The sequence below is a fragment of the Mercenaria mercenaria genome, chromosome 15 (assembly GCF_021730395.1).
Source record: "Mercenaria mercenaria strain notata chromosome 15, MADL_Memer_1, whole genome shotgun sequence".
Taxonomy (NCBI): domain Eukaryota; kingdom Metazoa; phylum Mollusca; class Bivalvia; order Venerida; family Veneridae; genus Mercenaria; species Mercenaria mercenaria.
The window spans coordinates 27,941,423-28,013,511 of NC_069375.1; the positions used below are offsets into that span (position 1 = coordinate 27,941,423).

Here is a 72,089-nt window from a genome sequence, read left to right on the forward strand (position 1 = left end):
AGCTGTTCATTGTCGCAATTATTTTTTTCAACATTCAATAAATTATTCTCTGTCACACTGTCTTCAGTTATCACACTGCTTGAGATTTCTGGCGTTTCATTTTCCTCAACATTCAAAATGCTTATATCAGTAACATTGCCTTCAGTCGCAGCACATCTCGAAATATCTGGTGTTTCACTGTCGCATTCATTTTGCTCAAAATTCAAAATGTCGTTCTCTCTCACAGTTTCTACGGTTGCCACATAGCTCAACATATCTAGCGTTTCACTGCCACAGACATTTTCTGGTATTTATACTTGGTATATTTTTGGGAAGCTTATAATTATTATATTTTTATTCTCTTGCACTCAGACTTTTTTCATGAGTTTTAAACTATTGGGTAGTCTTTGAATTTGAATTTACTAAAAGACAAAAGAAACTTCAGTACAGGGTCTTTCAAAGTGTTGAAAGTAAACTAAACTTACACTATTCTCTATTGAATTTATCTAGCTGTGGAGACTTTTGATATAGACTATAATTGGGGAAATCACGAATTGAATGAAAAACTGTCGGTACAAGAGTTGTCTATTTTGCTTCATACTTTTAGAAGGTCATGTTTTAAATATCAAATATTTCTAGTTTTTACATAAAAAAAGAGGTAAAGCATAAATATGTGTAGTAAATCGGTGCACATAGCCAGCACTTTACACCAAATACAGGCTGTAAAGACGAATCTGAATTTTTAGATACCATCTCTATTAAATGCAATTTAAGTGAAAACAAATACACAATGTAAAGTCAAGATACTAAAACCTAGTTATATCAAGGGCGTGCAATGACTTATTAATAAGTCGGACAATGTCCAAGAATTTTTATAATCGACAAATTTTTATAATTTCCGTTATTGGATAGACAGTAACAAAAGAAAGAACTAAAGATCATAAACTATTGACAAAAAGTGACATATCTATACCTAGTCTGTATTTATTCCTATGATTTTACCCATGAAGCCATTTACCCATGAAGCCATGTTCGCTTTCTTCTCAAAGTATAGGCGATGATCAGAGGTAGAAAAGTACACTACACAACACTACACTCACTGTACTGTACTGCACTGCACTGCACTACACAACATTACATTACATTACAAGAGGGCCAAGATGGCCCTACATCGCTCACCTGAGTTGAATTGCTTGCTTGAACAAATTTCTTTGCTAAAGCTTCAAAAACAAAAAGGAAACTAGGTGAGAATGTCATGGTAAAGATTCTTCAAGATAAGTACTGAACTCTGTTAAAAAATTATTCAAATCTCTTTGTTGTAGCTTCAAAAACAAGAAAGTAAGTCAGTAGGTCACGGCTAAGAACATTAAAGATGAGTATTGAAATCTTTATCGAAAGTTACTGACGTGGTCCAAATTTCTATGCTGTTATGATCAGTGTGAAAAACTGTACATGTCATCCAAATTTCAAGGCTGTATCTTAAAAAACAAGAAAGTAGGTCAGTAGGTCAAGGTCACTGTCAAGTGACCCTTAATTACATGTACTTGGGGTCATCATGTAATCATAATTAAACAATCAAGGAAATATGATCAGACCCGGGGCGGGTCCATATTTAATGCTAGGGGGATAATTTGAACAATATTAGTAGACAGCCATTAAATGATGTTACATACAAAATATCAAAGTCCTAGGCCCAGTGGTTTTGGGCAAGAAGATTTTCAAAGTTTTTCCCAATATAAATCTATGTAGACCATGTGACCCCCCAGGGCGGGGCCATATTTGAACCTAGGGGGATAATTTGAACAAAGGACCATTAGATAATGCCACATACCAAATATCAAATCCCTAGCTACTGTGGTTTTGGACAAGAAGATTTTTAAAGTTTTTCCTTTCGGTTGCCATGGCAACCAGATTTCTGTATGGAATTCATTTCTTTGACTAATTTTCAATGAGGACATGCAAGAAACATTCCTGTGAAGTTTAATCGAAATTGGTCTGGTGGTTTAGGCTGGGAGTTGTTGATGGACGACCGACAACGTACGACGGACGACGAACGGCGGACAATCACAGACCACAAAAGCTCACCTTTGAGCACTTCGGGCTCAGGTGAGCTAATAATACAATACAATAAATATTTTCTGCAATGCAGCGTAACGCAACATAACACAACTAAACACAACATAACAGCATACAACCAAACACAACACAATAAAATACAATACAGTACACTTATTATATAATAAATACAATTCAAGTGAATACAAATAAACAATATAAAGTCAATATACTAAAACGTAGTTAAATCAAGGGCGTGCAGTGAACTATAATAAGTTTGTAGCATTAAGCAGAGTCTTTATAAAACAAGTTATTCAAAACAGGTAGTTTATAATAGGTCTGTTTATATCTAAAGCTATACAATCTGTAGATTCTACGAAAGCTTGTGAGACACAATGGCAGCATATCAACAAATTTCATGGTGTAATGTATAAGATTTTATCTCCGTATCCAAAAGTATTTGTTTTGTAGGTCAAATGTATGCATTGTTTTGATGGCGATGAAGAAATAATGAATACAAGACAATCCATACGATGTAATTACCTAATATATACCATTGCTATTGTTACTACAATAAACAAAATGTAACTTCAAGGTGAAGGTCACAGAATGCAAGCTTAATTACACCATACTCAAAGTTTCTTGCCAAGATGGGTAAATCTAATATTGTTATAAAGAAGTTAAACGCCAATTAGCAATGATTTTTAAATCAAAAGTGTATAACTGCATACTTAATATGCATACTCAAGAAAAAATATATCTTGATGACATATTACATATTACAACTGACCAACGAAATAAAAGCTTTAAAGTGGTCATATGATTAAATGGTCCATTTTAATATCTTAAGGAGGTAGGTTACCTTCATATTTGTATGTGCGCATGTCCAACCGGAAGCTAACTTGACGATTTACGACGACGTTTACGACAAATTAAATGTGTTTGTATATTCATTTTCCTGAAAATAAATCATGAACATGCCTCCGATCTGATACTTTATGGTTTAATAATGCAAAAAAATGAATCAATTCCCGAAGAAACGCTTCAAAACAATGTTGCCTTAAAATGACGTCATTGACGTCATGACGTTACGTGTCAGTTACCGCGCAAAATTAATAGCTTTTATCTTGAAAGTACGTAATTCTGTGCATTTTCTTTATTTTAACTATCTTCAAATAACAAATATTTGCTGAAATATTTGTTATGAATCTTTTGCTCTGAGTAATCATCAATATTTTGCTTCTTTTATTTAGTTATATTGAAACGTAATGCGGATTGTAAGAAAATGAATGATGGTAACCAATGTTATTTGGAATATAGTTGGATGAAAGGTTACTTGTAACGGCCATTTTCAAATAAAAAATCTAGCAGTTTGATTTGTATTACCTATTTTTCATGTTCCGTTGATAATTTGTTACTTATATACTAAAAATAAGATCTAAAGCTGTTCAAATTTCAGTAGAAAAATGTGGTTCCTTAAATTTAATTGATGTTACCATGGAAACGAAGCTCGTGACCTATGTATCTAAATGTAAAATTCAAAAGCGTTGACACTGGTCTATTTAAGAAACACAACTTCGGCTTTTTATTTTCATTTCAATAATATCCATTAGAATAATATCAGCATGCTGAACGATTTTTCCATGAAAAATGCCAGGCGATGGGTACTGTCGTATGTATTCTAAGCTTTGAAATTTGTTTGAATCAATGCAAATAACAAGAAAATATAACTAACGTTAGAAATAATATGTTAATAAAGTTACATTAGCTAGAAAGATAATCTTATTCAATATTTTTGTAAGAAATTACGACAAAAAGCAAGATATAAGCTATTTTAAACATCTCTGTTGCCATGGTTACTGTAAACTTTAAGAAAAATAGGGAACCATGTAAAGTGCATGGTATTTTGCTTAAAATATTTCCCAAATATTCCATGTTAGTCATTAACAGAATGCCACTTAGGCCGTCGAAAACCCCTATTTTTATACATAATTGTTTAAAAATGAGAGAAAATGCGTTACCATGGAAACACGAGCCCCGCGACATATGCATTTAAAGCTTATATTAGAAAGCTAACGTGCATACTAGTAAAATTATTAATTATGCAGACTTCTACGGATATCAGTGAAACTAAAATACACTAAAAATTGTTAAATATCCGTATTTTCCTTCTTCTTTTAATATGAAATATCTTTAGAGGGTCATGTTCTTCAAACCTAGATAAAAATTGAATTTGAAGGGACAGAGACAAACGAAATTGAGATTGTAGCAGGTAAAACTCCATATTACACGAAATACAAACAAATGCTGCGGTTAAAATAACTTGAATTTACCCTTGTAACAAGGTAACCTACCTCCTTAAGCAAGCGCTTGTAACTTTATGTGACTTTTCTCGCAGTACATAAAAAACGTACATCAATTATTAGGTTCGATGAGATTTACCTTTTTTGAATTGTAATAATGTCCGGTTAAGAACGGAGGGTTGCAAGAATGTTAACATTTGCATATATATATTGATAATACATTATGGGCAAGTTACCGTAGATCTCCCGAACTATCATGACAAGGATTGGGAAATAACTACAGATGCTAGGGTAAAAAATAGAAAAAAAAAATAGTGCATTTGTATAGATTGTGGGCATGTAATGCGATATTGCCTTCAATTTAACTGGAACAGCATCTTATATGTTCACATATTTCGTGTAAATACGATCAGGGTTTGTTAAGAAATGTTTAAAATTCATACAAACACAGCTATATGGTTTTGTTTTGCGGAACATCAGATCATAAAATGAGGCTACTCCTATTGGATCTTTGTTGTAAAATGGTGCTGTACACAAAGAGAAATATAGCGTCTCTTGATAAATCAAGGACATATAACTCCTCAAAACATACATATCTTATTTTACTAATAATTTAACTTAACACAGGTTTTAATGTGATTGAAATTGGTGATGGAAATTAAGGTGCTAGAGTCTAGATAATTGACATTTTGATTCGATGATATTTTTTCCAGAAATCGAACCCGACTAAGAATATTTGGTCATATTAATGTAATACACGTTTGAATAGCATTTCTTCAAAACTTTCTGCTATAGAATACGCATGCCAATTATGAACGACGACAGACGGACAAAGTACTTGCAACGATCCCAAATGCTCATCATGAGCTCTTTGCGCATTGTCCAGCTAGCAACATAATACAATACAACTATAAATACAAATACAACACATAACAATACAGTACAATACAAAATAATACAATACAATACAACATAATACAGCATAGCACAACCCAATTTAACACAACACAACACAATACAAAAAATAACAGTGCAATGCAATATAGTTCAATAAAATTCAAGTGAATACAATTCAATACAAAATAGTGTTAGTTGAAATTATACATTATTTATAAGTTAAGATTATTACAGTATTTGCATTAATCTGTACAATACGGTGATATATTTGACAAGTTGCCGTTCAAAAATATGGGTAGTGCAATACGTTTTCTGGATGAATACAAGTCAAAATATTCCCCGTGTTATAGAGGAACATGTTAAATAAATTTTATACTTTAATCTCATTTTCTCTTTAAAAATGTAAACAACTCAAATTGGTATGCATTTATTTCCATTTCAGGTGACTGAAACAATTGATAATTAATACGTAAATAGTTTACTAACGTAAAGTTTCGTTCGGATATTCGGTCGAATAAGTCCATTATAGAATACATTGAATCTAATACAAAATATTTATTTTACGATCACTTGTTAAAATTGCAAATTGCTGCTTGGAAGAGAAAAAAGGTATAGAATAAACACTTAATATTGAATACAACAAAATCTAGTATAAAGCATAAAATACATACAGCAAATACCAAAACGTCGGTAAAAGAAATGTTTAATTGTACCGACAAAATAAAACATTAAATCCTATTATGTCGCATACAGTTGAAAAGATACAAACGGAACATTTCTACAATCACTTCTTTACTGTATCAAAGTCCAAACAATCATTTCTAATTCCTTTTCGAAGTAAGTCTTCGCAGAAAAATACCAAACTCGTAAATATTTTTTTGGATCTGTCCTTTGTTTTCCGCCATAGATAATTTCCAATAGTGTACCAACTTGACATTTTGCGTCTGAAAATAGCAAAAGTAAGGGGTAATACAATTTGGCTTATCAAAGATAAACAGTCAATTCAAAATATTATACTCTTTTGAAATATATATCGTTTTGATGCTTTTGAAGAATGAAAAATCGTCATTTCTAGTATACTTGTAGATACATGTCAATTAACTCTTTATCTTTTATACCTTCTTTCTATTCATTCGAATGTAAGTGTTTCCTTTCGATATTTCATCAACAGCAATTGAAGAGTCATGAAGCATGGTTAAATACTTTGAAAGTTTCAAACTTATTGCAGCAGCAGCTACAGCGGGAATGCTCCCTTCCTTTTTGAGCAAGTCCTGCACGCTGCGTGTTCCTTTCAGAAGTGATCCCCTTGTAATTCCCATTGATCTACCAGAGTTGTCGTATTGAAGGATCGCTGAACTAATCTCTGGAGGTAAAAATGAACTTTTACTTTGTATGTAAGACGATTGAAATGATATTTTCAAAGAAAACAAAATGGAGCGTGATTATAACTCTAAACACTCAATGTTTCTTATGGAATCTGTCAAAACGGTTCAAATATGTTACAAAGATGTAAACAGAATGATTCCAGAGATCAGTATCCGATTAACTGCTTTTAAAGAAATTAAAACGTGTCAGGAAACAGATTTTATTGCTCTCATTGTAAATGGAAAGAGAAACATTGAATTGTAGTATTGATAAATAAACAATTCCAAATCTGAGTCTCAGCTCTATATTTCAAGTCACAATGTTTGTAAGAAGCTGCGCCTGAAGGACAGGACAGTAAATCAAATCAGAACATTTCCCAGCCTAATATACTTCTTATACTTCTAACAAAAGCAATGAACATTACAATGAACATAAAACATTACTTTTATGTATAATATCGCGTATAAGATTATATATTGTTTTTAATTTTCAATGAATATCTGAAGTTAAATTCTCCATCAGACAAAATAAAATCTGATTCTATGAATTTCATGATTTTTACAATAAATTAAAAAACATAAGTAAAAGACTTTAACTGAAACTTTTGTGTAGTGTTAACATATATCTTAGTTTCGAAAAATTCAAAGATCCGCTGCTTTTGATATTTGTTGCACTATGATTTACAAAGACTTAAATTGCGTTTTTTCCTGAAAGGATTAAAGGTACCGTTAATCACAGAGAGCATGCACTAAGAATGTAAATGCTCTGTAAATTGATAAATCACACACTGGAGATTAAGAGCTAAACAATATATACTTTAAACATCTTTCATTCCTTTAATGGATTTTTCAAAGAAAGCATAACTTAATTCTAAAAGGGGAGTTTTAAAACTGATATGACAAACCTTGATTACTAAAGTGCAGAGATAATCTATTGATAAATGTAAAAAATAAATATAAAAATACTGATAGTTTAAACAGTGACTAGAGGGCTTGCACATTTCGTTATCGATAATGAACAGACTCAGATATGCTTCCGATAGATCTTCTTAGATATTTCATTTACTACTTTGTATTGCCTGTACAATTCAGTTCGGTATTTTGTGTTTTTATTATGTACATTTCCACTAAGAGATGATTTTTTTATGAAATGAATGCCAAACTAAGACAAACACTCCTTGTTGATAACTTTAATTTGCGTACTTGCAATTTCTTATTTGGGTGCATTCGTGAATGAAATAGCTTACCCTTTTGAAGTTCTACTCTGTTCTGCTCCTCAGTACTTGGGTTGAATTTCTGTAATCATTCATTATCATAATTACATCATAATTTTTATAACTGTTTTGGATATTCAAGTTTGACTGATGTTTTATTAAAGACAGTACAAAAAGCCCAAACTATTCCAAGTAATAAGTCATGCTTTCCAGAATTAAACCAGGAAACTCAGTTACTTTTATGGGTGCATTATGACATCGACTGCTATTTTTCAGGCCCTTGCATATTCTATATTGTAGGCAGTGTAACTAAAAATACAATCTTTAAGTAGGAACTATCTGTTTTAGAAATATGTGTAGCTAACTGCATCGAAGTACGTAGACTGAAAAAATAATTAAAATGTCATTTTCTGAAAAAGAGTTATTTGAGCTGAAAAAAAATTATCCCGAGTAAAATGTTTGGAAACAATGGAGACAACTCCGCTAAGACCTTATGGTAGGCTTAGGTGGCTACTGACCTAGAACCGCATGCAAACTATGCACTTTTTACCTCAAGGGAAGGGAAAAGCAAGCACAGTTGCCACATGGATAAGCAATCTGAATAGTAGACTGTGTAAAGATCAAATAGGTTAATGCCCTGGGGAAAGTTTGACATTTTCTATGGTGATATTTGTCAACAAACAGACGATGTTTTTACAAAAAAGTCAAAACCCACAGAATTTTACAAGGTGAACTATGTTGAAAAAGCTACTGCTGGAAAGAGAACAATCTCTACTGCCCATTTATATGCGTCAATGTATGGAAAAATATCTAGAAATATGAGAAAATCAAAGACATCAATTTTAGGACTGTTCGATGCATGACTGTGTTATCATGCATAACATTTAACATAGATAAGTTACTTTTCCTTGGCAGGATTAGGATTAACAAAAGGTGATCACTCAACAATTTCACTATATACCTTGTGTAAAGAAAGCTTAGGCTAAGTCTCTATATATTGCTCTGAAAATTTATCAATAACTTAATTCCTTGAAAAGAAATAAATATATAGCAGTAATAAATAGTTCCTAATTTTATGTTACATTAAAAACGCATGTTTCGTCATTTGTTTTAGATTTCTCATTCAAATTTAGCGGTGTGATGGAACTTTAGTTTGACATCCCACATGTCTGTCCGTCCAGAAAATTTAAATCTTACGGCGTTTTGCTCCAGACACTAAATATGAAGGACAAACTTGATCTATGAGGTTCAGCTATGACTTTGACTTCAGAGGGCGTGGACGGTAGCATGCATTTCCATTACCGTCCATGAATAGGCTCAATCAAACTGAGCCTGCAACATTTTCGTTTTTGTCGTGTTGAGGCGACCTGTGGAGTTTTCATTTTTTTTATATTTGAACCTAATGCCCAGGTTTATACGCTCCTCATATTATCTTTTCGCCATCTACCTATACATGTAATGTCCATGTCTTAACGATTATTAAGTGCTCCGGCCACGAAATATGAGGGGAAATTGAACTGGTTCATGTGCACTGCACATTGCGTCACCGTCATGTACCTATGTACCAAATTTAAATTAAGTAATACTTTGAATGGTTTTTGAGTTACGCTCCGGCCACGAAACACGACTGACAGAGAGACAGACGCGTACGTTTTCCAAAACAATCATGCTTATTCGAGTTAAATAATTTTAAAGTTCGATTACTTTGACTTTTATGAAAAAGAATGTTTTATATCATCGTAATGTACTATTGTTTTCTTTACTATTGTCTTTCTAACACCTTTACTTAATTTTCTAATAATATATTTTACTTCTTAACCGTACAAAGTCAAGAATGGGAATTAAGCCAAATCCATTAATATAACAATCACTTCTATAATGTTTCCAATGTAAACTTTTGAGTCTGGGCTGTGCCCAATACATTTTACATTTTTGTCCTTGTAAACGTCCTCATAAGCATCTTCAGTGGTTATTTTATTTCATAACAAAGTTTATCAATGTCAATAAATAAGAGTTATACCTTTTAAATGTTACTAATAAACACTAATGAAAAACCGTACATGAAGTAAATTGATCAAGTATCAATAACGTTTTTCCTTAAAAAGAAATACATGTATGTTCTTAAATGATAATATGGAGATACAATTTCTTCTTTTAGTAAAGCAGTGATTATTGAATAGTAGTAATGAACAGTTCTTAATTTTATGTTACATTAAAACACATATTTCAAAGTTTCTTCATTTGTTTTAAATTTCTAATTCTAATTTAGCGGCGTGACAGAACTTTAGGTTGGCACCCCAAAGGTCTGTAAGTCCTAGAAATTTATCAAATCTTACGACAAACAACAAAGTCCTCAAGATATCTTCACATAGATTTGTACGCAGCTAGAGGGCAATCAGGAGATAAGAAAATCATTTCATTTTGTTTCGATGATAAGACCAAAACTATATATGTCATTGCGAAGGATAATGCAGAAATGCACAAAAATAGAGCTCCTGCAGTAATGCTAACATGCTAGAGTCTGATGGAATCTGGTGTGCAGATGACAATTACGACATTATTTTCTGTAATTCAGCTAGAATAGAAGTAATTCTGAATCTTCTAACTGTGCAATGGTGTCCCCTCTCCTCATGATCGCCCAAGTAACAATTGCCGGAGTAACGGTTTTGATTTAACCATTCTATGCACAGGCCTTCCAGTGATTTATGTGTTAAAGAGCATGGATCTGTTCTTACATATTTTAGCGTCAGATGCTTTTGCTACAAGGGCCAGGGTTAAAATTCCAGCAGATACGCTAATATATTTTTGTAGTTCCGATCGGCTAATAAAATAGAAAAAGTGGAAACTTCACAGGTCGCTCCATACGACAAAAACGAAAATGTTGCAGGCTCGGTTTGATTGAGCCTGTTTATGGACGGTAGTGGAAATAAGTACCACCAGTGCTATTTTGTGAAGCTAAGAACGGAACATGGCACTGACTATAGCATGAATTAATGAGCGGTAGACAGTGTTATCCAATCACATTCAGTGAACCCTATTTGGGAAATAAGTTGGAACAAAAATTAATCGCCCTTACTTATTATATATATATAATTTATATATATATATATTTTTTTTCAAATTTGGTGAAATTTAAACTTTATGTAATAAATGTATATATTATAAGCAATTTAATGTGTTTGGGTTAAACACCGTTTTTCAACAGTTTGTTTTTAGAAAATATATGTTCAAGTATCAAACTGTAATATGTTTTATTTTCTGGATTTGATACAGCAAAATAACAGCATATTTAAAACTGTTCAAAGTCTTTTAAATTTCTTCTTGTTAATGACTTTTTTATATTTCAGGGATTCTTGTTTGTATAGGTAAATATCCAAATACGATATTTTATTTCATTTTTTCTGAAGCTGATATTTTAGTTATATTAAAAACTATATCGGAACCTCAGTGGATACAAAGGATTGTTTCTTGTGGAAATCTAATTGTAAAAGTGAATGGTTTGCATGCTCTTTTTTCTGATATCTGTTTCAAGAAAGTAGCGTCTTTAATAAGTAATAATATTGTTTTTTGTTGACCAAATTAAAGTTTCAAGAGAGCAAACACTGATGCATAGCCTGTCCGTCATAGAGATTTTGTAACAACGAAGTAACTAATGTTTTTACTTTCGGTGTTTAATGAATTTATTGTTTGCTTTGCTGTAACTATTACCCATATAACTTAAGTTTCCTCAATAAAAGATGCATGTCAATATCAGATGAAATCGAAGTCTAGACTTTGACACTGCATCTAAAGCTAACACATGAATGCTAACGTAGCTGCAAGGATTAGTTTATAATATTCTAAGGACAGTTTCTTTAATTGTTTAGAAACATAACTTAAAAGACAAAGTTCAGTTTTTTTAACACAAATCATAATAGCCTCCCATTGTTTGATGTTTATTGTATCACAAATGTTTTAGCAATTTCATAATTACTGTTCAATATATGGCTACTATATAAAGAGATATCTTTACTGAAACTACCATACTTTAACCAAATATTTGTCATGCTCATAATACGCCCTGATCTGGGCAATTTATTTTCGACACAGAACATTGTCTTGCCCTACATTGCATTAAATGCATATCATACTACAAAAATAAACGTACCAAAAGTTCCGTGAGACATGGCGAAAGTCTTAAAAAGTCTTATTACCTTCTTTAAAAACATATTTTACCGGAGTCCACCATACCTAGTTTGTTTGGAGCTGTGAGGCTCCTTTGCCCTGCGCTTCGAGGTATTGGGCACGGTAAAATGCGCTACGCATGATCAACAATTTGGTAAAATTTGCCGCCTTATCGGTAAAATTATCCCCCTTGAAATCACCTGGCTGGGCGATATCGATTTTTATCTGGTTGATATTTCCAATAGAAACAAAGAAGGAAAAAAGTTCGAACAAATATTGTTTTTATTAGAATGAACACACAATATTTATTATCCTTTCTTTTCTCTTTACAAAGATATAAAAATTATATATCTAAAAAGAAGAATTAATGCTCAGTTTACGGCATATAGTTACTGAATAAAATAAGCAAAAACCTGTGATACGTATCTTATTCTTTCCCCTGTAGCCACTTTATTCATAATTTGAGAATATTTGTTATCCTATTGAAGTATTCTACAGACAATAAATGTTTTATATATGTTTTTATTTTGAAATTATTTTATTGTCTTCTTGCTTCCCTGGACGTTTAAAAGTTGGTGTTTTTTGTAAAATTTCTTTATTGCTCGTGTCCGTGGTATTTCCGAACGCGCGCAGAAACTCACGAACTCGACCGAAGTTAAGCTGTCTATGATACAGAGAGCTGATGGTTACAAAAGAGTATTATTATTGATAGGTGTTCAATCTGTTATATCTATTATATAGTCTGTAGTTACCGACATGTATCCTTGACGAAATAAGGAAATATTGTATTGTTATATTGGTAATTCTTACTGCATGCATCAATATAAAAGAAAAAAAGAAAGAAAGGTAAAGAGAGAGATAAGAAAAGAAAGTCATAACAATTTCATGAGTGAAATTTACACAATTAGAAAAGAATCTAGAGTAAATAAATGATCTATATTTTACTGCTTGCCTAAAATTCATAAGACAATATGCACTTTGCAACTATATATATTTCTTTCTAAAAAGGATATAGCCACTGTCTTGTATTTTAAAGATTCGCATAATTATATTTATACCCTTCAGTTTCAGTTTTAACCACATATATGTTATAAAGAATTTATATAATGCAACATTTTGAGTTAATTGATTTCGGAACCTCTGAAACAGCCATATTAAAGCTCTTTTCGGTAGTTGTTTATTACCAATTAACAGCTTTTTGCAAGTTTATTGCGTACCAACACCTTTTTATTAGGGGACTAGGGGTGATCAGGTCTTTTTATTACACAGATAATAATCTTCTCGGTGACTGCGTCTATATCAAGAGCATTTTGAAAATGGTAACATGTTTAATGAACGACACTTAAATACACTATAAATAAATAAATAAATATATATATATATATATATTCATTTTCTAATCAACAACAAATGATGAAAGATATGTAGGATAATGTGACAGTGATTTAGTATTTACTTGTATTTGATTTACAGTATTTTTTTCCTGAATACAGGTTAATTGTTCGGTACTTAGGTATAGAAACATCGAACACATGTTAAAGGTTCGCCTTAGAGTGAAAATATTGTAAGTTTTCCGACAACATGTGTGAAAAATTGTCGTTTATTGACATATTAGTTTATTAATTGTCTCTTCTGAAAATTATTATGTACATTTAGTGCTCCGTATTATATCATGCTTTCACTTGCTGAAAGTATTGCATTTATAAGCTTTATGCAATAAATCGAAATTGAATAGAATTGAATGTACGCACAGATAACCTCAAGCAGATATAGCACGCGCTAATTTTTAAGAAATGAAATATATGTAATTCCTAGTTCATATAGTAATAATATTCGTGATAATTATTATGAATAACCTTTCTACTACATCAGTGTCACATTATCTCAAATCTTTCTTAAAAGACTTTAAAAACCTGACATTTATTAAATCAGTCAGTCAGTAACCTTTGAGAAACTTTGGGAAGTCATAATTCGCACATACTTTATTACGTAATGACTGGCTCGGGGGCAAATAGGTCACACTTCATATTAAACAGGCCCTGGTGTCATAAATAGATACCTTTTACATTGTAAAGTATATTTGTTAGTTTGTTTTTCTGGTTTTTATTTTATTAGTGTATGACAATATGTTTTTCAAATGTTCATTACATAGCAAAATTAGTTTTGGCACATTAAATTATGATTAAATACAAATAATTGATTAATTAGTTAAATTTTCATTTCAATTAAAATTCCATTGAATGTAACAAAAAAAAAGTATTTCACATCTATTTATTATAATTGAAAATGATTGACCATATTTTGATATACCATGCAAAATAAGAGAATAAAATAACGTAATGTCTTCTATTTTTCCGTTCTGTATTTTACATTAATGAAAAACAGAATTAAACCAAATTGTTACAATGTATGTAATCTTGTAAATATAAAGATGACTATATTTGTTGTTGTTGTTTTACCGGTACTTAAAATTGGTGTAAAATAAATTCCCCCTTCCCACGTTTTTACAGTATCCTAGTTATTTATGATCGGCACCTCCCGTGGTATGATAAGCGGAGATAGCCGAACCATAACGGTTTGCAACACTCGCTAAAATATCTGAGAGTGATCGATATTCAGCTAGACGATCTAAGAGAGACAACTATGTATAGTGTTGATCTCGATAAACAAGGAAAGATAATAGAATCGCTTTTTACTCAGTTCTTCAGTATGAAGTATCCTTTACGAATTGACACCGTGAGAGACGTGAAATCACGTCCAAGCCAATTACATTATACTGACACCGGAATGGCCTGTCCTAGTACTATCCTTTTAATGATGAGCGCCAAGCGAGGAAGATACTATTACCATTGTTTACGTCTTTGCTATTATGCGGCCAGGAACTCACGACCTCCCAGCGGGAGCTCTTTTACTAAGCTAGCAAGGCGTAGAAACTTATTTAGAAGATGAAGATCTATAACAAAATCTTCTAGAATAATCACCTGTTCAAGTGTAGATGTTATAATGTTTGTATTTTTCCTATTTATAGATAATATTTTACCTTCAATGGGAGAAACAAGTGCTTAAGCAGCCGTGCAACCTATAATGCCAGCAGTAATTTATAGCCTAGTTCTTATTCTTCAGCAAAACTTATAACTTTTTCCATAAGCAGCAGCACGTCTAGTTAACTTGATGACTAATGGATCTGTCACTGCTATTCTATTGCTGTTCATTTATGTAATATATCTTTTAAAATGAAATAGTTTTTCAATGTTATTAACCTTTAGCCTGCTTGCGGCAACTCGTTCTGCCTTTGCGACCAGTGCAGACCAAGATCAGCCTGCACATCCGTGCAGTCTGATAATGGTCTGCACTGTTTGCTATTCAGTCAGTACATTTTCAGTAAACACCCATTCAAATGATAAATGGTATTGCCCAGATTGAATGATGGACCATTCCATTATAGAAATTTAGCAGGCTAAGGGTTAAACGAAACTGAAGTATTAGACTTGTCACTGTTACTTTTCAGGACCTGTTTTTATAGTCTCGTATTATACTTTTGTTTTATTCTAAAACTATTGTTTAGTACGTAAAAGCTCTTGTTTGTTTAGTACGTAAAAGATCTTGTTCATAAAAGTACCTTCAATTAACCCATTAATCAGATCTTTAATAATTTCATATTATAGGGTTTGTATTGCAAATATTATTAATTATAAATATTTCTTCTTCCAGTTCAGTTTGTAACGTTTTTCGAATGTTGCTTAATTTTACTCAAACGAACTCTTTCTCCAAATCTAAACGTTTGCTGAATCCTCAATTATTTTAAGTTACCGCATACATTAAGTAGTACCTCTACTATAGTTTACTAGCTTCAGTCGGTGTTATTTTTATACATGTAAGTTTATCAACCCTTTTATGTAAATGTTTAAATAATAATGAGCATTGTTTGTTGCAAAGTAATTGCGTATCATTCTTTCAGAGTCCTATTAAGTTTATTACTATCTGTTATTATTAAACGTATGATATACGTTTATTTTGTTTATAATTATTCAAAAATATTGGACAAATTCAGTGCAGAATAAGTTTTTTCATCAAACCATAAATTAGTAAGAATTTTTAGAAGATTTTCCAGTTTTGTTTTTAATGAAATAACGCAAGCATACTTGCTAAAACATCTATGACAGTAATTTCTAACTGTAACTCGGCGTTTCGAAGATTTTCATTTTCCAGTTTATGCATTTCGTCTGCTTATTCCGGATTATAGTTTATTTTAACGTCGTATACTTAGGGCGGGTGCGTTTTCCATTTTTTATTTTTTTTTTATCCAAGTTCAAGTTTGTATTTTATATTTATAGCTAGTTATTTTTGCCATTCTTTATCCAACTGTTTTGATTCAGTGCTTTTGAAACCAAATAGCAATTTCTTTTCATATTCACTTTCACTTTAGTCATTATCAAAAGTCATGCCTCATATATACTGTGTCTAGTTCAGTAACACGAAGTCTGTTACCAGAACCACAACATTTATTTCCGGGAAATATGAAACCTTTCTTAGCTGAAATAGGTATTATTATTCAACTTTACAATATTACACGCTGTATTAGATCAATTGCAAACATCATATGAAACAGACAGAGCTGATACAAAACATAACTGAGCCAATATGAGAAAAACAGGGCCAATACGGAATTCAAGCATTTTGATTGGTTCAAAAGAGAGGGCCAATACGGATAAGCCACTTCCGTTAGATTTTTAGATGACGCCATTTTGTTTTACATCATAGTTATTGATTACATTTTATCACATTTTGACAAAAAATCATCCAACATGTTCATTTAATAACCAAGTATGACTGAGTGGGATGTACGTCTTCAGAGATTACAGCGATACTTTCGCTTATTCGGTATTGTGTAAAATGCAGGTGTTTCCTGTCAGAAATTCTGGCAGTTGTCAAGGAAAATAATAAGAAAATATGGAAACTCAGATTAATTAAAAGGATGAGACTTATCTTTAACAGACATTTTGATAGTGTGGACTATTTGTGCAATGATAAATAGCGATTCAAATGCTGGAAAGTCGCAAGCGGATGAATAAATTGGCGAACAAGAGTGTCAGTTGTGAACTGCAAACAATTTCGGATAAGAATTAAACGAGACATGGGACTATATAATATGTGCTTGGTTGGTTGTATTATCTTGATCAACACATATGTGTATAATTTTGTGTCTCGTTGCTTGCAGCTTAAAAGGAAATGACTTTTAAAGCAGTTTTTATCACAGTTCAAATGATAAGATACTCGCTAAAGAAAATAAATAGGAATTCCAAAAAATAAGGTAAGTTCTAGTTACTCTTGATTATGTCGCATTAAAATATCTCTCAAAATTATTTTCAAGTACCTACATACAACTCATTCTGTTTTACTGGCGAAAATGATCATGATTTCTAAAATATGTCTAAACAAATTGTCAAGAATTTTCATCTCAACGTACATAGCTGTCATAAGGTAACTCACAGAGTTCTTACGGTGTTACTGTCAACAGTTGAAAGTTGAATAATAATATAATCATTAATCAAGCGATTTCATATTGGCCTAGTTATTTGTCCTCGGGCAGTCGTATTGGCCCGAGGCCTACGGCCTCGGGCCAATACGACAACCCTTGGACAAATAACAAGGCCAATACGAAATTGCTTGATTAATAACATTATAATATTGCTCTATACACGTCAATTGCTGCGACAGTATTTCGTTTTAATATTACCACAAGAACTGCAGGTCGCTTTTAGCATAAATATGCCATTTTGTTGTTGAAACCTATTGAGGATTCACACATTCAGTATATTTGTTTCTCTTTTGAACAATACATTTTATTTTGAGATTTCATCATATATCATATATATTCAAAATGTAAATTCAATATGAACTATGTATTCGTGAGAACTATCGTCAAAAACACGAGCAAATTCCGACCAGTTGGTGCACACAACCAAATTTCCGACCAGCTGGCAGAAATTTGGATCTAATAGATTTCCAGTAATAAGCTATATTTAGGCCAAGGAAATTAACAAACGTATATTACTAAAATACAATTAAACCGTATTTTTTTTCAATAAACGTACAATTTTGAGACAAAACAAGTGTACTGTTTACTTTTTAAAAAGTATGTACAAGCATTTCTTTTTTTCACGATACTCACCATTTTGTTTCTTTAAATATATCTTCCTTACAGAATTTATACCAAAAAATAATGCTAAATAATTAAAATATGGCTGGCTAATAATGTACCATTTAATCAAACAGATTCTACTTGTTGCGGAAAAAAATCATCCTTATTTGTGGGTAAGATGTACATTGGGATAGGGGTCGGTAATTTCAAATATTTATTAAAGTAGATCAAGTTTGGTTCTGGTATTTTTCTGACTGATATATACATAATAAGCTGAAACTGGAAAAAAAGTTTAAAGCAAACATATAGCACTTAATACCGGCATTATCTAGAAAAGAATGAAAATATTCTAATTATCTTTACTAAGTTTAATAAAGAAATGATCAAAACATCTACCTGTTTTCCGATTATTGCCGTGAGTGTGTATAAAACAGGATTCAGTGCCGAGTTGAGTGGTAATATGAACACTGCTGTCCAGGCGTAAGCATCCCCGGAGACAGGATATCCACTCAATGCCATTATTCCTTTTAAGAGTATAGCCAGGATAAGTAGTCACATATGTATAATGCTATTTATACCACAGAGAGTGTTAGGCACTCAAAACCGGAAAAAAAACCCTCAACTTCAAATAGATGCATAAATTCGTCATAGTTAACTGAGGCTGTCAAGTTTGTTTTTAATTTTGCTTAATGGCGAATGACTATTTATAAACTAATTACATATATGTAATTCTCTTACCCATTACGCCTATTGGAAACCAGCACAGGAAATCTGTCGTTGCAACAAGAATGAGGTTCCTCGCTACTTTCAGATCTTGCTTTCTTGATCTCTGCGTTTTCTTTATGGTGCTTGTTGCTTTCCGTAGCTCTATAAAAATTGCGCACTGGCCTAAACCCACAAGAATAAACGTACAAAAGTTCAAGCCAACAAATATGGCAACCGAATACATCCAGCCTGGTGGCTTATCTCTCGTTAAAGGAAGGGCGATGCATACTCCCGATCTGGAATAGAAACTGTTCTGAAAAAAGTCAGTGAATATAATAGGAACCAAAGCTAAAGCAATGGCAAATATCCAGGAGATGAGGCAAACGATGTGCGCATTCTTAGGTCCAATTTTGACGGTACCGAAAGGATATTTGATGACTAAAAGTCTGTCTAAGGTTATCAAACAGACGAAGATGACACTCGCTTCGGAAGATACAGTAGACAATATACCGGCAGTGACACACAATTTGCTATTTCGCCATTGCTCATCCTTGAAAATATACCTGCAATGAAATTAATAGTTAATAGATCTAATTTTCATGGGTTATAATTACTAAATTAAGCACATAAAAATACAATTTGTTCATGATTAAAATGCTGTGCGAACAGCCTAGTTAATCGTAAAATATTAACAATTGTATGATTGTGTAGTTATTATCAAATTATGCATTTATCATTATGAATATATTTCTTAAACATTTGTGATGTGGCTGCATTTTTGTATAAAGCAGATTGTAGTGATGACCGTACTTAAAATGTTAACTAAAACGTCTTAATATCTCTTTATAATCATTATACATTAGGGTTTAAACTATTTACCCATGGCCTCTATAAATTGGACGAAATAAACTATATAAGTATCCGTATTTCTTACCGGCAATAAATAATCGCTTTCAGAAACTGCAATCTCTAATACAGGTGTACGTAGTAAGAATAACTTCTGAAAAGTTGCAACTAGTTACAACATCACGGGGAACATATTTGCAATACTTTTAGAATCAAATTCAACACATCTGGATTGTATATCTTGAGCTTTACCAACCAAATTAAATGAAACCTTCTTATAAACATCAATAAAAGAAATACATTTGTAAATTAAATTTTAAAATTACTTGTCTCGATATAATGAATCCACTACAGCTATTATGATGAGGTACACTCCCATAAGAAAGTCAGCAGTGGCCAAATTTGTCACAAAGATGCCATAGCCGATTTTTAATCTTGCTCTGTCATAACCCAAGCGGTAAATAATCGATCCAAGATTTCCAGCTAATGCTGCTATCCCTACTATCCATAGCACTGCCTGAAGGACTGGATGTCTCATGAGGTCTTCGCACGAGGAAAATTCGTTTCTTTTTGGATAACAATCACTTTCCTTGACAGAACATGGGAGAATACAGCAAAATTTATAAGCAGGTGTACGGAGTTCTCGGAGTGATGTAACATTGCGAAAAATATGCTTGTTGAAAATTAAAATTTCATTACCTCTGAGGTCTAATTTCTCTACTGAAATATTAATAAAAGCAAAGTCTTCAATTTCTTGTATCCGATTATATGAAATGTTTATTACTTTTACTGTTAAATTGGAGAAGGTGTATGCAGAAATCCGTTTCAGCTTTGTTCCAGTAATCTGCAAATTATTTATATTTTCTAGTCCATGAAATGCTGTCGAGGATATAACTCTAAGGTTAACATTACCAATCAAATTTAGATGTCGAAGGTGCCTCAAAGCAGAGAATACATGTTCTGGCAAGCTTGTTATTTCATTATGTCCAATATCCAGTGATACGATGTTGTTTATATGAGCAAATGCCTTTTTGCTAAGAGAGCTGATCCTGCACGAGGATATATTAAGTCTGACCAAGAAAGGTAATCGTAGTTTGTCCGCTTCTAATAGTTTATGTATTTCTGGATTTAAACTAATATCTGCACTCCTAGTGCTATTTGGTAGTGCCAACACTTGTTCTAGTTTTATATTTGCTTCTCGGCAGCTTACCGAATACCCAGAACATGAACAATTATAAGGACAACTGAAATCGCATAGCTGTTCGTCGTCTTTGCTGCTGCATTGAGCGATACCGTCACAAATCTGTTCCAATGGTATACACTGCTGACTTGACGAACATCTGTATCCTCCTGAACAGGGAACAACACTCCCAGCTGTAATAGAATTAAATATTAATGTGCAATATATATCTTAAATGTAAAATGACAACACATCATTTATAAACCTAGTAATTTATATTAGAATAAAAGCCATATTTCATTTGGGTTATCATACTAATATCATGGCAAGGTTGTGTTTGCCTTTTCTTACAAATCAGGTAATTATGTTTCGTTGCTAATATACAGTTTGTCGACTAAACATTTCGCTGTAATATTTACAGTATAGTTGTTTCTAGATGTTTCTAGATCTGAATTGGCAGATAAAAAAAGATACTATTTGATTGCAGTCCATGTCATTAATTGATTAAATATGAAACCACAAAGTATCTCGATAAATACATTTGCGTTGTTCGAACAATTACGTCATAACATTTTATATAAATAAATTTGTCAGCAAACATCCTTCTGCAGGTATATGATAGAAAATAGTCCTATAGGCAAATAACAACAGCAGACTTCTTAGGTTTTTACTACAGTTCTAATTTTCAACTGCTAGCACGTTCAATATTATACAGGCAGTCACAGTTTGAAATACATTTTCTAAGAACATAGTGACTTAATTTCGTAACAATAAATTCGGGAAAAGTCGTAAAAGCATACTGCAGCAAAACACCACACAGTCGTAAATAACAATTAATGTGAAACATATCACCAGAATATTCCAATGCACATTCAGCAATGTTTGTTTTTGAAGCAGGGATAAACAGATACATGTAGCGTTAAAAGAAAACAGACATAAAGGAGAAACGGATCTCTGTGACTAACTGCATTTATTTGCATATGATAAAACTAAATTGTTTCGTTCAGGTAACGGGTATTTATGCACATAAAAGGTAGATAATAATACACCCACTTTATATATATATATATGCGAACTTGTATCTCCAGTTAACTTTCAGAAAGCTCTCGTCCCAGTCAGTAGAAACGACTAAAATGTCACTGCCGATTTGTGAGACATGATAACAGAGATTCGAATATATATATATGCAAATGTAGAACCAGTGCGAATGTGTAGTACAATTCGGGCGTATACATAAAGCAGTATCGAAGCTAATCGGGTTAGTGGACTTGCTGTGTAATATACACGCTCGTTTGCTTCGGCTTTAATATACAGGTTGACAAACTATTTAATATCTATGAATCGGCTAATATACTGCAAAAATTAAGGACAGGCAAATCGGTGAAAATGAGAGCCCGTATTGTTCGAATCTTTTGTGCAATCAATATTTAGAAAATTTAAGCTTCTACTGAGTACGTCACATGCATTCATACGCCAAGCATAGCATTCTTGTTGAAAGATTGTTTTTACAAATACATTACTTGCCGCATATCTTCGTTGTTCTTGGTTAGTGGAACAATTTAAGAAGCATTACAAGATTCTTGATCTCGCTGACAGTGTTAAAATCGTATTCCTAATCGCCCGTCCGGGCTCGTGAGAATACAACTTGAGCGAATCAACCAACCAGAAGAGCACAGACATGCAATAATTCCGATTTAGTTTGATTACCTTACCTTCGCATATTTCAGGGAAACGTCTGTACCCGATCGAAAACAATGCCTCCCATCTGATAATGCGAATGTCTTTCACAAACCTATAACGGTCTCTTTTGTTATCGATTGAAACACTGTCTTTGATAACACGGTAAGTGAAAAATGATGGCCTCGAAAGATTTGAAAACATCAAGTTCGCAATAGAAGAGGATTTTACACTGTCTTCAATAAAAACAACACCATCAGTTTTTGAAAAACGTGTAATATGCAGTAAATTCCGAGCCATTGATTTATAAAAGCAATCTTTCATTTCTGATGTAAATTCTTGGAACTTTGTTATACGTTCTTCACGTATTTCTAACAGTTCGTGTGTTATAGGAATCGCCGCCTGTGTAGTAGTCGTCTTGAAGTGTAATAATCGAATGATACTGCCGGGGCTGTAGAATTGTTCCGCTAACTTAACAGCTGCCGTTTCGCTAACTGTTGGCTGATTCGTATCTTCAACAATAATTATAACATCTCTTTCTGTAAGGGTACAAGCTGAAAAAAACAACGTATTTTGAAGGTATTACAATTATATGATTGATCATTGAATTAATACGTCCTGGCAAAAACAAAAGAAATGTGAGCTTAGAAAATATGTATTTATCATCGTATCAAAGAGTTTGCATATTTGAAAGCCAGTTCTGTATTTCGTTTAAGCCTTTTGTTATCTATATTTATCAATTTCGTGTAACTGTTATTGTTCATTTGTTCTCTGTGTTCGTCTCACACATACACCTTATTTTAATTATTTGTTTTGTTTGGTAGTTTCATATTTAGCAACGATTTATGTAATATGACGACTTTTCAGAGGAACATCCAAGATGCTCTTGGGGAGGTATACTATGCACGGCTGGGTACCTGTGTAGAACCTAGAGTAAGTCAGATGTGCGGTCTCTTCACAAGACGACCAAAGCAGGACTCAAACCAACAGCGGTGAAGGTACGTAATTTTGCGTCAGCCACTCTAACCACTCAGCCACGGAGACCCCTTCCATGTTTTATTATTATTTTGTTTCAAAAACGAATATAGCATCATACTGAGCGTATCAGAAAATACGTCGATTATTTCAGTTAAACAAATAGACCACTAAACAAAATGCATTAACTCAAACACGTGATACCTTGAACAAATTTAACACAAAGTTGACATTTGATTATTCAGAATATCAGAGCGATCACAAGAAAATAGATATAAAATAGTAAACTGTTTTTTAAATAATTGTCTATGTGCAACAAATGCTAGATTGTGGAAGGAACAGTTACTTATCCGAATGAAATAACTTAGTATTCGTGTCATACAACTCGCATGAAGAAAATAACGCTGGTTTCTCTAATTAGAGAGTTTGAGATTTCAACCTTCGCCTTCCCCCTCAACGTCTCTCATATACATTTGGGGTAACACGTCACCGATATGCGTGTATTTTATTTATATCAGACGTTGCTACTAAAGTTTTCCATGTAATATAAAGTAAGCCTAAGACTTCTCTTTATTACTGTGTGAAATAAAAAGCTTTGTTTCAGGATTGCTGCTTAGTAAGTTATTCGATTATCCATATATATAGATAGACTAAATTTGATGCGAAACACCATCAATAAGTATTAGAATAATGAAGTTTTGTATGGCTAATAATTTTAACTAAATACATTGAATTGAACCTGGAAGTATGAGGTTATTTATCAACTGATTTTGAGAAGCATTGAGATTATGTTCAAACTTTAACTTCTAAGGCATAATTGTGTCCCCAGGCGGTATCGATTATACTAGATGGGCCTTTTTGTCGTATGAAGTGAAGTTTTGAACGTCCGAAGATGTGATATCACGGAAGTCAAAACTTCAGTCTTTTTTTATCTACTTTGTCCACAACCTCGGCATCAAAGACTGAAATCTGGAAGGCGGCACATTGCAGGACAGTCATTTTACTTGAAAAATAAATAATTAGGCGCGATTATCATTTGGTGGAACATTTTATTTTCACTTCCAGATAAAAACATTCCGTTTCTGTCTGACACTTTACACGACAGTTGCGTTTGATTATAAACATAAAATGGTACTAGTAAGACGGAAAATTCTTCTGAAGTATCAGATAATTTCAGATCTATGATATCATGATGCGAGAAGTTTCCTGTGAGCCGTATGGGATAACTCTATTCTTTACATGCACGGACCCAGAGCCTGGCAGAGGGGCATTGTGGGTCAATCCCCCCCACTTTGATTTTACATGGAAAATCGGTCTTGAAACTCGGTATGACCCCCACCCCCACCCCCACCCCACACTTTAAATGGGTGACCCCCTCATTAAAGTTGGTGTCCCCCTAACCGAAATTCCTGGATCTGCACATGCTTTACTTATAAAATAGTATATTCAAACAAATACATGTATATGTCCACTGTTTCGCTAGATTTGGCACGGTCGTGCTGTCTGAGAGTTTGGCATTATTCAGAGTCATGCAGAGTTGCATGCCAAAACGTATGATATCACGAGAGTATCTTACATTTGTTTCAATTCGCTTGTTAAATGTATTCATAACTTTTGTATATAGGCTCATGTTATCAACATATCTTTAAAAGGTTAAATTTTCGACAGGTATGTTGTTTACGAGTGTCTACAAGTACCAATTCAAAGTGAAACAAGAAATATCTTTAAAAATGATGGTCGGCGAATTGTAATAAGGAAAGAAGTTTATGAATTTTTCATCTAACATTTATCTTTCATCTAACATTTTTCAAATTGAAAAACTAAACACCACACTTTAACAATTTAAATGGTTCTCTTTTAATTTTTCGCAAAGATTTCGTAGGGTTGCAATTTTGTTTCGTTTATCCTTAGACGAATAATTACAGCAGTAGTTTGATGAAGATTCATGAAGCGGTTCATGAGAAGAGGTCATTAAACGTGTTTATATTTTTAGCTAAATTGGTCCCTATCCCCATTTGTAACAACATAGCAGGAGACCTTACGATATTGTTACACATCGAGTTTGATAAAAATCCATTACATTTTAGTGGTTAATGCGAAAAAAGGCATATCTACTTTTAGCTATAGTGGTCCCTAATAGGACCCAAGTTCCTATATAAATAAATTTGGAAGTGGACCTTATAATGATGCTCCAGACCAAGTATGACAAAGATCCACCAAGCTGTTCATGAGACGCTGTATAAAGGCATTTCTAGTTTTAGCTCTAGCAGCCCCTAAAAGGGGTTAAATGTCCCAGCTGAACAAAGTTGGCTGCGGACCTTATAAAGATGCTACAAATCAAGTTTGATTAGAATACATGAGAAAAAATCAAAGGATTTTTTTTATTTATTATTTTTATTTATTTCTAAAATAGGCCAACAGATCCCGCTTTGACAAATGCATATTCGCTATTCATGAATCTTTCGACAATGACGTCACACCTATAAAAAAGTGAAGGTCAAGCGAAACATACAATTGTAATTATTTCAATATTTCTGTTTCATAAGCAATATTTGACCGTAGTCATATCACATAGATAAACTGTATGCAGCGTACCTTCATTTCAGGGTAATGAGATTCAGTCATTATATAGCATATATATAATAAAACAGATTTCAACTGAGTTTAATATTTACATATCATACTAAAGAAAAATATTCATATATAATAAATCAGTTAAATAATTTATAACGAATATATCAAAGCAAACAAGTACTCATTTTAATATGCAATCTGAATAAGTCACAAAAGCAAGAAACCTTTTCATATACAGACGACAACTGTAACAAGGAAAATCTTTTAAAAAGCACTTCTCTACATAAAAGACTCTTATCACACCCTTATTCATGTGATACACAGACCGTATTCAGCTCTTTCTTTAATTTGATATATGTTGGTATTTGAACAGGTTTTTATCATATTTAATAAACTTACTTATCATTTTGAGATATATCAATATTCTTGCTAAATATACTGAGCCAAAGTTAGCTTTAAAACTGTGAACAGCGTCGTTTAGGATACACGCTTTGTCTACATTTCACTCAGCGTAGCACAATCAACAGAGTGAAAGAAATTGACACTCTCGTCCAATCAGGCAGAGTGTTGCATAAATCTTCCATTTTGATAAATTATCTATAATGCGTTATCAAGAGGTTTGATTTGCAAACTGAAGTCACGTGGCATAGGTAACGAAAACGAATTTAGACGGCGTCGCCGAAAAAAAAACTTTAAGAAAAACTATGAAATACTAGTCAACAGCATGACGGATGAACCTGTCCTTTACATTTTATAGTCATGCCTTTTGTGTTTGCTTTATCGCATATATTAAACTTAATTTACGAAGCGATTATTTTAAGTTCAAAATGTTCAAGCACTACAATACCGTTTTATACCGTTGATATCAAAATGCACGATAAAAACGATCATAATTAGGGATACATTGAAAGGGCGGATTAAAAGTAGTAAGGTTCATGCTAAAGATTGAAATCTCAAGGAATTTTAATCGAACTTCAACTTCACACGTTAACTTCGCAAGAGACGTTGAAGGGGAAGGCGAAGGTTGAAATCTCAAACTCTCTAATGTCTCTATGACGACCAGTTACGTTTTAAAATTATAAGTGTTGTTTTTATGAAATACTCACTGCAGTTAAGCTCGTCCTCGCCGTTTGGACAATGCATTTTCCCGTCACAAACAAATGTAATTGGAACACAGTAGCTTCGTGGACATTTCACTGTATATTCCGGACATGCAAACGTTGCTTAAATGTGTAACAAAATATATTACAATAAAGTGGTTATTTATTTTTCTTCCGAAACATAAAATCATTAATGCGTTAAATTATGACATTGTTTGAAATTGGTAGTAAATGAATTACTAGAATATAAAAATTAAACTTATAAACGTTTGGCCTAAAACTATTTTGTTAACAATTAAGATGTAAAACTCAAATCGTTAGCATCTAACTTACATGTAGATTACTACATTATCAGATCAGTCTTTATAAAAAATCTTACAAAGAAAACATATTCATGAAGATGAAGAGACTGAAATCATTTGACAGGTGACAAATACCGTCGGATCATAAAACCTCCTATTATTGTATCTTGACTTTTGATAGAATCTACCCCGGCGTTTATGATTTTTTTTTTTCAAAATGAGACACGGCTGAAAACTTATTATCATTTTCTTTATATATTTTGTTTCAGTTTTCTTATTCGTGTTACTAAATATGACCACTCTCAATTCAACTTAGACTAAATATATTAGAAATGCCTAACGAACTAAACGAGCCAAACAATCAATTCTAAGGGTTGTCGAATTTTACGCAGCTGTTATGATGTCTTGTCTATAAAGCTACTAAACTCGTGAAAGTGCTCCTTACAACAGATTTATAAAAATGATAAAATGATAGAATGAGTTAAAGTAAAATGTAATAAGCCAAGTAAAATGTTTCTGTCAAAGAAAAACATCATTTCAATATGCAAAACAAAGCAAATGAAAAAGTTATTTTAATGTTTACGAATTACGGCAAAATGAGCTGGTGTTTGCGGAATAATGTAAACGTTTTAACAAAATATATACTAAAATATTTGTAAAGTGCCTATCTTATTTGATTGAATAATAAATAGAATATTCAGTACTAAACATAGAAATGACATCTGCTTTATAAACTATTTGACTCTTGTTGAAACCACTTATATTAAGACATTATTTAATTGTTAATGTTAAATAGCCTATACTTTAGTAGGTATACATATACTACACGAAGTTACAAACAAGCGCCCTATATAGAAAAATGACATTTGTTCTTCGGGTGCAATAAAAATAAAAGCATAATAATATCATCCATTTCATCGAATGATTTAACAAATAGAATTACTGCAATTCTGTAAGTGATAGCCAGATCGACATCCGGTCATGTGTCCAGAACCATCCTCGTCATACACGCACTGCAGAGACAATGGTATCGACTCCTCTTTGTCGCAATGAAACTCCCTATCGGTCACATTAGCTCTGTACTCTAATAAAAAAAGGATATAAAAATACGTAACATGTTCACTGAACAAATTACTAACACGTCCGCTTGTAATATATTAAAAGAAAACTAACAATAGCAGACATATAACACTCCCGTGACCGTGAACAAGCCCAAGTTCAAACCATTTCGGGAACACTGCGTGCATGCTAAACAAGATAACCCAATGCAACAAAGCGATTATCAGAATCTGCGATATCACTTTCGCTAAATCTTGCTTCAGTAATAAAGATGCAATTTCTAGACTTTTTATTGAAACATTTTATTAATGCTGTCTTAATATTGTGTTTCTTTGGTAGGTAAAAGTATCAACATATATGTTCACACAAACGTTATTCATTTTCTAATGTACTTTACAGCAAACGTTTGCTAAACGAAGGGTAAAAAAGATTATTCTTTTACAATCATAATCGAATGTTTAAAAGACTGTAAAGTTGGTTCCAAATATATATTCAAAATCGCAGATAAACTGTTCGTAATTCTGTGAAGTAATGTAACTTCCACTGAAAGGGTACACTATGTTAATTCAACAACAAAAAGTTCGCGCAATATGCACAAATAAGAGTCCGATCTAAAACAATAGTACCACCTTAGGACGATTAATAACAAACTGGGGGATTTAACTGGTTTATGATATTTACCCTAGGTCATCTCCCCATCGAACTAAACTAAACTATCCGGTTGTCTGAGGTAACATCAAACTGTTTATCTTACTCAGTCCATCTTAAACAAATTTGGAGTAAGGTATCGTGTTTTTCGTCGTCCTATATTTTAACTCCCCGCCACGAGTAGTTGGGTTATAGAAATGGTCTGGTCATTCCGTCCTTCCTTCCGTCCGTACATTTCGTGTCCGCTCTGTATCTCCTTATCCCCTTGAAGGATTTTCATGAAACTTGGATCAAATGATCACCTCATCAAGACAATGTGCAGAACCAATAACTCAGCCATGTCGGCTTTTGGTCAAGGTCATAACTCAAGGTCAAATGTTTAAGCCTCCCATTTCGTGTCCGCTCTGTATCTCCTAAAGCCCTTAAAGGATATTCATGAAACGTAGATCAAATGATCATCTCATCAAGACAATGTGCAGAACTAACGAGTCATCCATGTCTGCTTAAGGTCAAGGACACAAGTCAATCTCAAATGTTTGAACCTTCCATTTTGTGTCCGCTCTGTATCTCCTAAACCCCTTGTCATGAAACTTGGGTCAAATGATCACCTCATCAAGACGATGTGCAGAATTTATTTGTCAGCCATGTCGGCTAAAGGTCAAGATCAATGCCCGGGGTCAAATGTTTGAGCCTTCCATTTTGTGTCCTAAAATCCTTTTAAGGAATTTCAAGAAACTTGGGTCAAATAATCATCTCATCAAGACAATGTGCACAACTCATGAGTCAGCCATGTTGGCTCAAAGTCATGGTCAAACTCAAGGTAAAAAAGGTTTAAGCCTTCCATTTTATGTCTGCTCTGTATCTCCTAAACCCCTTGAAGGATTTCAATATGACTTTGCTGAAATATTTTCTCCTTCTGAAGACAATATGCAGAATTCAAAATTCACCCCCGTCAGCTAAAGGTCAATGCCACAACTCGAATGTTTAATGGTTTGACCCAATACCATCAAACCTTTCACTATCCGTAACAGTGGCGTGGAACATAGCTGTCTTTCAGACTGCATTGTTTATATAAGGAAAACTTAATATCTAGGGCTGGCTAAGCTTAAGAGAACTTAAACATGCCGTGATGAGTTACGTTGAACTTGTACAGAAGTCATGGAAAATACTTCCATGTATTGTCTAATTCGACCATTGACATTATTTACATGTCTGTTTTCTACGCCGCATATTCGGCTACTGCGCCAAAATCGCGATATATTGCAAGCTCATTCTCCAGTATTTTGTCATCTTCCGTGACCGTATGATAAATAGAACTGTTTCTTTTATATAATTTAAATGTATTAAAAGTAATAATATATCTGGTACGAGCGACAGATCAATGTAATTTCACATGGTATTGTATTTTGGACCAGTAATATTGCAGTTTCTTCGGTCATTGAAGACTACTGATGGATCAGAACTGTTTCTGAATTTATCTCGTCTACTTGCTCTCAAAAACGTTATTTTTGGTAAACTAAAATATTTTGTTGACTAATATATATAAAAAGCAAGGCATACGGATACAATAGCGGGGCATTTTTCGTATCGAAAATAGTAGTGTGCGTCCTATGTAACTATTTATTGGAATGACTATGACAAAAAATGTGTAGCCTTATTGTTAGTTTATGTTTAATTAAACACTTCACACATCTCCTGTGTCATTTCAAATTATTCAAGGCAGTGAAGAAATTTTCAAAATCGGCTCAAAAATGATAAAGTAAAGAATAGCGGATTTAATTTTATGTATCCAAATTTTTAAATATATCTCTTCGGTGCACGGTGACCCCTACATTTTTCTTTCCATTGTGAAGTATATTTTGTGTCATCAATACGACGATTAATATTGATATTTGAAGTTCTTTATGTTTGAAGATATTTTCTAGATAATATAAAGTACTATGTTGAAAAATATTATTTTAATTGTAGCTTATTTTATATCAATTAGAACAAGAGGGTCATTAACCTAAAGCGCTCAGCTGTGTACAAGACTTCAAGTGTGTTTGTATAACGTAATGGTACAAGCAGAGAGTTAGGTTTCTAATATAATATACATGTTATACACATGTCTGTCACACACACTTTTGAAACTAGGGTAATAATTTGAACAATTACAGAAGACAGTACAACTTTAATATCACACGCCAAATATCAAGGTTCTAGCTATTATTGATTCAGTGAAGAAGATTTTCAAATATTCTTATACACATTGTATAAGCCTAAAGTAAGTACATGTCAAACATAGTGGCTTGGACATTTTTGTCCTGAGGGCAATCATTTGGACAATTATGATAGTGAGTCAAACCCTCATATCACTTGAAAAATATCAAAGCTCTAGAGATAAAGATTTTGAAAGTCTAATAGCTGAAAACATATTTTCAACCGAAAAGACCCATATGTTCAATGAACCGAAACCATTTCAACAATTGTAAAACAGGGTTACCCATCAATTATGTAAAATGTCATCAAAATCCATCCAGTAGTTTTGTAGGAGGTGTTGTTTAAAGAAAGTGTTGATGAAAAATAACCACACCCTCTGGCGGCCGTGTTTTTGATGAATCAGAAAAAATTGAATAGTATTTGTAGAAGGTCACACAACAAGGACGATTTGTGTGAAATAATTTTAAAATCGGGTCAACAGTTTTTTTCAAGAATATTTTCTAAGTTATTACTACTATATATATAGGGAAAATTAACCACGCCTCCTGGCGGCCATGTGTTTTGACGAATCGGAATAATTTGAACAATCTTGGTAGAAGGTTACACAAGCACAGTTTGCGTCGCACCCACTCTCTCTCGAGGTTCAACCACCATGTCGGTCCAGCCGGTTCAAACGGGAAGGAAAAAACAAAGCAGTGAATCAGTTGAGTATTTTAGTTTTGTTTCTCATGACATACCCATTGTTTTCTTAAGTTAAGAGCCAAACTTATCTAAAAGATAATATTTGAAGCAAATACCAATTTTGGACAAAAGAGTTGAAAGTTAACAGTTTCATTGAAGATGTTATAAATACCTTTTTGACATAGAACTGTCTCGTTTTTTCCTTAAAAACAATTCTCAGCTTGTAAACATTCTAAATTTGTTGATGAAAGGCAGCATAAAAGAATGCGGAAACATCCCTTTTTGAGTGAATCCGTTGACAGTGCCGATTAACTCATCTGGTAAAAAAAGCTTGATTATAGATCTAAGACATGTAAATAAATTTGAACTTAAAGGTTGTCAAGAGATATTAAATAGCGATATCACACGAGTGTCTTTTCATATTGAATTTATTAAACGAGTGGAATAAAATGATAAAATGCGAGGCTCTGTCGAGTATTTTATCAATTTTATTCAACGAGTTTAATAAACTCAATGTGGAAACTCATACATGTACTACTCTTTTTATCACATGTTAGCTTTTCCTGCCGAAACATAAAAAAATCTACTTTCTTTACTGTTATAAACAAGTCAATTCAACCAACGTCTACTACACTATAAACGACGTCGACGTCAACACTTTATTACACCAGTGTATTATCATTTTTATGTAATGGTTTTATTTCACTCCCGCGACGTCAAACATGTGATAAATGTTTGTAAAAAGGTGGAATCTTATGCTCAAATTTGACTTGCGTTCGGATTATCACCGTGTCAGTATTAATGAAAACTTCCATTTTTTTATGATTTCATGGGAAGAAAATGGAATTCGCAATACTTTGTTTTCATCGTCTTACCATTTGGGTTAAGTTTAGGATCTTTCATATTCACTAAATTGCTGAGGCTTCTTGTTACATACTAGAGATCTTTAGGTATACAAATTATACTGTATCTAGGTGATAGTTGGGGTACCGAATCTTCCTTACTTTGTAAATCTATAAGAGAATATAGTGATAAGTGTAAAGCTGGAATACTCGTGAACAATGAGAAAAGTATTTGGTTACCAAGTGCAGTTATCGAACGGTTAGGATTTACATGGGTTTTAAACAAGGATGCAGTAGAAATCTCCCCTAGAAAATTAAAGAACTTGAAAGATCTATTGTCTAAACACTTAAACGCACATTCAGTCATTTCAGCCCGTTGGTTAGCTAAGACCATAGTGACAATTATTTCTATGTTATCCAGTTTTGGCAAATTTAGTCAAATCAGGACTAGGAAACTGCATTTGCCAATCGTTATAAGGATAGAATGGATAGTCAAATATCGCTTGACGCTGAATCCATTTGCGAGGTAAAATTTTGGGCAAATTACTTAGGGGTTCTACCTTTCAGGTCACTAACTCTAATTGATAGAATTCCTTAACGTATTCTTTTTGAATTTCGACTTGTCGAGAGTTGAAGTCCCTGGAAATAGTTATTGAAGGTTTTTTTTTCTAGTCAGTTGACAGTATATACTGATAATCAAAATCTTGTATGAATAATAAAGTAGGGAAGCACAAATCCGTATCTTCAAGTAATTTGTAAAAGAATTTTTGAGCTATGTATGCATCATAGTATTTTAGAGACTTTAGAAAACACAGAAGCTGATGCGGCAAGTAAGAATTTTGACTGGGATGGCTGGGGCTTTTCAGATCATATTTTTGATTTACCTAACACAATGTGTGCCATTATTAAATTAATCGATGTGCAGATATTAAACAACACAAAGTTGAATTCTTTTAATTCAAATGTTTGGTGTTCAGGTTCTTCGGAAGTTGCCGTATTTGCATTTCATTGTGGACAATGCATTAGTTCTAAAAGTTTTACAACAATTGTTTGTTTGCAAAGCCAAAGGTACGTTGATAGTGGCCTTTAATAGTAGACGTATTTACTGGTGAATATAATCCGTTTGTTGTAAATTACTTATAATACAGCCGACTAGAGGGATTGTTCACTTCAGGATCATGCAAAAATAGGCTTTCCATAGTGGCACCCTTTAACGGCAATGTTCTTACGTTAAATATAAAATTTTTACTCTAAGTATGTTATATTGTTTTCCAAAATAATTAACGACAGCCATTGATAGATAACTGTTATTTAAACAATTGGGACAATTTAAACATGATAATATTGTATTATGTTGCTTTGTTATTTGAATTTTTTTTAATGAACACGGATATATATGAAGCCCTGTATCCATTGATAAGGGAAGGACAATCCTAGAATGTCAGGTCGTTTTTATGAAGTACAGGAATATATTCGAATCCACTGGTTCAGATATATATATTTATCCTGTCACTTGCAGTATTTTCGACCCGTTATCAGGGTGCCGTACATTTTTCTTGATATACCGTCAGTTGACACGTGACCAGTGATATACGGTTAGTTGATCATGTGACCTTATGATCGATATTTTGTCATAAGAAATTTTGCATTGAAACCATCACCATTGTGTTGGAAATGTCCGAACTAAGAAAATGAATGGTCAAATAATGAGTTTTTATTCAAAAACGAAGAAGTTATTGCGATTTTTAATTGTAACCACATTACTGTGTCGGTGATTACGTCATTATATAAGTGACGTCATTACGAATATGACGTCATTAAAACGGTTGTCGCACACTTATTTTTGTAAAATAAATTGACAAATATCGGAAAATGAAGTAATGACAAGATAAATAGAATAATAGGTTAGTGCCTAAGATGGAGAAAGTTTATCTGGCTCGGCTCCGGACGTTATCAGGTTCGCCTTCGGCTCACCCGATAACCTCCTCCACCTCGCCAGATAAACTTTCTCATCTACGGCACTAACCTATTATTCTCTATGTATTGATTATATTCATATTTATTTCGTTATCATTGCAGTTTCTTTCCACGTAAAGAAAGGGATTAAGGGGTTTTACATCAGACCAAAAATTGAGTTCCGCAGCTTTCAAAATACCAGGCATAGTCCGTTCCACAAAGTCCAAGAACAGATATACAGTATAACAGTTACCTCAAGAAGTTCGCAAGGTGCTGTAAGTCACATTCTCTTGATTACGTACAAGCAAGAGAATCAACTCTGTGCGTTTTCTTCAGTGTTTTATTATCTACAGAAGTTTTCTCAACCATTTTATAGTCTTTCTTTTACGGTATCAAAAGGAAATATGAATTCAATCTATCTGAAAATCTGTGTGACAAGAAACTTGCGAAGGTAACTTACTTGTTGTTTTTCAAAAACTTGTTGTTTTTCAAGTTTAGAATATAACTGTGTTATTTTCGGACGAACGGAGTGAGGGAGAAAATAATTAAAATGTATTTGGTTTGCAGGAGATAATACATACCTAGTCCCCTTATCCTACAAAAATGTTTAAGCGGTGTTGTCTCAATTCTTTCCAAATATTTTACCCAGGATCATTTTTTTTTTCGGCTTAAACTTTCAGAAAATGATATTTTAATTATGTTTTCGGACTGGCATTTTGATGCAGTTAACTATAAAACACCTACAAGAGGTAGTGCCAACTTAACATTTATGTTTTCAGTTCTACTGCCTGTGTAAATCAAACTGAAAAATATAACACGATATCTAAACGTGTAAGTTTGATATGATTTATGATGTTGTTATTGAAAACACACACACACACACACACACACACACCCACACGTACGCACACGCACACACACACGCACACATACAACTAAATCTAGTTTTCTCGATTTCGAAAGATCTACTACTATTAGTATTTTTGCTGAAGAGAATAAGTTAACATATCTCCATCAATGTTTACTTAAAATCGTTAAACTCGAGAAAATATACCGTTTGCAGAAATCAAACGTGAATTTTTAACATTATTAAAAATATATTACTTGAATTCCACTATAAATGTAGAGATCATGTTCCAACAAAAAGTGAAGAATGTGAGGAAAAAAACACCGCACTCTCGACGTTTGACAGAAAATAGCACAATATACAAAATTCTTGAAATTAAAAGAAATTCATCTCCCTATTTCATGTAAATTGTCTTAGCAAAACGTTTCTGAGAAATTCAATGTTTTTTACACAACAGTTGCTTCTATATTGGTAGATTAATTGCCTAGGTCCCTCCAAAGATATGGAAGGAATTTTGTTTTTTCTTTTTACTCACAAAAAGGCTTTTTTCCTAATAATTTTTCTTTTTCAGTCATGTCTGAGAATAAAATTTTAAAATATTTAAGTAAACTCAGTGTAAGTAAGTCTACTGGACTGGATGGTATTCCTTGTAAGTTTGTTAGAGATAGTGCATCTATTATAGCTTGTCCGCTCACACATATCATAAATTTGTCTTTAATTCAAGGGGTAGTACCAGATGAGTTGAAATCTGCAAGTCTTAGAGTTGTTCCCCCTTTTAAGAAAAATGATAAAACAGATGTTGGTAATTACCGCCCTGTGTCCATACTTAGTATAATTTCCAAGATTTTTGAGAGGGTTGTTTATGACCAAGTTGATTCCTATCTCAATGACAAAAATTTATTGTACAAGTTTCAGTCTGGTTTCAGAAGAGGATTTGCAACTGATACATGTCTCATACATCTTTCTGATTATATCAAGTTTGAAATGGATAAAGGTCATCTCATAGGCATGATTTTACTTCAGAAGGCATTTGACACTGTGGATCATTCTATCCTTCTTATGAAACTTGAAGGCCTTGGTCTTGGCCCTGATGTATTACGTTGGTTCAGATCATATTTATCTGACAGACAACAACTTGTAGATGTCTCTGGAACCTTTTCTAAGCCTTGTAAAATTACTTGTGGTGTCCCGCAAGGGTCAATACTAGGACCTCTTTTGTTTTTAATTTATGTGAATGATGTCTGCAGTGGTTAAAAATAAACTGTTACTCTATGCTGATGATTCTGCTATAATGGTCTCTGGTAAAACTAAGTCATCTATAGAAAATGATCTAGCTAAAGATCTTGAAATGGTTAGTCAATGGTTAATTGATAATAAATTGTCTCTACATCCGGGTAAAACTGAATCTATTATATCTGGTTCCAAGCCTAAACTTAGGACTAATAGGGACCTTAATATAAAGTGTAATGGTCAAAATATTAATCCTACCTCAGCTGTCAAATACTTGGGTGCAACCTTAGATCAGAGTTTAACTGGTGAATCTATGGCTAGTTCCATTATTAAGAAAGCTAATGCCAGGTTAAAATTTCTTTATAGAAAGAACGAACATACTAAAAGACTTTTGGTTTTATCCCTTATTCAATGCCATTTTGACTATGCCTCTACATTTTGGTATTCTGGTTTAACAAAATTTTGGAAGGACAAACTACAGGTTACACAAAATAAATTGATCCGATTTGTATTGAACTTGGAACACAGATGTCATATTGAACAACATCATTTTATTTCTCTAGACTGGTTACCCGTTTCCAGAAGAGCTGAACAAATTACTCTTTGTCATGTTTTTAAAATAAAAAATGGTCAATCCCCTCATTACATGGGTCATCATATCGTTAAACAGGATTCTGTTCACGCATACCAAACTAGATCAAGCCAAAATGGGTCATTTGTGCCACCGAAAGTTAAAGGTTTTGGTCTAAAGTCTTTTTCCTACTTGGGCTGCAAGTTATGGAACATGCTGCCTCCCCACATAAGACAATTGCCCAACATATCTAGTTTTAAAAGGGCGGTAAAGGACCACTTTCTTAACGATAAGCTTCGTTGCTGAACTTATGTGTTCTTTCTGTTATCTAGTCCCTGGTTTTTAAGAAATTATATTTTCACAATGTACTGTGATATTGGTGTCTATTTATTCATCTGTCTTTCGTTTAATTAAGAATAATAAACTGATTAGTTTGAGCAATTTTAATTACATATGCATAACATATATGCTATTTTATAATAATGAACATAGTAATTTTTTATATATATTCATGTTAATGTTTCATGCCTCTCTATGTCAGACCATTGGTACCAAAGACCACAATGGAAATAAGAGATTTTTTTTCTCTTTCTTGTGTCATCCTTGATATTGATGTGACTGACATAGTTCATAACATATTACTTCATATGACAACTTTTATATGTGATTATAAATTTTATTATATGCATGTATTATAACTATGTTATGTTTGCTCAATTATCGAAATAAATCTATCTATCTATCTATCTATCTAAGACACAAGACAGGCGGTATGTTTCATTTGAACTTGCTTAACAAACACTGGTATTTATGGAATATACAGTGTACTTAATTACTTGTAAAAGAAATGTGAACAATATGAAAATACCATAAATATTTTGAAATAGCGATGTCCGCCAAAATAATCAAAATAATGTTTATATAAAGTGCTACTGATAGATTTTGAAAGACTGGGCTCATAAAACTTTAAAAAAGTAAGACTTCGTAAATATAATGACAAAATCACAGTAGACTACACCAGTTTTATTGTAATAATAAAAGAAATCTGGTCAAAAATATAAATATTATGTTGGGAAACAGTACAAATGTGTGTGTGATTTTTTCCCCTGTTTTTGGTGGATGGAGGGGTGTGGGGAGTAATAACTATTCTCAAGCTGTATCCTTAATATTTCCAATGACTGAAGAAATTGCAGTATCACACGACAAATTAGCGATACTATAAGAAACTCCGATGATCTGCCGCTAGCACAAGACATATTTAAGTAAAAACCGACTTCCTTACCTAACTACAGTGAATGCTGATAAAATGCCGGAAAGGGCGTACAGCGTACAACTTATCGCTATTATGGGGTAGTAGTCGTATATGCAGCGTAGGCTATGGCCACGCGATCGAATTAAGAGGTTCGTTAGGGAAAAGTCATGTGCCGTGGCCAATAATATGAAATTTGACGGCACAGAAAGTTGGATAGTATTTTTATGATAATGAATTTATATATCACTACACTGAAAAAAAAACCTGACCGTGGTTCTTTTTATCTACTGCGTTTTAGCTTTAAACCACTGTCTTCTTAAGGTGCATGTTAGTGAAATATCTTTATTCTGTAAAATATATTGGATAACCTATCTGCTATTAACTAGTTTCTAGTTTCTGCACGAACACAAGGAAGGCAACGATTTTGCCGTATATTGAATAATTTATTATGCAAAACTATATCCTGTCATTGTCGAGATATGACCAAAAGAAGTGCCTAGGCCTTTCGTATCTTGAGCAATGAAATAGGTCTAATCGCTAAGGTGACTGTGTCTTAAACTAGCTGGCAGACTATGTAGAATGGCCTTTGTTAGAGCTGATGAGACCTATACATCTAAAAAATGTTTTTCTAGCTACCTCACCTAAATTATTTGTATACCAATGATTCGTGAATGATTTGTATGATGAGGTAGATAATTTCTGGAATCAGACAAATCACTTTTGTTTTAAACTGACAACCTTCAACTAATGATAATCAGCTCAAACTCCTATAGGCTGGAGCAATTATACTGGTCCCCTCTCAGACAGTGTCTTTGAATCAACAATATACGAATCCTATCGCATAGATGTTCAGCCTATGTCTTCTTATTTGAAGCTGCAACTCAATACGTTTGCCATTACTCCTGGCTGCTCAGAGCCTATATGCCATCGCATATATACATTAAACTACCCTAATAGGTATAATCTCGATGCCCTGACTGTACTTGGCCAATAACACTGAACCTGATATATAAGCCGGAACTTTCCTAAGGTCTCAGTAGGTTACCAATCTATGTGTTTCTGTCTCAGCTTTATAATACTAAGCCTATATTTGATATTGTCTATAGATAGCATTTGACTATGTCGTAAAGGTTTTACTTCTACTCGCTGGCCATAAAGCTCGAAACCTAGTTACAATACTGTAACTCTTATTAACCTATGAACGTCAAACGTCTTCTTTTAAATAATTTATCCATCCAAACAGTGTAGCTGCATTAGTTTTCTTATCAAGATACTGGCATTTATTATAAATTGGATTCTCGATGTGTTTACATCAATCCATGGATATCGAATGAATCCACTGTCATCCATTTACTTATTTATACCGTATCAAAAGTGCGGTTTGATTGGTACTATTTATATAACTTTTGTTCTGATTAGTCCAAGTTCGTACATTGTATTGTACAACAAGTACTTACGCTAACAAATATTTTGTTCACTTTAACTCTTGTGTATAATATAACGCGTGATTATTAGATCCAGCTATCTCTGTAATTAACTCAAATCAGCCATAAAGTACCCAAATTTTATTATTTACAATTATTCAACTATAATTATTCTTACGGTCGCTTACGCATAATCTGTACATAAAAAGCCAATCTCTGAAAACTGCGTCAGGGAGTCGACTCTTTAGCTCTGTGGTCAGAGCATTGGATTAGCATCCGAGCGACCCAGGTTCGAATCCCGCCACAGGCAGTTGGGATTATTTCGTCATAAAATGCTATGCTCTTTTATTTTCTTACGCCCAATAAGTAGGCTTGAGGCTCGTCTTTATATTGTGCCGAAATGACACTTTCTATGCCAAAATGGCTTACATGTCATCATAAATGATGAATTCTTTGAAGAGGTGAAACTTTTGCCTGTACGTATAATGCCAATCTCTGACAAATATGTCAGAGAGTTGACTCTTTGGCTCAGTGGTTAGATATTTGGACTAGCACCTAAGCAATCCGGGTTCGAATACCGCAACAGTTGGAATGTTTCGTCATTAAATGCTATGTTTTTTATCTGGGTACGCTTAAAAGTCATAAGATAATAGCAATAATAGAATGCAGATTGGCTCATACATCTGTGTTTCTGTATCATATCTTCAATACCTCAAAAATACTAACTATTCTGACGGTCATAACGACCGGTTTATTTACTGAATAACCGATATACATGGCAAAATTACTGAGAAGTTCATACTCCTTCTGAAATTGTAAAAAATAATTAACAATTTTGATACATACATGATTTTTATACTCCACACTTCCAACAGATTTTTATATGAGTTAAATAAAGTTTTACCATAAATGCACGTGATTCCTTCAGACGTTATTTCTGTTGAGGAGTAATTAGTTTGTTTTAGAAGTAAAAGCGGATTGTACGAGGGAGGTATGTTGTCTGCATGTTCTCCATTGCATCCTTCGTGTCCGACATACTCAAGTAAGCGATCCATATCTTCCCATACATCTCTAGGAAAGAAGGCATGAGATGAGTATGCATTCGAAAACTATATTTTTGCTAACACATTGAAAAGAAAATATTAACTTATTTTTTAAAATATCAAGTTTCAGTGTTAATCAATTTTCTTATGATATAGAGATAGTTCATACGTCTTCTTTTTCAAGACATACATATCAAGTAAAACATTTGATGCATATGTACATGTGTATATTTCTCAAAGCAAATATATTTAAAATAGTATCAACATTGTCATCTCTAGAGCAGAAATATCGAAGAGACATAACCGCTTGGATGTTTTATCTTAAACAGTAATTGAACAGCAAGCTAGTTAACTATAGTGTTTTATTACATGACATCAGAAATAGTTTTCATAATTTTTTAAAGTTCTTATTTTGGCGCAGCAAAAAATAATTTGTTGTTGAACAATAGCGCAAACTATGGACCGGCGATTTTTAATATGGAGTCAGGTTACAATTGGGTTTATCTAACATTGCATTGAACAGGGTCCCACTTTGCTGTATAATGGTCCAATATAGATAAAAATAGAACTACGCTACTAGCCAAATATTCGTAAGTAGGCATCAAAATTAATTAGTTTGATTCAATGTAACCATTGAAACGAGCTCGCCTTTGTATTCAAATATTGCTACTGTGTGCACATACATTTTCTCAAACTTTATAACTTTTTTTATTTTCTTGTGTTTTTCTTGATCCAGTCTCTTTAAACAGAATGTATTTGATATTTTCAACTTATTTTATTCTTTCACTAAGGTACGCACACACGCAAGCATACAAGCAGTCATACCTTCTCGCATACTCACATACACAAAAATATATAGCTCTCAGACATTCTGGTCATATCCTACGAAGATCAGAGATCAGTTAGAAAGTATTGTTTGTGTTGTTAACGAGCCTGATCTATGATCTGATCCAGTGACCTATTCTTTTACTTCAGTGTTAAATTTGATCTTGATTTCATTTAACAAACATCTGACCTACCGGTATCATGAAGACCAAACTGAAAATATGACCCCAAATATACTAACAATTTTTGTTCTATTACTTGGTCTGTTGGACTGTGTTTACCTGATATACCTCAGTTTCGTGAAGACCTGGTTAAAGATGTAGCCTTTGGAGTATAGACAAGGCTTTTTTTTATCATTTAACCTACTGGCCTACTTTTTAACTCCAGATGACTTAGTATGGACTCCTCGAGATTGTAACAAGAGAAATCATTCTAAAAAATGTCATTAAGATTGTTGCAAATCTGTGACCTATGGAGTGAAATGTTAATGCTGCACGACGGACGACGCCAGACGACTGACGACAATGCAACAAAGCAACCTGGGCGTTACCCAAAACAAAAGCGTGTCCTCAGTCACCTCATTGGAACACATTGTTTAAATGCCGTGTGTCTCGTATTTGAACTCAGTGTTGTTGTATGCTATATATGGAGAACATTCAATTTTATTTCTATAGAATTCCACTTTTGTCGGTGATAAGGGACGTGAGGGCTGTTGCACATTTTATTACCTCTCATGAACAGACCCCGCTAAACCGAGTCGTCTATAATATTGCTTGGTTGCGTTCTATGCTTCACAGACCTTTTTACAATCACAGCACAACAGTTTTTAAATGCCGTGCGGCGGCTGTTTAAGGAGGTAGGTTACCTTGTTACCAGGGTAAATTCAAATTAGTTGAACCGCAGCAAATTTTTGTATTTCATGTAATATGATGTTTTTACTGCTACAATCTCAATTTATTTTATCTCTGTCCCTTCAAGTTCAGTTTTTATCCAGGTTTGAAGAACATGACCCTCCAAAGGTATTTTATATTGAAAGAAGAAGGAAAATACGGATATTTAACACTTTTCAGTGTATTTTAGTTTCAATGATATCCGTAGAAGTCTGCATAGTTGATGATTTTACTTGTATGCGTGTTAGCTTTCTATTATAAACTTAAAATGTATATGTCGCGGGGCTCGTGTTTCCATGGTAACGCATTTTCTCTAATTTTAAACAACTATGTATAAAAAACGGGGTTTTCGACGGCTTCAGTTCAATTCTGATAATGACCAACATGAAATATTTGGGTAATATTATTAGCAAAATACCAAGCACTTTACATGGTACCCTATTTTTCTTAAAGTAACCATGGCAACAGAGATGTTTAAAATAGCTTATATCTTGCTCTTTGTGGTAATTTCTTATAAAAAATATTGAAAACAATTATTTTTCTTGTTTATGTAGCTTTAAAACATATTATTTCAAACGCAAGTTATATTTTCATGATATTTGCATTTACTTAAACAAATTTCACAGCTTAAAATCCTTGCAGCAGTACCCTTCGTCTGGCATTTTTCATGGAAAAATCGTTCAGCATGCTGCTATTATTCTCATAGATATTGTTGAAATGAAAATAAAAAGCCATAGCTGTGTTCCTTAAATAGACAAGTGTCAACGCTTTTGAATTTTGATATAAAGGTCACGGGCTTCGTTTCCATGGTAACATCAATTCAATTCAAGAAGCCACACTTTTCTACTGAAATTTGAACAATTTTAGAGCTTACTTTTAGTATATATGTAACAAACTATCAAGGAAACTGAAAAATAGGTATTTCAAATCAAACTGCAAGTTTTTATTTGAAAATGACCGTAACAAGTAACCTTTCACCCAGCTATATTCCAAATTACATTGGTTACCATCATCCATTTTCTTACATTCCGCATAACATTTCAATATAACTAAATAAAAGAAGCAAAATATTGATTATAATTCAGAGAAAAAGATTCATAAAAAATATTTCAGCAAATAATAGCTGTTTGTAAATAGTTCAAATCAAGAAAATGCACGGAATTACGTACTTTCAAAATAAAAGCTATTGATTTTGCCACGGTAACTGACACGTAACGTCATGACGTCAATGACGTCATTTTAAGGCAACATTGTTTTGAAGCGTTTCTGCGGCAATTTATTCATCATTTCTGCATTACTAAACCATAAAGCATCAGATCGAAGACAAGTTCATGAATTGTGTTCAGAAAAATGGATATACAAACACATTTAGTTTGTCGTAAACGTCGTCGTAAATCGTCACGTTAGCTTCCGGTTGGACATGCGCACATACAAATATTAAGGTAACCTACCTCCTTAAGTCTCTAAGTACGACATAACGAGTTAAGTCTGCTTAATTTTACGGGTCAAAGCTGTCGCGCAGAAATAAATTCCGCACATTTAAACTATCAGAAGATTTTTGGACTCAATAATGAACTTTGATATTCCACTTAATATAATGACCCGTAATTTTATCTCACGTGTGTTTCGTCTGCTGTCAAGTTATTCACACCGTATCGATTGTGGTTAATTGATTTTGTTATTGGATCAATCTACTATAGTATTGTCCACTAATGAATGGTTACCGTTTCGGGCGTGTAATCTTTACAAGTGTATATCACAAAACACGCTAGGTGTATGAAAAATGTGACAAACGTTATATGACTTTGGAAAAATAAAATTGCATTTTGCGATTTTTTAAAAAGAAGTTCCGATTTAAACTAACTTCATTGTCCTAGAATAATGACGACAACTATATGCATTTGAGTCATTAATTATGGGTAGTAAATGCGATAGCTATTTCCCATGCGCAGAATTTACTTCCGGTGTATGTAAACCGCAAAAATTAATTCCTGCATTTCTCAAATGTCACAGAAATAGAAAACGCAGAAATATACTAGGTCCATTTTAGGACAAAATCGCAAAAGAATGCCCTTAGAATTAACCCGTTTTACGGTAGTTGGGCTCAGTGCTATTATATTTTCTGGTCTTTTGAAGGTCAAGTTGTGATAATGTTTAATAATGAATAACATCCATTTAAATTGTGTTAGTAGATATTCGTTTGAAGAACGCCCATGTCGACAAACATTCCAATGATTCATGCTCTTCAGATATTCTAGAAATACCGCATAAGTACGAGAACAACCTTCTCTGATGTGTTTCCTAGGTACAGTGAAATTTTTCATAAAAGTTCAGTTTTACTCATGAAAGAAAAGTCTCTCCAGAATATGAGATCAAACAAAAATCTTTTAGAATTATCTTTTAACCAATTGTTGGAAATATTTGGACAGTGGTCTGTGATATTTGAGTTTTTATAAGTGCGCATTCAAAGTGCGTGATATTTTGCATTCGTTAAATTGTGTGGACCTTGTAGATACTACACCAAGATCAGTGAAGGTATTGTTCAATTTTTGGATATGATAAATAGCTGTTGTGTAGCAGTGGTGATTTAAAGTGAGGTCTTTTGCACAGTTTATTCGTTTGAACTCCCCGATGTGATTTTACCAAGGACCTCTTAAACACTGGGCCCAATGTATTCGTTTGTTTTGAAATTGTTGTCTATTATTTTACTCTACGTTCTTAGAATGTTACTAGATCTATTCATTCTTGATCTTTGTCCTTTTAGCTTACTAGTTCGCAAGCTGATCAGCCTTTGCCCGATGTCTGTCCGTCCGTTCACGACTGGTTATTACTTATAATGACCATTTCGATAGTCTGTAAACTATTACATGTATTTCACTCTCTAACGCAGACACAACAGTGAAAACAGTAAATTTACTTTATGTATTATATTACTGGAAATAATGTCAGAACCTTAAACTAATTCCAGTATAAAGTTGTATTGATGACTTATTATCCTTAGTTACCTGTGCAATACAAGAAGATAAGTCTTCAACAGAAATCCAAGCCACACTATAGAAATTAGGCGATAGATTAGGAGAGCTTCATTTGATTCTAATTAAACAAAGTATTGCAATTTTATCTGAAATAAAATCATTTAAACGAAACATTAATAACACTTCTTTATTCACATGCATGCATAACATAATAAAGCAGTTTCGGAAGCCTTTTATAAATGAGCCGTGTCATGAGTAAATCAACATTGTGGGTTTGCGACCAGCATCCGCGCAGTCTGGTCAGGATCCATGCTGTTCGCTAACGGTTTCTGTAATTGCAGTAGGCTTTAAAAGCGAACAGCATGGATCCTGACCAGACTGCGCGGATGCTCAGGCTGGTCTGGATCCATGCTGGTCGCAAAGCCACTATGTTGGTTTTCTCATGGCACGGCTCAATAATAATTGCCATAATCGCTGATGAATTTCGAGCAAATATTGATGTTATCAAGTACCACGCCAGTCTGCGTTGTGAATTCATTTTTAAATGTATTTTTCTTGTTTCTGATTTTGTGATACACGTGTTTGGTGTTCAATCGATTTTAACTTCTTCAATGCCGATGGGTTTGTTTTAGAAAAAAGTTAAAAAGTCTCCCCGTACTTGGATTCAGTGTTGTTAAATTTTCTGGTCCTTTGGGATCATGGAGTCCATTCAACATATGTGTAATAGAATTCCGCTTAAGCCGGTGCTAGGGGGCGTGAGAGGTGTTGCACATTTCATTACCTCTCATGAACAGACTCAATCAAACCGAGTCTGCTATTATTCTTTTTGGTTGCATTCTTTGCTTCCAAAGGATCTTTTTACAGATTTTATTAGAAATATGTATGTATAATTTTTTTTCTGTTAAGAATTCTTTTCATTTCTCAAAAGTAGGTTACAGCATATAGCATATAATATGTGAAATACTCTATAAGTAGGTGATTACATTACGTTTTTTTGTAAAATTTGCATAGTCCAAAACTTGTGTAAAGCCCTGACCCTCGCCATATTAGATTTCTTTAAAGAATGTGTCTGTCCTTCAATTCGGACAGTACCATCGAGTGATTAAAGAATGTTTACCAAAAGATACTATAGTAAGATACTAAGCATATGGTCCACAGAAACGGCCACAATAGATATTTTGAGGACCATTCTTTGTGTGTTTCGTTTCCTTACATACTACTTCTTTCACAGCAAAATATTATGTTGGATTTATTTAAACCTGAAAAGTTAAAACGACCAGCTCATAAGCGGTATGTGCCTCAAATGTTTATTATACAAATGCAAGCCACACTTACAGCCATAAAACTGACTAGTGTAGAAAATCAAAGAAAACCAGTGTCAGTCTCATGTATCATAATTTAGTACACATCCTGAAGTTGTTGACAGCTTCATGGAACTAATCATGTAAATTCAAGTACATGTGCATAAACATGTAAATGCATAATGCAAACTAAGTGTATTAAACGAGTGTCATAGTGAAGACCTAATAGCATATTACCAGCCGAATGACGTATCAAGCTAAAATATGATGCTGTAAAATGCGAAGAATTTGAGTGGTTAGAACCGGAAAAATAAACATGTTCCAATAATTTTATCAGTTTATAAAATATGGGCAGTCATTCGGATGCGAATATTAAATCACTCGTGCTACGCACTCGTGATTCAATCATTACGCATCTGAAATCCTGTCCATATTTTATTACCTGATAAAATATTAGTATATATTTATTATTTCTTAATTATCATACTGTAAAATCGCTTAATTTCATGGGCATGAAATTTCGTTGTTTTAGTCAAAATTGCAATTTCGTTGGGATTTAAATTTATGGATTTCAACTCTTGAACATAAAATGAATGGGAATTTTACTTGTTCGCTGGGATTAAATTTCGTGGATTGACTCGAAATCCACGAAAATTAATCCCCCACGAATATTAATGATTTAACAGTATATGTAGAGCCAAGGAACCATTTACTTAGAAAAACTTACACTTGTGAACTTATTATTTATTCTGACAACATGGAGCGAAACACAATCTTATAAGCGCCGTTGGTAGAAAATTTTACCTACACATTTCCTGACTACAAAGTATTCTCAAAAATGGAGTTGAAACAAGGATATCTCCAGATTATGGTGCTTCTATATTTCAGAAGAGGCTCGAAGCTTCCTAGTATGATAGGTTACCTTTCAAAATTCATTCCGAGATATGCAGTACGTACGGCACCGTTTCGAAGGTTAACGGGGAAAGAAATCCCGTTTTTTGGGGTACCTGATGAAGAGATAGCACTTCAGACACTGAAAGACAGCATAACAAATGACAACACGATGGCATTCTTCAACCCAAGAAAACCAATAATAGTCCCCACTAAAGCTAGCTTTCATGAAGGCCTGTCAGCTGGATTGTTCCAGAAGACAAGCAAGGGACTGCATCCTATACATTATATCAGCAGGTCAATGTCACAGGCAGAGAAACGATAAGTCAAACTGAGAAAGATGCTTTGGCTGTGAAATGGGCCAAAACGAGATTTAGCACTTTCTGGAGCACCAAGGTTCAAGATAATTACGTCTCACAAACCATAAATACCAATGTTTAATAAAGCATGTGCTAAATTACCACCACTAATCGAGAAATAGATCATAGAGATGCAAGATCTTGACTTTGAATTGGTACATGAACCAGGCAAGGACGAAGCAGATCCAATGGACTACTTATCGCGACATCCGCTCAGTGAAACAGAACCCGACGATAAAGATCATACGATCAAGATAATAGTTGACAACGAACATGGACCGATGCTTGAACGAGTAAAAGCAGCCACATCAAAAGACGATATTTTTCAAGATATTTTAGACCGCATGAGACGAAATGATTGGAAAATGCACAAGGAGCGACCAGAAATAAAACCATACTATTTGGTAAGACATGACATTTATCGCTCCTAAGGAATGATACTACGCAACAGACAAACTCCAAAGTTTTCAAATGTTTTTCTTCTGTCCGTCCCGTTATAACCATGTCATCCAGAATGCACTGAACACCGTCTATACCTTGCAAGATTTCATCAATCGTACATTGCCAGATCGCAGGTGCTGACAATACCTTGTAAAATAACCTATTCATCGAATACAACCCTTTACGAGTATTAATTGTTAGTATTTTCCTGCTCTGTTCGTCAACTTCCAGGTGTAAATAAGCCCATTTTAGATCCAGTTTTGTGAATTTCCGACCATTCGATAAATCTTCAAAAAAGTCCTGTATATTTGGAAGTGGGTATTTGTCAACATACATCTCCTGATTGACAGACATTTTAAAGTCTCCGCAAGTTCTCACATCTCCATTTGGCTTTACAACTGGAACAATCGGTGATGCCCATTCAGAAGTGTTCATATTTGAAATAATTCCTTGTTCCTCTAATATGTCAAGTTCTTTCTCAATTTTAGGCTTTAATAAATACGGCACTGGTCTGGCTTTCATGAATTTTGGCATAGCATTTTCATTTAGCGATATGGTAACTTGCATACCTATAACTTTCCCTATGTTTTCAGAAAACACAGAGTCGTAACGCTTTAGTATGTCGTTTAAACGATTGTGTATTGTTTGATTGTCAACAGCATTTACCTGCACAATATTTTCCCAATCAAGCGTGGTATGATGTAATCAATCTCTTCCAACAAAGCGGGTCCGTTGCCTTTAACAACACAAATCTTCACTATCATTGATAGCTCATTGTACTTGACATTTACCGGCTTCGAACCTGCTTGATGAATTTGCTCTCCAGAATACGTTTTAAACACTGACATAAGTTTGTCTAATTTCACGTTTCCAAAATATTTTCGGAATTTGTATATGGACATAAGAGATACAGCAGAGCCTGTGTCAAGTTCCAATCTGACAGGTTTGCGTAATCCATATTTTTATTATCCGACCTTCCGCACACTGAATTGACAAAGAATATGTCATTTTAATCATCACCAACCGAACTGACGTTCGACGGGTTAGCTTTATTCAATTTGCACATACTTTTTATGTGTCCCGTTTTCTTGCAAATGTAACACATTTTCTTTCTATAAAAATTTGCTTGCTTGATGATTACTCTTACCACAGTGCTTACACGGATCAAACATTTGTACAGTTTGTTTTGTTTTCTCATTCTTTTTCGGTTTGCCCGAACATTTCTTTGATTTGACAGTCTTACGTACATGATCAACGGTCGTACGTAAATCCGAAGCGTCCTTTGTGGCAGTGTCCATTGCAACGGCTTCCTCTACGGCCTTTTGTAATGTCAGATCACTTTTAGATAATGATCTCTTTTGTGTGTTTTCATCCTTTAGACCACACACGAATCTGTCACGTAGAGTATCGTTTAAGATATTCCCGAATTCACAATGTTCGAATAATTTCCTCAAAGTCGCCATGTACTCATTTATACTTTTGGATGTTCCTTGGTTTCTTTTATGAAAAGGAACCTTTCAGCAATAATCAACGTCTTCGTAGCCAAGTGATCTCTTGAGAGTTTATACAAGTCATCGTAACTTTTGTCCGATTGTTTCTCTAGTGCACATAATTTGCGCAGCAAACTACAAGTTTTCCCTCTTATAAGTATTTATAATGCAGGAACTCTGTTTCGTTTTCAATGTCATTGACATTAAAATACTGTACGAGCCTCTCATCATACGAAATCCATGATTCCCCATTTTCATCAAATGGTTGATTTTGCCGATATATCCAGCCATTTTTACACTAAGAATTAACGCACAATTTACATGCTAGTAATGGGTTAAATCCATGAAATGTAAAAATGCACAGCTAACTAGACATCATCGTTGCCAAACTGTTGTGCATTTATATGAGAGACAAATACTGCATTGTTTACTTATAGTCTTAAATATATATATAAAGTATAAACTTAATGAGATACAGTCGTTAACTACTCAATACATGGTTATCATTATTACAATATAACCGCTGTGGCACTTAAGCTATACCCTAAGAGTGTGGTTTCACGTGTTTATTATACATGATATATAGCGAAAACGTTTGAATGGAGTGAAGTCATCTAAAGCCTTTGCTGAGAACAATATGATAAAAATAAAAAAAGTATGATTTTATGAAATCATTTTAAGAAAGCAATCCCTTATGTGCGTTCAAACATGTTCAAAATCGTGAATTTGGTGATTTTTCAAGTGACTTGTTATGGCTGTAATTTACAAGATTAAGGACGTCTAAAGAATAGACAGAAGCATGTTGGCATATTGCTCGTACATGTTTGTAAGTCCAAAACCTTACACATGTTGGGAATGTCAGCAGCAAACACCGAAAGAAGACGCAACTGCGAAACTGAAACATGTTTGGGTGTTCGGATACTGTGGTATTCTGCACCGAAAAGGATTTGGTCTACTCAATTTATCGTCGGGGACTGTATAAGACGCACTTAGAAATCAGGTCTAGAAATTAAGACGTTAACAGTAATTTTGGTAATGTTACATGTGTTATAAAATGACCTCGAACCCTTGTTACTACTGTAATGCGCAAATTTCAAGGTGTTAGGGAGCTGGGGGAGGGGGGGGGGGGGGGGGGCTTGATGACGCATTGACTTTACGACTCCAGCACAAATTTTAATTACCATTTGCCAGTTGAATACATTTAACATATCCAAACTGCACTCAAGCTTTACGTTGCACTCGATATTGACCCGTGTGCAAATGGAAACGGTCAACATGTTTTAAATATCCATAACCGGAACACACAAATCAAAAACACTACTAAAAGCACGCATTCAAGGTTTTTTAACGATTAGTTTTATCTCTCGATATTACAAACAATTTTGCATACCTTTTAAAATTCGGTTAAAAGAAACACAATTTTTATAAATTATTTGTTATATTATATAAAAACATACATATTGCTTCTTCAAAAGATCGTTGGTGTGATTTCTAAAACAAACAATTGCCTAAGTTACATTCGATTCAATATATTCTTCGTTACCGATTGACTTATTCCTAACGTCCGATTTGAAAGAGAGTAAACACCGACGCAAGAATACGTATTCGGCCCTAACACAGCATTTCAAATATAAAAATCGTGTATTAGCAGAATATGAGTTACGTTCATACACGATTTTTTTCTCCCGTAAAAACATGCCCAGATACAGTGTGAAAAGGTAGTTTTTATGCAAGAATGTTGAATTGCCGACGGACTTTCAAGATGCCGTCGGTATACGTCCAAAGAAACTGGAACAGATTTTAGTGCTTAGATACTAAAATATGTTCCAGTTTCTACACAGAAAAGACGAACTCAATCCTCAAGTCTCAATGATCACCTTAAGTAAATGTTCGGGCTTGGTGCAGTTAAGAAAGTTAAATAAGGTATAGCGATTAAGGCATTACGTGCTAACCAACGATTAATCTCAGCAAATCGTAGTATTTGTCATTGTGCTTGTGTAGAGTTTACTGAACAGGTTAAACACTATAAGTCACTACCTATTTTTGCAGCTGCCTTTTATTAGTGTTTTTGTACTTCGCGGTCCCTGAATGCATTGCCATTTATCACGCGTTTGGCTTTGACCTTTCAGGAAATCGCACTGAGGCTTGAATATGTACCTTCTTTTTGCCAGTAGAATACATTTAACATATCCAGACTGCACTCAAGCTTTACGTTGCACTTGATAATGACCCGTGTGCAAATGGAAAGGTATTAACTTCCCGACCTAGCACCCATTCCTAATAAGTTACTTAATAATCACCTCATGGCGAACGAAGAGATCATTAAGTTATGCAGTACTAGCACTAAATGCGAATGTATACTTGGTCACCATGAAAACTAAAGGAAATATCCATGTCTCTTACTTAAGTGTGATATTGTGTTTGTTAAATCTAAATATATGTTTATGTGAATCTCATTAGCTTGCACAATTGCTTTACATATTTTATTGCAAATGAGTTACTATATGTAACAATATAACAACAAAATAGCGCCTATTTACTTACACCCAAACAGTTACCTTACTACTAATTATTTTAAAGCGTTAAGACCTAGTAATATGATAATGTGTGTCTTAAAATGATAGTTTGCATTGCTTATATTCTAAAGGTTCTTCTCAGTATTAATGTATCGCTTTGACAGAGACATTGCTAAATTAAGCGTAACATAAACTAGTTTGAAGAGCAATTTTCTTGCTTATCAATTGTCAGTTGTCTGTCCTTGTAACTGCTACTTTTGTACGTTTTGTTATTGAGCCATCACATTAATTAGTTTGCTACAATATATGAACAACTACAGAACAAGCACGTACACACAAATTATTGATATGAGAATAATATCCAAATCAAATTTTGAAAATTGTATCCATTAAGATAAAATTAAATGTATGATTAGTTTAAGGGGTATTTTTATTTGCATTTAGACTACCTAACACGTTATTGATTGATTAAACACATCTTGTAATACCCATAAAAGGATGTCATCTTGTTCAAGATAGCTGCAACTGATACAGAAATACAGTGCAACTTGCATTAAAAGACCTCTTAAAGGAATGGAAAATTGACATTTGAACAAAATTGGCATTTTAATGCACAGTTTGTTTCTTAACAAAACAAAACTGAACTGAAAAGGGGTTTCCTAATGTAAGTGTATGGTGTTGAGATGATTATATCCTGTTAAGTATTGAATCAAAAGGTACATGATAAATGAGTGCATGATATAACAACAAATTAGAAAAATCAGAAACACTTACATTTCGTCAAAAGGAACATACTCCCCATAATAATAATTGTAAAACGAAGGATCCTCACTACAGCTGCCTCTGAAACTAATTGAATGACCATCATTTAATCGTACAGAAACAATGTCATAATAAACCATACGCCAGTTCCACTTGTTAAAACACGTAGCTTTCCTGTGTCTTTCCTAACCATTTCATTTGAACCCCAGTTATTTAAAGATTTTCATTAAAAATCTGTTATTTTGTTTTAATTTTATGTTAGATATATGATATAAATATTAGCTGCTATGGTGAAAAAATGCCACTATATTTAGATCTAAAAGACAAGCATGTTATTGGTTATGGTTTTAATAAATTTCCTCATCTTTCCCCTAATGCCATATGATATTTGATATTATAGATTGACAATGAGGGTGTTTTGATCAGTGTCTAATGAGTGCAGATATCGTTTGCCATTAACTCTCTTGTACAAAAACATGCTTGTATTTTGTAACAATAGTCCACCTGTATAACATTATTTCATACAATTTCCTTTCAGTTAAAGAGTAGTAGTATATTATTTGTACAATTCATCACAGAAAACATAATCAACACTACATGTTCAAGTTTTAATTTCAACATGAGGCCAAAGCTATAAGACGGTGGGAATATGTTTTAATTTTATAAATACGTAAATCAACGAATGAAATAAATACATACCAGATCATCTCATAAATCATATTATTTAAAAACTGCAGTGATTCACAGAAAACATAATCGATGCAAATATAACTGCAGTAGAAAATGTGTACATTGTATTAAAGTCATCGAAATTTACCACTCAATTCAAATGTGTACCGTGGAAAAGGCAACATCCGCGAGCCGGGGACTTTTCAATAATTGTTACATCTTATGTTCAGTTTATCTGTCTATATATCATTTACTTTCCTTGAAAGAAATTCACAATTCCATTTCATCATATTGTTTTTCTTTAACCAATACAAGAACTAATAATTACAAATTTCATAACATATGTTTGACGTCTTTATTTTCCTTTCAGCCTGGTTCATGACCTGGTAATTTTGTTTATTACAAACAATATATACAGTACCTGTTGAATGTGAGCTTATATTTTTATAGTCTTTTTTTCAGAATTCAGAAACATTCGAGAAAAAAACTAGTATTATAAACAGTTATCTCCCATAGGAGTTAATAACAAATAAAATATAACTTGATGTTAGTCATTCACACTTTGTTAAAAGAAGTCGAATATCTATATTTCCGCGGAGTTTGGTACATGTATAGGATATTTGTTTGTCATTCAAAAATAACTCAAGATGTGAAAACAAGAATCAAATATCACTGTTTACAGATGAACTACTGTGAAAGCTGATTAAAATTTCGATAGTGCAGGAAAAACTCAGTTTTAAAATAAAACGAGACTCTGGCTTGCATCTTGCAAGTATTTCGGACAATACATTGTATTCAATTCATTGTAAACGCGGTAGGTTTGAAATATTTCGCAACATTTGCTGTTTGTTAAGCTAGTCGCCGTCTCCATTTCTGACACACACATTATTTAGAGCTATGATGGACTTCTGCTTCACATAATAATCAATTATGTTCCGCATGACATAATAAGGTTTGTAACACATAATGCCCTCGAAATCCAAAATTTAAAATGGCCGCCATTTTGATGGCTCGAACAACGGAAAACTCGAACAAATTTCTACGGGACCCTCGTGTTCGAGCCATCGATGTTCGACTGAAGCTCATTTAATCACACTTGATCACGTTTTCCATAGCGATTTCGTCCGACGAATGGCATAGTTATTACCATTGAAATGATAAAAATATATTGAAATAATCTGTAATATCCATACAGTTTGATTGAATCATTGAAACTGAGTATATTTGAAATAGTAATCAACAAAAAATAAATCAAATCAAGACCGAAAGTGAGTTTAACATGCAAAGTTAATTGGATGGGAGTAATTCAACATGAACAATATAATAATAGAGAGCATTGTGTGTGTTGTAAATAATAACTGGTGCTGTTCATGTTTTAAATGTAGTGACATCTAATGGCCAAGATATACCAACACACTTGTACTTAACGATTAAAGTCACTAAAACATGTTTTTATCGAAACTGTACTAGTTTTCGAATAATCGGTGTTTATCTGATTTTCTGAACAAAACATGCGCATATGTATTTATATTGAACATAAAATCACTAATCTTTTTAATTATAATGTGCATATAATGTGTTAGCATTTTTTATAAAATATCTATTCAAGAGATATTGTAACTATTCATTTCATTCACATAACCCACACCGGCCACAACTTTTCTTTTTAAAATAAGATTGCCGCTAAATTTTGAATTTCTGCCAAAAGCCTCAGAACAGGCGTTCTAAAATACATTTTCTGACTGGATTTCTTTGCTCACTTGTTAAAATTGCGTCAAATCTTATTTTATGTTATAGTCGTTTGCTTTTTAAGTATTACAATTATTGCGAGAAAGAAATCTACAGTTTCAGCAGTGACCTAGTAAAAAGAAAAAAAAAATAACGTTATAATGCTCACTTTTTTGTATTTCTAGTTTTGTAAAATGTTAAATAGATTCCGTGTTTTTTAGGAGGTATGAGCATAATATCATTATATTTATTTAGGCCCTATATCGGTCTTTGCATATAAGATAAAGCGGGTATGGTGGATAAACAGTAAACACTAGACCCACCCATGAAAGAATAGCGCTCTGCTGGCCGTAATGGCCTAACTGGTCTTTTGGTAATGTGTTGTTTCTGTATAGACACATAGTCATAATTTCTACTTATTGATACAGGTCAAGTGGAAGACTTTAAAAGTTATTCCTATACAGATGAAAGTCTATGTAAAATTTCATTTAGCCTTATGTAAGTCTCCGAGATAGGTCTCTTTCGGCCCCAGGGTCATTATTTGTCTACCTTAGATGATGTTACATATCAAATATCAAAGCTCCAGCTATTATGGTTTCAGAGAATGATATTTAAAAGGGTTTTCACATTTGTTTTTGCTGCCAAAGAGATCTACAGTTATAGAGTGTATCTATTTATGACTCACACTGTTCTTCAAATAAGAATAGATGTCTCCGCCATCCTATTTCAAACATCATTGAAGATTCCAGCACTTTTATATATAACCAAAATAAAAGAAGATTCTTGAAAAATCCAGAATAACCCAGACTTAAAAATTGTGTAAACACTCTGTTTATGGAACCTTCTAGAAAACCAATTTTATCCCACCCACATGATTATGTATGCATATACCAAGACTGGGCTTAATTTGATATAAATTGATTAAGTACTATTTTAAACTTTTTGATACGACTATTTATTATTCTTTTAGGAAAGATATGTTTATAACATAATGAACAGTAACAAAAACTGTGCTTATTATTACATTTTTTACAATTTATGTTGCTTGTAAAATTTGCACGACAATCAGGAACACTAAAAATGTTGTCAAATTCAATAGAAATGAAAATTAGAATCCAATTTCGAAATGTATTGGATATTGAATCATGTAAGAAGTTTGACACACTTGCAAAATATAGCGGCCATTAAAGAGACGATTTTTGGAAGACAATGGTTAATTTGAATGCAATGCATACTTAAAATTTAATGAAACGGGACTTAGATGTACGAAATATAACTAAATATCTTAACACATTATTATGTATAAAAAAACCCTTAAATTTATGCTGAACAAACATTAAGCGAATGTTTTCTTAAAAATATACAGTACAATAATCACTGAATATCCGAATATTACTACAGTTTTGATGATATTCCTGCCATTTTAAATTACCTCAATAAAGTGAACGTGTTTATGCATATTGTAGTCACTCTATTTACAAATGAACAGCGCAAGTAATTAATCATTTCAACACAAATACGGCTTTCTATTTTTAATGTTGAATCGTCCCACACATTTATTTTTGCATGCAAAAGTCAGTTTGGGTCTTAATTTGATTTTTTTTGCTGATTACAATTTTAGATGGGATTAGTTTAATTATCGTTACATAAAACCAATTTTAGCTCAAAAACTAAATAGATAAATAAATAAATACAAAAAAAAAATAATACTGGTTGTTTCATAAATACTTTTGACAGTTTCCATGGTGATAAATTGTGTATTCAAAAACTACATTTGTCGGACAAAGTCGCTATGGAATATTCGATCAAATGTGATGAAATGAGCCAAATAAAATTCACTTCACTCACTCAATGTGCAAGACATTTGTACAAATATGAAGAGTGTTGTGCAACTGCAAATTTTGGCGGGCATTTTGACTGCCATCTTGGATTTCTCGGCGAGTATCATGATTTGAAACTATCACCCTCGATTCTCTTGCACATCAGCTAATAACTTACATAATTATTCAAACATTAGTCGGGGACCATTCATGCATACAGAAAAATCCAGAAATCGCCTTTAATTCTTCAATTTGACTTTAGTCTTCCAATACCTTAGGAAATTGTTACTTCTGACCGCTTTCTCTGTTAGTGCTAGGATATTTGTATAAAAGCGGTTTTTAGGACCAAAAAGCCTTCTATTGTTTCTCATAAGAATATAATTAGGTCATTGTCACAAAATATACCACTGTACGCTCATGTTATTTTCATTTACCCTCCCCCAATTAAATAAGTTTAAACATAATTTCGTAATGTCTTTGAATATTTCATTATTAAGACTGATAAAAATGTCAACATACCTGACTTTTATGTTTTCTATAATCTGCCTATATATTTTGAATGGCAAAGTCTGTTAATGATTGATAGCTATACAAATGTTGCACTTATTACTGTTTTGACTCAAATGACTTTGCAAAATGCATTTAAGCTAGTTAAGACAACCCTAGTATTGCGCTGATTAATATGCCAGTTTGAAAAACGGGACGTATTATATTTTCACCCTTTACAGACAGGCGGGTGGAAAATCGGTTTCCGCTCAATAACCAGAATATTATGTATCAGAACTCTACTGAAATATTCAAAGTATGTATCTCTTAATAATCTTAGCCAAGAATAATAAAAAAAGACAATTTCGGACCTGTGTCTCCAGAGTCATGGCCCTTGAATGCGTCAAAATTGCAAAAATTGACTAGTGTATTTTTTTTGTAGTTGATGTCAACCATATTTACACAAAAGATGCATAAATATAAAATTTAGGCCAAGTTCAATAACCAGCCAGTTTTGTACAGTGTCTTTACAGTAAAACTGGGTAAGAATGCCAAAATTGATAGTGTTATGGCCCGTAAATCAGTCAAAATTGCCAACACTTACATTTTTTGCTTGATAATAAAGCTTATTTCTTTTTGATATCTACCAGACTTATACAGAATATGTTTTAGTACATTTTATTTTACATCTATGTCAAGTTTAACAAACGGTTACTTATGGTCATGGTCTTTACAGTTGTGACTCTTGAATTATTGAAAATTTGTGAAAATTGCCAAAATTTGAATTATATGATAGTAATGTATTTCTAAATAAACCTAATAATCATTATACCCAATTATTTTCTATTCACGGATATTTGATCAACGTATTTACTAAGTTCTCGTATACCTTATTATGACCATAAAATCCTTTATATAAATGAACAGTAAGCCTTTTAATTACTTTTTTTATATCTTCACACCTTCAAGCAAATAGTTCTTGTTTATTTTTTTTCTGGATGAGTTTTGTTTAAAGACAAAAAAAAAAAAGTAAACGCAGAACGGGAATACCGGGAGATCGGAAAAAAAGATTTATGCCGACATATACCAAACTTTTAATGTCTGTATGTTACAAGGAGACACCGTCGTTTATATGACTAAAAAATTGTTGAAAAAGACGTTAAACCCGAACACACACACACACACACACACACGCACGTACGCACGCACGCACATCTGCGGATGTCTCTAAATTGCTTTTTATACTTAAAGCATGTGTAAATGTTGAGTTCTGCTCAACCCGGGGCTAGAGGGCGTGGACGGTAGCATGAATTTTCACTACCGTCCATGAACAGGCTCAATCAAACCGAGCCTGCAACATTTTCGGTTTTGTCGTGTTGAGCGATCTGTGAAGTTTCCACTTTTTCTATTTTGAATAATTAACTTTCCACAGTCCATAGTTTCCATCGTTACCGTCATATTAGAATATGTCAGCCATTTAAGCCAAGTCTGTGAAGCAATTTGCTTGAGGTAAACTTCCATTGATGGGTATCAAGACTAGGTGTTGTTTTGATTTAACTTTTGAAAGTTCTGGGCAAATTTTCTAAAGGCCAAGGGCTTGCAAACAATTTTTTAACATAATTTCATAACAGTTCTATGACAGAATTCTTGCTATCACAAATTTCTTCAGTGAAATCACATTTGACAACGGCAAAGCACGTATGGCGACCATTCAAAATGTTTGATGGATTTTGCGACCGATTGCTGTAATATATTATTAACTATCTGATTCAGATGGGCTAAAACTTGTTTACTTAAATATCAAAACTCATGTAAGTAATCTTTTAATTTTGTACTTCCAGATATTGAATGTATAATAGACCGACTGTAACTTGTAAATGCTATGAGCTATTGTAAAGTTTTCAGCTCACCAGAGCACAAAGTGCACAGGGTGAGCTATTGTGATCGCTCACCGTGCGGCGTCCGTCCGTCCGTCCGTGGTCCGTCCGTCCGTCCGTCCACACTTTCCTTTAAACAACATCTCCTCCTAAACCAACAGGCCAATTTTGATGAAACATCACAGGGATGTTCCTTGGATGGTCTTCTTTAAAATTTTTCAAAGAATTGAATTCCATGCAGAACTCTGGTTGCCATGGCAACAGAAAGGAAAATTTTTAAAAATCTTCTTCTCAAAAACCAGAAGTTCTAGAGCTTAGATATTTGGTGTGAAGCATTGCCTAGTAGACCTCTACCAAATTTGTTCAAATCATGACCCCGGGGTCAAAATTGACCCCGCCCTAGGGGTCACTTGATTTTACATAGGAAAATCTTCAAAAATCTAGTTCTCAAAAATCAGAAGCCCTAGAGCTTAGATATTTGACATGTAGCATTGCCTAGAGGACCTCTACTAAAATTGTTCAAATCATGACCCCGGGGTCAAAATTGACCCCACCCCAGGGGTCACTTAATTTTACATAGGAAAATCTTCAAAATTTTTCTAAAAATAAACAGAAAGCCTAGAGCTTAGATATTTCATGTGTAGCATTGCCTAGTAGACCTCTACAAAATTTGTTCAAATCATGACCCTCAGGGTCAAAATTGACCCCGCCCCAGAGGTCACTTGATTTTACATAGGAAAATCTTCAAAAATTTTCTAAAAATAAACCAGAAGGCCTAGATCTTAGATATTTAACGTGTAGCATTACCTAGTAGACTTCTACAAAATTTATTTAAATCATGACCTCCGCGATCAAATTGACCCCGCCCAATGGGGTTACTTGATTGTACATAGAAAAATCTTCAAATTTTTCTAAAAGTAAACCAGAAGGTCTACAGCTTAGATATTTGACATGTAGCATTGCCTAATGGACCTCTACAAAATCTGTTCAAATCATGATCCCGGGGTCAAAATTGATCCCGGCCCAGGGGTCACTTGATTTTACATAGGAAAATCTTCAAAATTTTTCTAAAAATAAACCAGAAGGTCTACAGCTTAGATATTTCATGTGTAGCATTGCCTAGTGGACCTCTACAAAATCTGTTCAAATCATGACCCCCAGGGTCAAAATTGACCCCGTCCCAGGGGTCAATTGATTTTACATAGGAAAATCTTCAAAAATTTTCTAAAAATAAACCAGAAGGCCTAGGTCTTAGATATTTGACGCGTAACATTGCCTAGTAGACTTCTACAATTTTTTTTTCAAATCATGACCTCCGGGGTCAAACTGACCCCGCCCCATGAGGTCACTTGATTTTACATAGGAAAATCTTCAAAATTTTTCTAAAAATAAACCAGAAGGTCTAGATCTTAGATATTTGACGTGTAGCATTGCCTAGTAGACTTCTACAAAAAAATTCAAATCTGGACCCCCCCAGGGTCAAATTTACCCAGCCCCAGGGGTTACTTGATTGTATATAGGGAAATCTTCAAAAATTTGCTAAAAATAAACCAGAAGGCCTAGATCTTAGATATTTGATATGTTACATTGCCTAGTAGACTTCTACAAACTTTGTTCCATTCATGACCCCCGGGGTAAACTTGGCCCCGCCCCAGGGGTTACTTGATTGTACACCAGAAAATCTTCCAAAAAAATTCTAAAAATCATCAGTTTGACATTTGAAACATGTAGCTCATATTATTCTGGTGAGCGATCCAGGGTCATCATGACCCTCTTGTTTAAGGGTATACTTTCAAATGTGACAATATATTAGGTATCCTCCAAGCAAAGTACTACTGTAATAACTGGTTCCTGGATCTTCTGTGGTACCTCGACTTGCTGCACTTAAAATACTTGCTGCTCTCACTAGAGATACTTCCCAACCTGGACTTATTGCACTCCAAAGATTTGCTGTGTAACTTGGACTTGCTGCGCTACTTGGACTTGCTGCACAACTTGGACTTGCTGTGCTTACTAGACTTGCTCCTCTTATTGGACTTGCTGCACAACTTGGACTTTGCGCAATTTGGACTTGCTGCACAACTTGGACTTGCTGCACTTACTGGACTTGCTGCGCAACTTTGAATTGCTGCGCAACCTGGACTTGCACTTCTCACTGGACTTGTTGCACAACTTGGACTTGCTGTGCAACTAGGACTTGCTGCACTAACTGTACTTGCTCCTCAACTTGGACTTGCTGCGCAACCTTGACTTGCTGCGCTTTCTGGACTTACTCCTCTTACTGGACTTGCAGCGCAACCTGGACTTGCTGCGCTTACTGGACTTACTTCTCTAACTGGAATTGCTGCGCATCTTGGACTTGTTGCGCTTACTGGATTGCTTCTCTTGCTGGACTTGCTACGCAACCATGACTTGTTGCGCTTACTTCACTTCACTTGCTCTTCTTATTGGACTTGCCGCGCTTATGGATTTACTACCCTTACTTGACATGCTGCGCAACCTGAATTTGCTGCGCTTATTGGACTTGTTTTTCTTATTGGACTCGCTGCGCAACCTGGACTTGCTGCGCCTATTGGACCTGTTCTTCTTACTGTACTTGCTCTTCTAATTGGACTCGCTGCGCAACCTGGACTTGCTGCGCCTATGGGATCTGCTCTTCTTACTGAACTTGCTCTTCTAACTGAACTTGATGCGCAACCTTGACTTGCTGCACAACTAGATTTGTTGGACTTGCTGGATTTGCTGCTTCTCCTAAAGTACTGCACAACTAAGACTTGCTGCGCCTGCTGGACTTACTGAAACTCTTAAGTTTCGTAAGTGACAATACTGGAGGTTTCTTTCTGGACCTAAATTTATTTAAGAAATGATGCATCTCATTTAGTGATTTGTCGCTGAATAAATAATTGTTTGTCGTTCAGATGCGTATTATTATATCACTCGGGCTGTACAAAGAATGATTTTATTCAAGATTCTAACGTGGCTCGATTTGATTTCCAGTTAAAAAATGAAGAAAATCAAGCTCTGTATATTCTGCGATAAACAACGGTTGACGCGCGAGAGCATTATATCGTCAATTATGACGTCAAATTGCCGCATGATGTCCGATACATTACTCCTCGCGTAAATGAAGTCCAGCATAATATTTATTAAAATATACCAATAAGCATGTCAGAATGAAAACAATCAAGGCCTTCCTGTGATTTATCGTCTAATTTACCACGGTTCATCGTTCAGATGCTTCAGTATTTAACTACTCGGGCTAACGCCCTCGTGGTTCAATTCCTACGCATCTGAACTCTGAACCGTGGTAAATTAGACGATAAACCACTCGAAGGTCTTGATTATTTGTTAAGCAAATCACTAAATGAGATATATTATTTTGATTCTAATACGTTACCAGCGACTTTAAAGTACATCCTTGACAGCATTCATAAAATATTTGCCCGTTTTCAATCGGTTTCTTTTCCAGCGCGCCGCTATGCCGTTGACGCCATGACGTAATGATTGTGACGTCAGAACAGTGAATTTTTGTATAATAATTCACTGTTTTCAGCCTTCTTTATTGAATAGGAAAATGAATCGGATCGTGTTAGAATTCTTTTTTTTTATTATTTCTAATCCATTTCACATATAAATACAAAACGCGCGAACCGGATAGAGAGACGCCATTGTGATGTCACGCGAATAAGAATAGCAAACACAAAATGGCGGCAAATTGTGTTTGTTTTAGCAAATAAATTGGTTATTTTTGACAGCTATGACCACGAATAGTTGCAGTAAATTTGTGGATGATTGATTCTGTGCATGTAAGGGTCGAGCATATTAGATTTTTGACGAGTTGAGAACTCGACTGTTCATGACATGTTTAAATTGTCAGTCTCGCTACCTGCGGAAGGGCACAATATCAACCAAAAGGGAAACCGTGTGTGCACTGAAATAGGTAGAATATTTTAATAATCAGCAGAAGCTGTTACTGATCCTGTAAGTACCAGGACCGAGTATCATTTTTTTCCTTAAAGTATCTAGCTGTAGAAAAAAGTTTGTTTACGTTAATTTTTCGGTTCAAAAGCTGAACTGCTATGTATTTGCTTAACTGATAGTAACTCTTTTTTTCTGAAGATTGTGTGCAACAATAATCATCACGAATCTGATTTTAGCGCGCCCCATTGTACCCTCACTTGCCGCTGCTCTCTCACAATCTCTTTAGCAAGATACATAGTTGGTCTCAGTCAGAGAAATCGTTGACCGCTAGGACACATTTTACTACCGTGTGTTTAACATATCATACATAGTTTCCATATCATGCAATGCTGTGTTGCAGGGGCTTAGTGTCGGTGTGATCTCACCTTTCGATACATTTTACATGTATAAAGCAATACTATTTAGAAAATACAGAGAAGATATTTACTACAGAACTTTAATATAATTTAATTTAAACATTTTAAACATAATCTTAGAAACAAATTTACCTGATATGTTTCATACAGAAGCAAAGATTGTAAATGCTCCACAGACATCATGTCAATTCTCAATGCATGCTATTTATATTTTACGGAAAAACTATATTTTAAGGTTTATTGGTTTTGCGACACATTAATTTAAATCGGACAATAACACCGATATACGAATGTCACAGAAACAGCAGCGAAGCTAAATGTTAAAATTACATTAGATATAGTTATATTTATTATTCAGTTTTTTCTAAAGATGTGTCCATTTTTGTTGAATAGAAAGACAAGAGTTCACTCGGAAAAAAAAGTTCACTCATTCAGAAAGATTCGTGAAATAGTCCACATGTATGTTACAGTATATCAATATACAACTTGTTTGAAGGTTTCTGAGTTCAAGTCCTGGTAAGGTGATGGTGTTCTTGGTTTTAATTTTTTATATTGTTTTCAATCATTTAAGATGATTATTATTAGATATTAACGGGTTTCTATATTTGATTTACATTTATTTACAATGCAGCATAGAAATGATTTCGTAAAAGATTTTGTTTTATTCCACGTTCATAAAGCTGTATTATACTCATCTTTTACGTACATATTCTATCTTTACATTCGTAGTTAAACGAACTATTTTCTCAAAAGGCGCAGTACGCACTTCTACGCGTGTTAATTTGTCTTGTCTTGTCCGTGTGTAAATCTAGAAAATCCGCATCAAAAATCTTTAACTTGGCTAAATGAATGAATAAGTTGGGTTTTACGGCGAACCGACACAAAAAGATCATATATCGCCGAGAAAAAGTGAAATGGATTACGTTAATTGTAAAGCATATATAAAACTGTTAAAGTAAAAAAGTATATATATATATAGTGCAAAAAATTCAGTTGCAAACATAAAAAAGTGTAAAAGTTGTGAATAAAAATCAAATAAGGTTCAGATTTTATGATATAAGCCTATTGGTTTCAAAAAGTGTAAACTTTTGTCGGCGGGAATTTGCTCAAACAACTCTTTTAACAATTCAACATTATAGTATGAATTGCGCTGTGGATTGAAGACTACACAGTCGATTAAAACAGTATTTAACAGTAAGCGGTATTTGACATGGTACACATTCAGGTTGATTTTCATTGTTCAGAAGATACGAGTGAGTCAACCGAGTATGACGTATTCGACAACGAGAAAGAACAACTTTCTCCCTACGAACAGATCTGTTTCCTTGGTGCCATTCACCTAAAGAAGGTTTAATTTCACAAAGTTTATTGAACGAAGCATTGTTCCATGAAGACTGCCATTTAGTTAAAATGTATTTGTTGATATTTGGTCTAAAATCAGTATATGGTAATTTCAATTTAGATTGTTGTAATGAAAGTGATTTCTTTGCTGCGGTATCAGCATCCTCATTTCCATAAATACCAACATGGCTAGGAATCCAACAGAATATCATGGACTTCTTAAAAGATAGTTCATGAAGCCTGAGAAGAATATTTTGAATGAAAGGATTTTCCGTTTCTCGGTTGTGAACTGATTGTAATACTGAAAGTGAGTCGGAAAAGATGATAAACCTTTCTTCATTATACTCTGAAATAAAATTAAGGGCCAAATCAATAGCTTTTGCCTCGGCTAAACAAATTGTAGCGTTATTTGGCAAAGGTAATTTTGATTGATGTAGGTGGCTAACGGCGGCACATCCAACTTTTGAATCATCTTTTGAACCATATGTATAAATTGGAAAATGATCTTTGTAAGTCGACTTGATTTCGTTATATTTGGATTTGAATATTTCAGGGTTAGTTTCAGACTTTTTCAAGGCGGTTTTCATATCTAAAAGAACTGTTGGAGAATTAAGAGTCCATGGTGGTGTATTCAGAACTAAATTTTCTTTCATATCATCAAATTCAAAATCAGTTTCCTTCATAGAATTGTTGATGCGAAATCCAAAAGTTTTAATTTGTTTTGGTTTTCTGTCGTAGGAATCGTGGTACTTGGGTGTTTAAATATGATTTTATGAGCAGGATTGGATTTGTTGGCAGCTACCCTCAGAGCATATTGCAATGACAGTTTTTCACGTCTCGTGTAAAGGGAGGGTTCGTTTGCTTCAACATACAAACTTTCAACAGGCGATGTTCTAAATGCGCCAAGAGCAATACGAAGACCTTGATTATGGATAGTATCCAACATTTGTAAATTCGATTTCCTGTCTGAGCCATAAACAACACAACTCTAATCTAGCTTGAATCTAATCAAAGCTCTATAAAGTCTTAACAAAACCTTGCGATCTGCTCCCCAATCAGTATTTGAAATTACCTTTAAAAGATTCAATGATTTGAAACATTTCGCTTTCAGGTGTTTTATATGTGGTATAAAAGAAAGCTTTTTATCAAAAATAACATCAAGAAATTTTGCTTCGTCAACAACGGGTATTTTTTTCCATTTAGAAAACGCTCAGGGTCACAATGATGTTTCCGTAATTGACAAAAGTGGACACACTGAGTTTTTGATTGGGAAAATTTAAAACCATTTTCCATGGCCCAAGTTTTAACTTTATTCAAACACTGTTGTAGTTGGCGTTCAATCGTACGCATATTTTTGAACGATAACATATCAGGAAATCAACATATAATGAACAATCTGTCCCTGGTAATAAAAAATTCACAATATTATTAATTTTGATGCTAAAAAGTGTAACAGATAAAATAGAACCTTGTGGAACTCCCTGTTCTTGCTCAAAAGAGTCAGACAGGGTAGAACCAACACGTACTTTAAAATTGCGATCAGATAAAAATTGTGATATAAATGTTGGAAGACGACCTTTTAAACCTAAGTCGTTAAGATCATGCATAATAACATATTTCCATGCAGTGTCATAAGCTTTTTCTAAATCGAAAACGACAGACACTAGATGCTCTTTTTTGACAAATGCATCACGAATAAAATTTTCCAGTCGAACAAGGTGATCAGTTGTGCTGCGCTGCTTGCGAAAACCGCTTTGAAAGTTAGTAATTGAGATTCAAGATACCAAACTACCCTAGAATCGATCATACGTTCTAGAGTTTTACATAAACAACTAGTAAGGGCAATCGGTCTATAATTACTGGGGTTTGTACTACCTTTCCCGGGTTTTGGTATTGGGATAACTATAGCTTCTCTCCAGGAATCTGGAAAAATGCCAGTTTTCCATGTAATATTGTAAATTTCAAGGAGAAGGTCTAATGATTCGTGTAGTAAATGTTTTAAAAGTTGATAATGAATCTGGTCTGGACCAACTGCAGTATCATGACATTTGTCTAAAGACTCAAGCAATTCTGTGAGCGAAAAGGGTTTATTATCATCTTCATTATTATTTGAATTTGAATTTAAAGGTTTACATTCTTTAGTTGATTTAATGTTTTGAAAACTTTGATCATAATTGTTTGATGAAGAGTTGTTCGAAAAAGATTCACCAAGTGTATTGGCAATGTCCTCCTTAGTAGATGCAATAGACTGGTCTGATTTTGTTAGATGGGAAATATTCGATGTTTTTCCTTTTCCGCTTATTTAACGAATCATTTCCCAGACTTTTCTAACCGTCGACCTAGAATTAAGTTTGGAAACGTATGAATGCCATGATTTTTTCTTTGCTTGTTTTATAGTTCTGCGACTTTTTGCTCTCAGAATCTTAACTGATTGTAGATTGTCTTTTGCCGGCCGTAAATTGAATTTTTTAATGGCCGCTCTACGTTTTCGAACAGCGGTCTTACAATCATCATTATACCAAGGCTTATTTTTATGTTTACCATTTCTTGAAGTTTTAGGAATGGACTTGTCAGCAATATCGGACAGAAGAACCGAAAACGATCAATAGGATCATAAAAAATTGTAAAATTCTCCAACGTCAAAATTTTTTTACATAACGTTTGAAATTGCTTCCAGTTAGCTTTATCAAAATTGAAATATGAAGGGTGGTCTGAAGGCAGATTAGAAGTACTTGAAATAATTATTAGAAAATGGTCACTGCCATGCAAGTCATCCAGTACTTTCCATTCAAAATCAAGAAAGATTGTTTCAATAAAAGTTTCAATAATTTGACCTCTAGTGTTGCTGTCAGAACAGCCCCAAAATTCATGATGACCATCAAAATCTCCCATAAGCAAAAATGATTGTGGTAACTGTTTTATAAGATCATCAAAATCTTCAAGATTTAGTTTAAATTTAGGAGGTATATATATCGAGCAATTGTTAAAATTGCGTCAAATCTTGACAAGGATGGCCGAAAAATGATGTAATGAGCATATGACCCTTTATCAATTTCGACGAGAAGATCCCCAATACGTAGCTTTTTGACAGATTTTGGTACGCCAGCTGTACTTTCAAGAGTTTTCTCTATCACAAAAGGTGAGATGCTCGTCATTCGAAAGTTTTCGTCTGTTGATTGAATAAGAAGGAATCGCGGAAATGGAATGTTTGAAGTGAAAGGTCGGTGAGAATAATTCTTACCTTCCGTGCCGTCAGAGTCAGTTGCGGTATGCGGTCTTTTATTTTCGTTTTGGTTATCCATATTAAATGATTGGTATCCGTCACTCGAAGCCCCCACCCGCCGCGGAGTCCAACAAGGAAACATGTAAACAGAGCGGATATCCAGCTCATACATGTTAGGGATATACTCGGCCAGTTATTTTACAATCTTGTTTATATCACCAGTTGTATTGCACAAAAGCAATCATGGGATTCAAGGGATTGTTACTCTACCCGCCCGATTGGCCCTAAGTCACCTACTTCTAGGAAACATAGATTTAAGTACGTATGATAATATATTGTTAAATAAATTTGTGTAAACGTAATATCAAGTTTGCTGAACGCAGTAAAATGTGACAGTAGAGCAGAGTAAAGTTAGATTTTGTGTAAAGTATTTTGTTTTAAAATTATGTTTGTGGAAATATAAAAATGAAAACATTTAAGTGCAGTTTGAAATGAAACATTAGAGAATAATGTAAACGTAAATGTGAGATTTCCTAGGGCTTGGCATGACTAGCCGATTGATCGTATCGGGCCAATGCGACCGCCAAAACGTCTACACTGAATTAGAGGTCAAAGATGTGTATTGGCATCCACATCCCGGAAAGAGGATGCGCACATGCAAACAAGCACGCATCATTTCCCAAGGATGCTATGGGGCACCTCAACCTCCAGGGCCCTCCTCTCCGGCTTACGGGCCGCCATCTACGGCAAACAGGTGGCTCCATTTTCGGGGGAGTCTTACCCCTCTGCATGGAGATACAGCCGGCATTTTCTATCCCCCGCCGGCAAAGGGCCTTACCTTGGCTAAATATACAAACTAAATGTGTATGCTGCAATCACAATTACATGTCTATATAGCAGCAACCATTTGTTCCAAACAAACGTATACAGATTATTAGTGGCATACGTATTCATACTGTGTTTACTTATACCTTTATAAGTATGATGTATTTAGAGCACACACAATATCGTTCTTAATAACACACAAGATTTTTTTATTTATTCCGAAGATAATATGAGGGATATTTGTCATATATACAGATATGAAATTTGCGCATACTTTATCTTAAATATATATTGTATAAATGACGTGATCCTATTAATCAAAAAAACATTGTATGAGATAATTATTGATGTGTTCGATGTAAAGTACAAAACCAATACCGATCAATCATTTGAAGATGATGATATATTTAATTTTGAATAATGGCCGCCAATTTGATGACGTCATATCCGTCCAGTCGCAGTATTCAGCATGGCGACATAGCTTAGAATGAACTTCAGACGTTACGGAACAAATCTATATATGTCGCCATAAATTTTTTTCCCAATCGCACGGGACCCCAAATACGTCTCTAAGTAAACACAGTTACATTCTGGCACTCTTGTTACGCAATGTGTTTCTGAGAAATTAATGAATTATGCATAATTGTATAAGATTTGTCACATTAACTGTAAAAATAAATATACTATCAAGTACTGGAATTAAAAAAAAAGAATAAAGTTAACAACACTCTTCTGCTATTGTTTGTAATTGTAACAGCATAATAACTTTTCTTTCGCATTTTTCTGACAATACTATTTTTAATATTTCTCGTAAAAAATCGATGGGATGATTCCAAATATCGTACAAGAAGATCATACAATCTTTCATAAAAATCTTTAAATTTGTATGACTGAACTCGTCACATGATCCATACATTAATACTGAAAGCAATAAACGCTATATCCGAACACACTTGTTATTTTATCATACTATGTTTTATGTCATTTTGTCTACACAGTGAAGATGATTTTCAGCACGTGTACCTGACAGAACATGTAGACTATAGGATTTAATTAATGTAAACAGTTACTCTTTGTTTGCTTTCACTTCTTCTTTTGGTGGTTTATATTAACTTTCATCCGTGTCAGAATAGATCTAAATTGACAACATGAAGACGTTGAACAGAAAAGTTAGCAATTACAAGTTACTGTTATTTTACTGATATTCAAATAATTATGGTGGCAACGAACATGTCTTTTCTTTTTATAAATTTCTACTATTTGTCAGGCATTATTTTATCATCATATCTTATAATACTTGTAATTAAGTACTGCAGTTTAAGCACTGTCATCGAACGTATTTAATAATATGCAATATCTACATTTATCTATTTTGTTCTAAAAATTTGGCAAACGACTTTTCCACCTCCAGTTAGTTTGGAATTAGTTTATACAACTTTTCCTATCCAAAACTGTCACACAAGTTTCAATCATATGTTAACGCTGTTCTGATCTGACGTTTGTTCCAGATGGAACTTGACAGCATTTTGAAAACAAAGCACATGTAAAAAATATTTCAACGTGCATACTTTCAAACTGGTTGATTAAGGAAAAATATCTTTCAATATTATCATGATTACTGACACAGACGATGTTTTAAACAACCAAATAATTAAATAAGGCACGGGTAAGACATATCACATGCTTGAAAACAAGTTGTTTAGGACAGGAGCAGAATCAAGAGGTTTGAAATTCAAAACAGTATACATACAATTATCAAATACAAGTGAAGATATTAAACTTAGACGCACACGCACTGTGAAGTAGGACGGACAGTTACATTTTTGTTCATTTCTATGCATGAAGTTAATGTGCAAAGAAATTATTTTCATAAAAATGAGCATTCTATTGATCGTTTTAGATAAAATGTGATCGGACTTATTTTAACCCAAACTGTGTCTTCCAACGGAATACACCTGAGACATACAGATGACACTACAGTCTTTTAAAAGGTTAAGCCTGTAAAGGAAACTTCTAGAAAGATTGTACTATATCAACAAAATGTGACCTTACTATGTAGAGATGTTACCTACCCAAGGGATCTAAGGGGAACAACTCTGAATTG

The 72,089-nt window shown here is 33.7% G+C and overlaps 1 protein-coding gene across 1 annotated transcript; it reads right to left on the reverse strand.

The window, feature by feature from the left end:
* Nucleotides 1–5,197: 5,197 nt before the first annotated feature.
* Nucleotides 5,198–50,374, reverse strand: LOC123556154 (uncharacterized). Its single transcript, XM_053524147.1, has 11 exons — nucleotides 50,059–50,374; nucleotides 49,007–49,492; nucleotides 28,421–28,561; nucleotides 27,182–27,298; nucleotides 22,562–23,080; nucleotides 19,996–21,043; nucleotides 18,857–19,386; nucleotides 18,515–18,642; nucleotides 7,846–7,894; nucleotides 6,353–6,597; nucleotides 5,198–5,245 (listed from the first exon to the last, which is right to left on the reverse strand). The coding sequence occupies exons 1-11, from the start codon at nucleotides 50,372–50,374 to the stop codon at nucleotides 5,198–5,200; spliced, it is 3,627 nt and encodes a 1,208-aa protein (XP_053380122.1).
* Between the last annotated feature and the right edge of the window lie 21,715 nt (nucleotides 50,375–72,089).

What these genes read in the sequence shown, in the direction of transcription:
- LOC123556154 (XM_053524147.1), bottom strand. Translation starts at nt 50,374, where the DNA reads ATGGCGACTTTGAGGAAATTATTCGAACATTGTGAATTCGGGAATATC. An exon ending in TGATCCGTGTAAGCACTGTG is followed by an intron (nt 49,493 to 50,058) that starts GTAAGAGTAATC and finishes CTGAAAACATAG; the next exon opens with GGAAAGTTATAGGTATGCAA. An exon ending in TTTCCCTGAAATATGCGAAG is followed by an intron (nt 21,044 to 22,561) that starts GTAAGGTAATCA and finishes ATTCTATTACAG; the next exon opens with CTGGGAGTGTTGTTCCCTGT.